The 72,089-nt window shown below is 36.3% G+C and overlaps 1 long non-coding RNA gene across 1 annotated transcript; it reads left to right on the forward strand.

The window, feature by feature from the left end:
• The first annotated feature begins 14,479 nt into the window (after window positions 1-14,479).
• Window positions 14,480-55,552, forward strand: LOC122476824. Its single transcript, XR_006295613.1, has 4 exons — window positions 14,480-14,762; window positions 17,586-17,688; window positions 47,799-47,917; window positions 55,180-55,552. It is a non-coding gene; the product is annotated as an uncharacterized LOC122476824 (long non-coding RNA).
• Window positions 55,553-72,089: the final 16,537 nt, after the last annotated feature.

Raw genomic sequence — 72,089 nt, forward strand, 5'->3', positions numbered from 1 at the left:
AAGGTAAGGAACTTGAACAGCAGAACATGCCATGTGAGCATTTTTTTTTTCCTTTGCAATGCCAGATTTGAATCTACAGAGAAGAAAGAAGGCTTTTAATGAGACATAAGTAGTTGTGAGAAAAGACATCACAGGCAGTTTCCTGACTAAAAGACTGAGATTTAATCGCCGGAAGCTGCTTTTGCAGCCACTACCAAAGCTCACTAGCTGCACCGTCAGGGAGCGGGATGCCTGTCAAGCCTGCAGTAAAGCAAAGGAAGTGCTGCCATCGCGCTGCCTACGGACAACAGATGATCCCCGTCCGCCATTTATTTTACTTCTGCACATTCTGATCTCGTGTTTGTTATCTATAAAAGAAATACCATGCCTGTACATCACTAGAAAAGGACATCAAGGGAGAAAAGACTGCTATTAAATCTATGAAAAGGAAGAAAATGCTCCTTCAGGGTTTAAGCTACTGGTCAGAATCTTTCTGCTGAGTAAAGCAAAGACCTGTGTTGATCATACCTCCAAAATCTTCACACTTTAGAGGAACACAATTAAAACATATTCATTTGTAAAGAGAGAGGCGGTAATAAGAATTACATAGTCTATATAATATTGTAATACTTCCAAATATAAACAAGCCTCGTAAGCTGGTTAAGTCACACGGCTTGTATGACCTTGAATGGGTAACTTAACCTCTTAGCTGGTTGCCTTATCTAGAAAGTGAGAAAACTACTCTCAGTGCTTAATAGAGAAGTAAATGAGATAATCTATATAAAAGTCCTAGCATATGATAGATATTTAAGAGAAATGATCTTCCATCTATTCTACAGAATTAGAGTGAAATTCTAACAGATCCATTCTTATGCAAGGCATCAACATCTGTTTGTTATAATCTTCATAGTTGTTCAAGAAATATTTGCAGGATTAAGTGAACATATGAACAATTTTGTGTTCTAATGCTCATTTCTGCTGGGTAAACGTGACATCTGAGTCATGACAAAAGAGGACAGCAGCAGGAGACTGTACACAGCAAAGGAAAGAAGGCCGAATAAATTTAGGGTTTCACCAATATCTCAGTTTATCTTCAAAGATACATTATAGGCCTTTAGAAGTGAAATTATGTGAAATTGCCAGTTTCTAGAATCACCCAAACTGTTATATTTTAGCCTTTATAAGTTCATAAAATTATATAATGCTCATAATATTACCTAACAGGTATAAGAATTACAATGTGCTCACTAAAAAGGGTACTTGAATATACTTTACTTTAATATATTATCTCATTTATTTTTCATAACTAATAGATACAGGTCTCTCTGAGCATACGTGTGTGTACGTGTGTGTGTGTGTGTGTGTGTGTATGTATGTATGCCGTCTGACTTACTTGTGAGCCGTGTTACGGAGCCAAGAATTAAACTCAATTATGTTCATCTTAAAAGCCCATGCTATTTCTTTTACACTGTACTGCAAACATTGTAAATGTGAATGGGGCTGATGATTAAAAGCAGAATAAGTGTATTAAGGCTGTCTGTGCAGAATTTGATATAATTACTGAAATTAATTGATCCCCTTTCTAATTTAGTGTGAAAAACTGTCGCTATTTAATCATCTGTCCTGGCATATTTGCAAGCACAAGAAAAAAATCATTTATGTATTTCTAAACACTCACTGCCATAAAAATGATCTCCATTTCCATTCAAACACATAAAACAGGACTATGAAAAACACCTGCCCAAGATAGGTAGACATGGTACCTTTAGAAATATTCTATAACTCTCCCAAGAAAGTGAAAAGATAATTATAATGTTCTATAATTATAATAATATATGCTATAATTATAATAATTGTATAATTATAATAACATACAATATTATAATTATAAAAATATTAAAATTAAATTTTCGTACCCATCTCTGACTGATTTAGACTTTATGTGGCCTGGGAAAAAAGAAAGTAGAATGACAGAAAGGGATTTTCCATAGATTTTTAATTGTTTTTCTACTAAACATACCATGAACAGGAACTGTAAATGTTTATCATCTGCTGAATTTTCTCATTTCACTGAAGTGTATTTCCAGATTTACAACCCACTGTGTTCTAATCTGCTGGCTGAAGTCTGTCACAGTGGTATGAAAGTGTACTCAGAGGCACAACATTTTGCGTATGGTGAAACTTATGTGGTACTGTAGCTCTGTAATGATCAAATGCCACCCTCAAGCAACCAGCAATGCTAAATTAAGCACTGACCAAAAACATCTGTAATTCCCCTCCTAATGCTTCCTATGACAGAACCAAAGCCCTACCTTCAAGTAGAGGGTCTATGAAAATGAGAGCTAGCATTCATAAGTCAAGGATTGGCAAATAAGTTTAATTAAAGTGACACTAGTTAGGAATGCGTCTGCTTCTATCCATGAAGAGTTAACTGGAGAGAATTACCTTCTGATGGATAAAAAGAAAAAAAAAGAACTAGAAAAACCGACAAATATATGAAAACAAGATTTCGTATTTTGTCAACATGCAAGGGAGGACTATGACAAAGGAAAGGAGAAAAGCAAAGAATTGAGGCTGCGTTTGCCCCACCTTAGAGCCTGGAGACAGTTTCTGAACCACAGGGTAGGAAGTAGAAACTAAACCCAGTGTGCAGTGGTCTCACTCTCTTGAGGAGACAGGGACTGGAGTTTAAGAAGGCCTTTTCTTCATGTTTATGTCCCTATAAAACATAACTGCTCTCCTGGCTCTGAACAAGATGGAGTATACACATTTGACCTCAGTCTTCCTACTACTTACACCAAAAACCCTGGGTACAATGAATAAAGCAACTGACAGAAGACTCTGAAAGGTAGAGAAAAGGCAACTAGCTGGAGAACTTGGCACTTGAGACACAACACAGTGATGAGACCCTGTTTCACTTTGTTTTGTTTCTGTTTGGCTCTAATACAAGTAAAATTTCAATAATCCATAATGGCAGCTATTATTTTTTATCAATAAATCATCTAATTTCTCTGTGATTTTTGCTGTGATTTTTGCACAAAGAATAATTCCTCCCTAAATAAGGGGGAGAGAAGAAAGCTGTGGGGCAGGGTATCTAACCTAGAAACATATTTAAAAGAATACAAGTCAGTGAACATAAAAACGCCCTCCAGGCGTCAACTGACGAACTGGATAAAAAGATGTGCTTTATATATACAATGGAATGCTACTTGGCAATGAGAAAGAATGAAATCTGGCCATTTGCAGCAACGTGGATGGAACTGGAGGGTATTATGCTAAGTGAAATAAGTCAGAGAAAGACAGATACCATGTTTTCAATCATATGTGGATCCTGAGAAACTTAACAGAAGACCATGGGAGAGGGGAAGGCGAAAAAATAGTTACAAACAGAGAGGGAGGGAGGTGAACCATGAGAGACTCTTAAGTACAGAGAACAAACTGAGGGTTGATGAGGGGTGGGGAGAGGGGAAAGTGGGTGATGAGCATTAAGAAGGGCACTTGTTGGGATGAGCACTGGGTGTAGTACGGAAACCAATTTGACAATAAATTATACTAAAATAAAATAAAATAAAATACCCTCTAGGACTCAACGTGCCTCACTTCCATTTATACCAAACATGCTTTCCAATTCAACAAAATAAAATAGTCTTCCCCACCACACTCCCAAACTTTTACTCTAATACCATCCACCCTTCAAATAACAATTTAGTGTAGAAAATACCGTTGTATCCTACACTTCTTAATGAACTCAAAACCAAGATTCATGACCAAGGAATGTGCAAATCTTTTTAAATCCCATGACCCAGCTGGGTAGATAAGTTAACAGTTCACCACAGATGGCAGAACCTAGGCCTGGGGATCCAACTCCCCCACTGAGGAAATAGTAATGTGTACTATGCTGACTTGGAATCTTGGGGGTAGCACACTATCCAAAGAAGATGGCTGACTATGGTGGCAGCCTGAATAAAACATGCGGGCATTTTGCACACGATAGATACTTCCTGGAGCTTTTATTCTGGGTTTCTGAACTGATTCCAAATATGTCCAACTCTCTGTTGTATACTTCAGGCTTACACTGTTTCCTTTTGAACTACTTTCTGATAAAGTTCCAAAGACAGCAGAAACACTTGGGTCATAAACACCAGAGAGAAAGCATTCTAACATAAGGATTCTGAAACCACCAAAAGATTCTTGACTTTTCATGCCAGGTTGGCGAGCTCATAGGTCATAGTGGCACTGATGGAAAAACTACCTACAGAAGAAAACACATTTATGAGACCTTCAAGGGAGGATCACAGCAGTTGTGGCATCTTGTTTTTGACAGACGTTGGACCCCCACATATGATTTCATTTCTTCATCTGTTATGAGGGAGCTCTGTGGGTCTCACGCAGTCTCTGGCCAAGTAAAAGGACAAATGAACATTGTAAAAGCTGGTGGAGTTTTGGTGCCTAGAATGCGAGCACTCCCTGGAAGATCACCCTTGCTTCAGTGTGGGATGGTGCTGTGCCCACCCATGACTTTTGTATCTGGGAATAGCTTTTGCTGCCCCTGGTCTCCTCTCATATCCTGTTACCTCTGTGCTTTTACTCTCCTTTCTTTAGTTTACGTTTCCCTTAACTTCTTCTTAAATTCAGCTGGACTGCAGGGTAAAGTTTGCAACTAAAAATAAGTGATAACAGTTTTTTTTTTTTAATTTGCTACACAAGAAACAGAGGACCATGGGTAAGTGGCCTGAGATTCAAGTATTGAGGGGACAGAGATGTAGGAAGAAGGTAACTTCAGTGTACATGAAAAAAGGTTAGGGGTCAGTGTGGCATTATGGGGGAATCAAAAAAAGGAAGCTAAAGGCCAGGCAAGTGATGGAGGCAGAAGGCACTTAATAAAACCATGGCACTTAGAGACAAAACTGTTCTTTACATATATTTTAAACTAATGTATTTATTTTGAGAGAGAAAGAGAAATCAGGGGAGGCGCAGAGAGAGGGAGAGAGAGAGAATCCCAAGAAGGCTCTGCACTATCAATGTGGAGCCTGATATGGGGCTCAAATCTACAAAGCATGAGATCACGACCTGAGCCAAAATCAAGAGTCAGACGATCAACCAACTGAGCCACACAGGCACCCCAAAGCTGTTCTTATCAACAAGACAAACACCTTCCTACCTGCTGTGAGACACCTGAATACTGAGCTAAGTACCTGGAGGAACACCTAAGTACTAAATTAAGTACTGATTTATTGCAGAGCCTGGGGAAATTACTACTCTAACAATAGAGGCTTGAAGGGCCCAAAAATAAAACTGGACATCCAGAGGAAGGAACTAAAGGAAGGTATTACATTATAAAAATCAACTGAACTTGCAAAAATTGATTTGTATTTGTAATCAGGTTGTACATTAGGATTTTGAAAATATGCTTGCTTCTTTTGGTAATATTAAATGTATATGGTAAGAATATATGGTATTTTTTCTTTAGGACTTAAGACATATTCAAAGTGACTATTTTATATCAGAATAGTTAAAAAAGAATTTAGTATTCACTTCTACCTCTTTACTTTCACTGATTTAAACAAGATATATCCACCTCAAGTCTAAGATCCTGTCAGATCTGAATTTTGATAAACTTCCCAAAGAACAGAGTTAGTCAACATTATGGGATAATACAGAACTGAGGAAAACTTTCATTGACATAGGAGTTTCATTTTTGCTGAAGTCTGTCATTTTTTCTGCTCAGACAGAAGAAAATGACATGCTCCTCAGTCCCCAAATGAAAAAACAATGGATTTTCTTTGAAAAATGATAGCAAAATTTCATTTGAGTTTTCCCTAAGTTTGTACTTTTACTTCCAGTTCCAACATAACAAAAATTTGGGACACCAAGGAAACTAAACCAAATGGAACAGAACATCCCTGTAAGAATATCAGCTGAGTCACAGAGGATTTATTTGTATATAAGATTGTGACATATCTCATACTTAGAGGTCACTTCTGGTAAAGCATACTAAATTATGAAAGTCGGAAACTGCCAAGGTTAGCTAGCGACATTGCTCAACATAATTGCAAGCAATCTTGGTGCACTTGAGACTCTGAGGGATTAGAGAACAAAACCTACTCCTTTCACTTGTCATTTATCTCAGAAGAAGATTGAAATACTATTGGGGTTGTTGAAATCATAATTACTATTTGAGAGCTGAACACGCTCTTTTAAAACTCAAGTAATCTGATTGCATTGGAAAGGTACTACAGAATCTTTTGTAAAATATATACCTGTTCTAAATGTCAAAGAGGAAATGGGGAAAAGTATGATCACCAGGAACAAAAATTAAATAGGAATGTTATTAAGTTCAATATTGCGTGTTTTCTAGATGCAAAGCATCTATAGATGGAGAAGAGAAGAAATCTCATCAATATAGAAGAGAAGGAATGATTCAAACTGTGAGAATTTCAGGAAAAACTTATAACAATGTGAATTTAAATTAAGTCTTGGAAGATGGATGATTTGGGGGTATATCTTACTTTATATTATAGATATGCAAAAATTTATAATCATTTTATTCAAATCAGATGTGGTACATTGACTGCAGGTGAATACTTCTATCTCAAGTTCACACACAAGAATCTTTGCTTCTGGTGGAACCCTGTACGTCAGCTCTCTCTTCTGAGGGTACCAGAATTCAAATTCAAGTCAGTTCCCTCTGCTGTGTGGCCACCTGTTCTGGGTACTAGGGAGTAAGCAGAGTTCTGCCATACTCTTGTTACCTGCTAATCTGCTTCCTGTCACATATAAGCACTTCTTCTTCTTCCCCCCCCCCCCACCCCTCTCCCCACCTGCTCTATCGTTGTTTGGCCTTCTGAAAAAAAATACAAACTAGGAAAACATTTCTATGACAAGTTTCCTCTTTCTCTTTGGAAAAATAAATTTCCTCTTAGTCAAGAATGTGTATGTTTGGGAACCAGTTTGGAATAGTGAAGTGAAAATAAACACATAGCAAAATGTAAATTCATGTGTCAACAAATTATCCTGCCATATGTGACAAAGGATATGCTGGGAAGTCCAGGTTGGGGAACAAATACCCAAAGGAGCACCTTGGACAATGAGATTTAAAAGATAATAAATAAAATGGTCTAATATATGGAAATAATTGATTCTAATTCTCTAAAAGAGACTCCAAAATAGGAAAATGGTTCTCTAGATATTCTAAATTAGCATTTAAATGAAGTGTGGGCAAAATGTAAAGAACATTGACTGTAAGAATAAAGGACTTACAGATGTCACTTTAACTAATGAGGATTATTGCTTTCTTTTTAAGCAGAGAATGAGTTAATCAAACAATATTTCAAAAATTCTTGAAAGATTAGAAAACAGGCTGCAAAAGGGAAAGCCTAAAAGAAGGAAAAGTGAGTAGACAATCAGGCGGACACAAATAAAGGATCTATCTTTTTAGCATATTTTGCTTATGATAGCAGTGTCATTAGTGAAATCTTGACAGATTAAAGTACCATTGAGTTGATTGGCAAAATTCAGGGCAGTAAGTTAATAAAAGGGAGTAAGGAATTAAAAAAAAGATGACGTTGAAAAGAATTCAGAATGCAAGTGCTGTTTTAGGGTTGGCATGGAGAATGTGACCAATTATTCATAAGAAAATTTTAAATATAGATGATATTGCAAATCATTTATTATTCTGAGAACTCCAAGAGACACCGAGGTCGACATTTTGAAATCCCACTGCTTGGAGGCGACATTTGAAAAATGAGCAAAGCAGAACAAAAAGCTTTATTTAAATAAATTGTTTCAAATGCCAATGCTATCAGGTGTTAAAGGATGGCAAAGTTTCCACATTTGCATGCAAAATGCAAATCAACTGGGCAAAATTAATTTCCATTTTAATTAATTGTAATTAAAAAAAAGTCTTCGCTTTAATACTGGCAGAATGCCTCACACTTTTTTGTTGTTGTTGAATCCTTAAAAGAAATTAGGGTTTAAGAGATTGCATTTAGAAAGTTTTAGAAGCCTAGTAGGAGAATCTGCAGTATTTCCAAGAGAACAATAATCTGTATATTCTGTACACCTGAATGTTAAGGCATCCTAAAAGTTTTTTTTTTTAATTCTAATATTCACATAGAAATTAAAACTTCATTTGCTTTTTTCAACTTGGCATGATAAAGAATTTTTAATTAGCAGACAAATATATTGTATGGAATTGACAATCCAGGATCTTTGGGTACCTACCATCGCTGCTCTGTGAGACCAATTAACTCTGTGGTCTCAGCTCTTAGGTTTTAGCTTCTTGGAGCTTAACTTATTTCATAAACTTTATATCTAAATTTCTGAAGTAAAGGAATGTGAACTAGAATCAGAGATCACAAACTAGATATGGTGGTGTCTTAGTCCACTCAAGCTGCTATAACAAAATACCACAGTGGGGAGGGGGCACTTGGGTGGCTCAGTGGTAGAGCATCTGACTTTGGCTGAGGTCATGACCTCATGGTTCACAGGTTCGAGCTCCACATCAGGCTCTGTGCTGACAGCCTGGAGCCTGCTTCAGATTTTGTGTGTCCCTCTTTCTCTGCCTCTTCCCTGCTCACACTCTGTTTCTGTCTGTCTCTCTCTCAAAATAAATAAATAAATACACTAAAAAACAAATTTAAAAGCAAAGCAAAAAACCAAAAAAAACACAGACTGGATACCTTGTAAACAACAGAAATTTATTCCTCACAGTTCTAGAGGCTAAAGGTTCTAGGTTAGGGTGCCAGCATGGTTGCATGAATAACCTCTTCTGGATTGCAGACTTCTTGTATCTGCAATACAGACACAAGGGCTGAGAGATATCGGTGGGGTCTCTTTTACAGAAACATTAATCCCATTCATGAGGGCTTCATCTTCATGACCTAAACACCTTCCAAATCTAAACCTCCTAATGCCCTTTGGAGGGTTGGGATTCAACATATGGAATGGGGTGACTGAGCCACCCAGAATCCCACAGTGTTCATTTTTTTAAACATTCCAATGTCAAATAAAGAAAATTTTATATCAAAACCTGGCTTCTTTTGTGCCCTGGGTCTATTTTCTCACTCAGTTTCTATTGTCCTTGTTAAACTGGTTGCAGACTGTATGTGAAAACTCATCAGCTTTATTTATGTTATTGTCCTGGTCCTTGTACATACTGAAGTTAAAAATCCCTTATCTAATTTTTAAGTTAGTTTTATAAATAATTAATTTATTATTTTCATTGTGTATTTCCCTTTTTCAAACATTACAAAATTACAAATAATTTTTTAAAGATTTTAACTAGCTTTATTATTGTGTATATTATTCCTTGCCGGGAGCCACAGATATTATTGGAAATATGAACGAATTATGTCTCTATTACTACCTATATCTATACCTACATATATACACTGTATACACATATAATATCAATATTCATATACATTACATGTGTGTGGGAGGGTATGGAGAGAGTCAGAGAGAGACAGAGACAGATAGAAAGTATATATTTGTGTATGTTTGTGTGTGCATGGGCAGCAAGAGAGAGAGAAGACAAGAGAGAATATATCTGATCATCTGATTTTAAGTGATATGCTGGATTTTTACATATCTATAGTTTAGATTCACAAAAACTACCCCATCCTGCAACTACTAGACATAACACTGAATGGTGCTAAGGCATTCAAACAGCAAGTATGAAGTCAGCAAGACATAAAACTATGAACAACACAAAGAAATTAATTTTTCTCTAACATATTTTAATAATCGGTAAATAAAGCATTAACTATTTCAGCACGAAATATAATGTAAGCATTAAAACATTAACATTTTAAAAGAGAAAAATATTTTTTCATCGAGATATGTTCATATTACACTTGGTCTTGCAAATATTTGAGAACATAGTCTGCACCAAGTTTTACTTTCCATGTTTTTACAATCTAGCATTATATAAGATATACTTTTTAATGTTGAAATCATATTTAGGATTATTTTAATGGAAGCATAATATTCCTTCAAATGGTAGTATTTTAGTTTGCTTAATTATTTCAATATATTATATATTAATTGTATTTATATGTTTCTTTGTTATACTTATTGCTGCCATATGCTCTCTGCACTTCGTTTCTCTCTTTTTCTGTCTTTTCTCTTTCTCCTCTTCTTCCTCTTCTCCCTACTTTATCTAATTTTTTTTTCTTCTTCTTTTAACGTGTTTCCATAAAGTACTTTCCCAAGAGTGGAATTATTGACTTAGATCAAAAAGATTTTTCCATAATTTAAAATATGCATTGTCACCTTCTTTTTTTTTTATTTTTTATTTTTTTAATTTTTTTTTTCAACGTTTATTTATTTTTGGGACAGAGAGAGACAGAGCATGAACGGGCGAGGGGCAGAGAGAGAGGGAGACACAGAAACGGAAACAGGCTCCAGGCTCTGAGCCATCAGCCCAGAGCCTGACGCGGGGCTCGAACTCAGGGACCGCGAGATCATGACCTGGCTGAAGTCGGACGCTTAACCGACTACGCCACCCAGGCGCCCCTGTCACCTTCTTTTTTTAAGTAGGCTGCACACCCAGCACAGGGCCCAATGTGGTCTTAGATCAAGACCTACGCTGAGATCAAGAGTTGTATGCTTAACCTACTGAGCCACCCAGCCACTCCGTCTTGTTGTTTTCTTTTTTTCTCTTCTTTTCTTTTTCTTTTTTCTTTCCTTCTTTCATTTCTTTTCCTTTTTCTTTTCTTTTCTTTTCTTTTTTTCTTTTCTTTTCTTTTTTTCTTTTCTCTTCTCTTCTCTTCTTTTCTCTTATCTTCTTTTCTTTTAGAGAGGGAGACAGAGAGAGAGAGAGAGAGGAAGCTCATGACTGGGAAGGGCAGAGGGAGAGGGAGAGAGAGATCCCAAGCAGGCTCCACACCCAGGACAGAGCAGGATGCAGGGATCAATCCCACAACTGTGATTTCATGACCTGAGCTGAAATCAAGAATTAGCAACTTAACTGACTGAGCCACCCAGGGGTTCTTGTCATGTTCTTTTCTAAATGGAAGTATGAATTTTTACTGCCACATGGACCAGTTTTACTTGAAAATTTACAACACTTGGCTATTATTTTTTTTAATTTCATGCTAATTAAAATACCTCATACTTACTTAAAATTTGTTAATACTAATAATGAATATTTTATTATGAGACTTATGATTATACAAAAAAAAACAGACTGAACTTGTAGGATGCTATACATTCAAGACAGGCATCTATTTTTGAAGAGATTTTTCTTTCTACCTTTATTCTACTTTTATTTTTTCCACAATTTTGAGATAGCATATTGCAAGAAGTTGAGTTTCTATTTGAAGTGTAGGTATATGCTGTTAAGAAATGAGACTACAGATACAAAATGGTATGAATTTCTTCTCAAGAAAATTTGTGTATTTTATCACAAGTTAAATCTCAAAACCATAATACATTGCTTATTTTTTTTAATTTTTTAATGTTTACTTATTTTTGACAGAGAGAGAGACATAGAGCATGAGCGGGGGAGGGGAAGAGAGAGAGGGAGACACAGAATCCGAAGCAGGCTCCAGGCTCTGAGCTATCAGTACGACAGCGTGAGTATGACGCAGAGCTCAAACTCAACAGACCACAAGATCATGGCCTGAGCCAAAGTAGGATGCTCAACCAACTGAGCCACCCAGGCGCACCCATAATACATTTTTTAAAGTTTATTTGTTAATTTTGAGAGAGAGAGAGAGAGAGAGACAGAGACAGAGAGAGAGAGAGAGAGAGAGAGAATCCCAAGCAAGCTCCTTGTTGTCAGTGAGTACCAAGCCCAATGTGGGACTTGACCCCACATACCAGAAGATCAGGACCTGAGCTGAAATCAAGTCGGACACTTAATTGACTGAACCCAGGCACTCCCAGAATACATTGTTTTTATAGCTTTGATAAAATTGGGAATTCTTCCCACTTTTGAAATTGTGATAGTCATGGATGATTTTCAAGGGACGTCATTTCTATAGGTGTATTTTTTACTAATAGTTTCATTCAACCAAAGTCAAAGAGTTTGCAATATAAGAAGTCCAGCTGAGTGATGATGATAATCTTTTCATGAATGAGGTAATTAAATAAGAGGAACTACAGGGAGCTGTTTAGTTAATGGTATTTCTATGTATTTAATTGATACAGAGGGCATGCTGGCTACAATGGTTTAGAAGAATACCATGTTCTTCATACCCCATGATATATCCCCCCTCATCAAATTCATACTTCCAAGTCTGTTGGGAATTCAAGTACATGGATCCCAGTGCCAGAAGAAAAGCTGTAACAGCGTTTCTGAATTGCCAGCTTCCTGGGAAATAAATTGCACACTTGAGTCATGCCTTTTTATTTCAGTGACTTCCTTCCATCTCCTGCTTTCCCATTATTGCCTTTTTCTGGTTGTGGCTATTACCTAGAACCCATAATGGCTGTTGATCTCTTCTCTTCTTAACACCATGGTCTATTTACAATCTCAACTCCCTGTGTGTCAAACCTTTTTGACTGCCCTCTGACCTTGGGAGTCTTTATGATGATTGCAGCTTCCTGCCTCTTGGTGATTAAATGTTACCTCCTTGGCCTCATGGCCGAATCATTATCTTCATGGATATCATTGAGCCCAGCTTTGTGAACATCTCTCCTGCTATTAATTCATGTCCCCAGAGGAGAATCTCCACTACACATCTTAGTGATGTTGGTGTCCCTCTCACCAGTACATTCCTGATGACCTTCATTGAGCAGTGTTTCCTCAGGCCTTCCAGTGACATATAATCCACTGATGGGCATTTTGCCCTCAAATAGTATATTCACCACAGCAATCTCACCTCCTTCAGCTCCTTTAGTGCCTTTTCTGCTGTCTGCCAGAGCGGCTGACACATATCCATTTGACTTAGGCTTAGCTATCTCTTTTGGAGAGCCATGCTAGCAGTGAGTTCACCTATTCCCTTGGGGTCCTTCCTAGGGTATTGTATCTCATGTCCAAAGAAAGTTGCCCCAAGTCAATGAATTTGTGCTTATTCAGTCTGAAAGGCTTGGTTACTGTGATCAAGCACTTGCCAAACTTCATGGCAGGAGTACTGGCCTGGCTCCTGAATGTAGATCCTGAATCTTCCAACCCCTCTTTCCACTCATGTCAAGTTTAGCATGTCCCCAGTCAAGTCATGCTGGGATTTATCCCTAGATAAGGGACTTAACAACCAAAAGAGTAGGTGGGTGAAATTTCTGACGGGGGTACGTGTTCACTTGTGGAGGAGAAATCTCTATAGCATTTTTCAGCACAGGAGATGTACTATCTCTTATTTGGAAGTGCAGAGGGAGCACCTCTGCAAGGTATGAGGAACCAGGTGCCTTATAAAGTCAGTATCTTCAGAAGCATCCCTCTACATATCAGCATCCATTTTTCAGCATCCCATATTTATTTCCTCACAGTGGCTCTAAGCTTAGCATAAACAGACCTGCAGTGGCTGAGCATTACACAATCTCTAGAGCTAGGTGACTCTAATTTGCAAGAGTCACAAAGTTCCAGAACTATGTCTTTTTGTCTCTGAGAGGCCTGCTTTGGAGCACAGGACATATTTCTGAAATAAACCCTGTTACCAGAGGAATAAATAACTACCATCGAGCAGGTTAGGGTTATGCACTGAATCAGGCCAAGAGTTGCCATCACCTGAAGCAAATGGACTGAGAGTGGATGATTCATCATTTACAAGCAAAATTCGGATAGTGTTCCCACAAAAGGGAGGGGCTGCTAAGCAGCAAACCTGCAAATATCTGTTTAAAAAAAGTACTGAAGATTGCTTCCTATATAATATATAAATTATATAAGTTATTTATACGTTCTGAGCTGCTTGAAACCAAAATGGGAATTTATTAAAGTGTAAGGACGTCTAACAAAACACATTTTTAGACAGCAAAACGTCACATCTCAGATGTGAAAACGTTCATCAGTCATCGGTTCATAATTCATTGAAGGAAATCATCGACTTTCAGCCTACCATGCGATAGGCACGTGGAGCTGTATCTGCAGATCGAGACTCAAAATCTCAGTTCTATTCTTAGCAGAACGGTAGGTCTGTCCAGTAGGGTGTGGATTAGGGAAGTCAAAGAAACCCCAGAAAGGCAGTGACAGCACGCGGGGAACAGCAGTTATGGCAGGTACATTATGTGGAGGCCAAATGGCAGAGTAGCTATACTCTACTAATAATTAGTATTATTATATGAAGCATACAAGTAGCTGGGCCTTTTCCCACAGCCGTCCTAGGAGTGGGAAGCGAACGCCCTTAAGTAAGACTTTACTTTGAGTTTTCCCAACAGTCGCCCAAGTCGCGTCCCTCACAGACACACACTCTGCCAGGTTGGCGCTACCACGCTCCTCCTTGGCAGCCTCCACCCTCGGCCAGCAGGGGCCGTCAGAACGGGCCGCCCGGGGTCACCTCGAGGAGGCCAAGGCAGGCGGACCCGCAGGGCCGACCTGGACGCAAGGCGGGCGGACGGAGGCGCCTCCAACCCCAGCTCACGCCGCCACCCCCAACTTTTCCCCGGGCGAGCGCGCGCTCGGGCCGGGAGCGGGGACGCGGTGCGCGTCGGAGGGAGCGCGCGAGTCTCCGGCGCGCCCGCCACGCTCGCCGGGCAGTGGCTCCCTTCCCCGCGCCGCCTGCGCTCGGGACCAGCCCGAGTGGCCCGCGCGCCGAGCTCCCGCCACCGCGTCGCCTCCGGACGCCGCCCGGACCGCGGGGCCACCCCGGGAAGGAGGATCCCGCGGACGGCTGCAGCCCGAGGTAATCGCCAGATGACGGACGGGGCCGGTCCTCGCGCAGACACCCGACCCTGGCGACTTGCGATGCGGACTCCGGAGGTGGCACCGTCGGTCCGAACAAGTTTTGAAATGATATGGTTGAAAATGACATTTTATTTAGCCATCTTTTGTCTTCTGTTTTAATTAAGTTTATTTAGACCAAGAGGTGAGACTTCCGTGGTGTACTTTGGGTTGAAAACATTATTCTGAAAGTTTATTTATGTTGTGGTTATTTGCATATGTTTGTTGGCTTTAGCTAATTTGAAACCATTAATTTAAAATATTCAAGAAACCTTACTGGATCGCTGTGGCACTTAGGCATCATCTTATCAGCTTAGTTAGCATCTGTCTTCTGAGAATGGTACTTAAAGCCAGTCCCTGGGTGAAGGGTTTTGCTTCTTACACTCTGTTGCCCTGAGTCTCACCAGGTTCACAGACCTTGTATGGCTAATTGTAGTAACATATTAGATAATCACAAAGTTATGGGGCCACTACCAATTTGGCCTTTTCTTGTGAAGCCTCTTTCCAAAGGGCCTAAACAGATGGGAGTGGATACTGCGGTTTTTTGATTCTTTCACGCCTGTCTTAAAATTTTCTGAAGTGCTAACTTCAGCTTTTTGAAATTTAACTTTAGTTAATTGTGTCCTAGGATTTGGCGAGTCCAATAGAAATAACCCACTTGTGTAGTATAACTCATATAGTAACTTTTAAAATAAATTAAGCAACTTTGTTTCTCTTAAATTTAATTACTGAGATAATTTCAGAATTGACCAAGGACTAATTTTGTTCTGTTAGTTGAAAGCATATCAATTAAATTAAATCAAGTAAAACAAAACTTAAAGAAAAAACCCCACAGTTTTCATTCTAAGTTATTTGTAATTTTCTCTTTTGAGACATTCCAGCATTGAAAGAGTCACCGTCCTCCCCCTTGTAATTGCTTAAGATCTCTGTCAAAATTTGTAATTGTCTCTTTGATAAGTTTGTTGAGCTAGTACCCTCTGTTGGGTGAGCCACTAGACTAGAATCCTGTAACAGATAGTAGGGATTCCTATTTGACACAGTGCATGTCAACTTCAATTAGTTACTCTGAGAACCATTTGAATTTTAAATTTAGTTAGGACTGAAGTTTTACTTCCCTTTTTATAAACAGATTTAACATAGCAACAATGTTATGTGGAAGGATTTCAAGAACAACTCTCTTTAACAGTGGAAATGTCTTTATTAAAACACTAATACTTAAGTACTGAGACACAAGTGAAACCAATCTTAAACACTCAGGCATTCATACTTTGTCCTTAAAAAGAAATATTAGAGCAGAATGTTGGTTAATTTCTCCATTGTATATATAAACCACATCTCCTGTATCCGTTCATCAGTTGGTGGACATTTAAGCTCTTTTTGTAATTTGGCTATTGTTGAAAGCACTGCTATAAACATTGGGATACAAGTGCCCCTATGAATCAGCACTCCTGTATACTTTGGATAAATTCCTAGTAGTGCTATTGCAGGGTCATAGAGTAGTTCTATTTTTAATTTTTTGAGGAACCTCCACACTGTTTTCCAGAGTGGCTGCACCAGTTTGCATTCCTACCAACAGTTCAAGAGCATTCCCGTTTCTCCACATCCTCACCAACACCTGTTGTTTCCTGATTTGTTCATTTTAGCCACTCTGACAGGTGTGAGGTGGTATCTCAGCGTGGCTTTGATTTGTATTTCCCTGATGATGAGTGACATTGAGCATCGTTTTAGGTGTCCGTTGGCCATTGGGATGGAATACTAGTTGGCAATGAGAAAGAATGAAATTCTGCCATTTGCAGCAATGTGGATGGAACTGGAGGGTATCATGCTAAGTGAAATAAGTCAGAGAAAGACGGATATATGTTTTCACTCCTATGTGGATCTTGAGAAACTTAAGAGAAGACCATGGGGGAAGAGAGGAGGGAAAAAAATTACAAACAGGGAGGGAGGCAAACCATAAGAGACTCCTAAATACAGAGAACAAACAGGGTTGATAGCGGGGTGGGGGAGAGGGAAAAGTAGGTCATGGGCACTGAGGAGGTTACTTGTTGGGATGAACACTGGGTGTTGTATGTAAGCCAATTTGACAATGAATTATATTAAAAAAAATTCTCAAAAGTTTACATAGAACATACATTTTTTTTTCCTTTGCAGGACTACACTAATAGAAACTCTTAAAAACAGGACTATAAATGTCAAGAGGCTTACTCTAATAGAATTTACTTCTTTTTGTTCTCACCCTCTCCCAGTTACCACAATATCTACCATCCCTGTGATATGCTAATTATTTTTATGCTAATTATTTTTCCATTGAAATTAGTTTAATGGGAAAAATGGGAGACTGTCTCCTCAAATATGTAAAGTCTTGATTCTAAATGGTGCTCATCATTTAAACATTTTCTTTAGCATCTTTAAAATGAAAGAATTTCAAAATATTAAAATATCTTAGAAGAACACTTGCATTTTTGTGAAGAGATTTGTTATTAATTTGTTGATATATAATATGGCATTTTCTTTTAGCTAATTTTTTAGAAAGTAGTATTTTTGAAAATTATAGCCAATATCTGAGTAATTTCAGTGAAATTAAAAGTTAGTTTTAAAGATAGTAGGGATGCTGTCTTATTTTTTTTTTCCTGGACTGTATCTCATGTCATGCATGTAAAGTATATTATGAGCTAAAGCTGAAATATGCAATGGTTAATATGGGTTTGGGGAAACTGCAAATTTAGTATGTGTATATTTTTAATTAAGGGAATGTTTAATGTTTGACTATCTAACTTCCTTCCAGTCAAGCTGTGCCTTAGCTGCCCTTTGGTGCTGAAGACCAATTCACAATAACTCACAACTCTCCTGACACCCACTCCTCGAGTGACCTTCGGGCCTTTTCAGAGGTAAAGTACCATATTCATTGTAATATTTATGTATTTGTTGATCATTTAATATGTGCAAAACTGTGCTGCCACGTTAGTAGGTTCCTAGATTTATTTTTTAGTTTCTGAGTTATATGTGCTCAACACCATTTTACATAGGCTTTGTGGTTTATATTGCAAGATTTTGCACAATTTGGTGATTTTTTTTAGCACTGCTTAGGTCAGATTATAATAGAATTGACTGTATATGTATGTATATATAGGTACTTTATTATGTATAGTCTGAAATATATACCTTAGAGTATAAGTAATGTAATTATGTTTACTGTAATGCTGAGATATATAATCTATTTCAGTTATATATTGCTATAGAACAAATGATCCTGGAACTTAGTATCTTAAATTAAAATTAAAAAATTAAAAGCTAGTAGCTTTTAGGGGTGCCTGGGTGGCTCAGTTGGTTATGCGTCCGACTTCAGCCCAGGTCATAATCTTGTGGTTTGTGGGTTTGAGCCCCATGTGAGGCTCTGTGCTGAAAGTTCAGAGCCTAGAGCCTGTTTCAGATTCTGTGTCTCCCTCTCTTTCTGCCCCTCCTCTCTCTCTCTCTCTCTCTCTCTCAAAAATAAGTAAACATTAAAAAAATTTTTTAAAAGCTAGTAGCTTTTGATATCTCTCATGGTTCTGTGACTTGAATGGGCTCAGCTGGGCAGTTCTCCTGATCTCATTTGGATTCTTATAATGTGACAATAAGGTGGCAGCTGGGACTGGGAGCATCTGAGGTCAATTGGCAGGCTATGATGGCCACGCTTCCCTCTCTCTCCAAGTAGCCCGAAGCCTCTTCTCTCCACTTGGGAGCCTCTTCTCTCCACACCTAAACACAGGGAAATGGAATAATATGAGACAGTGAATCTAAGGTAAATCCTAAGGAATCAAGGTCTAATACCAAATTGTGCCATAGGAAATGTTTGACTCCTCACATTCATCTCAAGAGAAATCTGTGTAAATATGCAGTTCTCAAACAATAAATCAGGATGGGGAACCATATTTTTATTACTAAAAGGTTGCCTTCTAATAAAAAAAAATTAAAAATGATTTTGTTTTGAGGCTAAATTAAAAAATACAGGTATTAACAAAATTCATTGTAAATACAACAACATAATGAGGGGGAAAAGTTCATTCTTTTTTTTGAAATGTAATTGAGGTAAAATATCCCATTAGTTTCAGGTATGTGTCATAGTGATTTGATATTTTTATGAATTATGAACTGATCCACATGATAAGTCTGTTTACCATCTGTCCCATACAAAGTTATTCAAATGTTATTGACTCTATTTCTTGTGCTGTACATTACACCCCCATGATTCATTTATTTTATCACTGGAAGTTTGTACCTCTAAATGTCCTTCACCTATTTCACCAACCTCTCAACGTCCTCCCTCCTCTTGTTTATTTCCTGTATCTATGAGTCTGTTTTTTCCTTTTCTGTATTTTTGAGATCTCACATATAAGTGAAATCATACAATATTTATCTTTGATTTATTTCACTTAGCAAAATATGCTCTAGGTTCATCCACATTATAAGATTTCATTTTTTATGGCTAAATAATACTCCATTATGTCTGTCTCTCTGTATATGTATATTATATACTACTCTTCTTTATTCATTCATCTGTTAATAGACACTTGTGTTGCTTCCATATCTCACTATTGTAAGTGATGCTGTTATAAGAAAATGGTACATATATGTTTTCGAATTAGTGCTTTTGTTTTCTTTGGATCGATACTCAGAAGTGGAATTGCTGGATCATATGGAAGTAGTACTTTCAATTTTTTTTTTAACGTTTATTTATTTTTGAGACAGAGAGAGACACAGCATGAACGGGGGAGGGGCAGAGAAAGAGGGAGACACAGAATCAGAAGCAGGCTCCAGGCTCTGAGCCATCAGCCCAGAGCCCGACGCGGGGCTCGAACTCGCAGACTGCGAGATCGTGACCTGAGCCGAAGTCAGACACTCAACCGACTGAGCCACCCAGGCACCCCATGAAGAACCTCTATATTGTTTTCCATAATGGCAGCAGCAATTTATATTCCTACCAACAATGCATAAGAGTTCCTTTTTTTCTGCATTCTCTCCAACACTTGTTATTCTTGGTCTTTTGATATCTAATCTGACCAGGGTGAGTTACTGTTTCATTAGGTTTTGGTTGCATTTTGCTGATTAGTGAAGCTGAGCATCTTTCATGGGTCCATTGGCCATCTGTATGTCTTCTTTGGAAAAAAGTCTATTCAAGTCCTATGCCTTGTTTTTAATTGGGTTGTATGTTTTTTGGTGTTGAGTTGTATGAGTTCTTTATATAGTTTGGATATTAACCCCTTATTGGATATATCATTTGCAAGTACCTTCTCTCATTCAGTAGGTTGCCTTTTAATTTTGTTGATGGTTTCCTCTGCTGTGCAAATGCTTTTTAGTTTCATGTAATCTCATTTGTTTATTTTAACTGTTGTTGCCCTTGATTAAGGGACTAGTTCAAAAAAATATGGCTAAGACCAGTGTCACAGAGCATACTGCCTATGTTTGTTTTCATGAATTTTGTGGTTCAGGTCTTACATTCAGGTCTTTAAATCCTTTTGAATTTATTTTTGTTTATAGTATAAGATAGAGGTCCAGTTTCATTCTTTTGCATGTAGCTATCCAGGTTCCCCAATGCCATTTAAGAGACTCTCTTTTCCCCATTGTATATTCTTGCCTCCTTTGTCATAGTTTTTTTTTTAATTTTATTTTTTTAAATGTAACTTATTGTCAGATTGGTTTATACAACAGCTAGTGCTCATCCCAACATCCTTTGTCATAGTTTCATTGACCATATATGCATGGGTTTTTTTTTTCTGAGTTCTCTATTTTGTTTCATTGATTTATGTCTGTTTTTGTGCAAGTGCCATGCTGTTTTGATTATCATAGCTCTGTAGTATAGTTCAAAATCAGAGAGTGTGATACCTCCAGCTTTATTCTTCTTTCTCAGAATTTCTTTGACTATTTGGGGTCTTATGGGGTCCGTACACATTTTAGAATTCTTTGTCTAGTTCTGTGAAAAATTCCACTGCTATTTTGATAAGGATTGGATTGAATCTGTATATTACTTTAGGTTGTATGGACATTTTAACAATATTAACCCATACAGTACCTAACCATGATATATCTTTCCACTTATTTGTGTCATTTTCAATTTCTTTCATCAGTGTCTTACTGAATTCAGAATATAGGTCTGTCACCTTCTTGGTTAAATTTATTCTTAGATATTTTAATATTTTTGAGAAAAATGTAAATGTGATTGTTGTCTTAATTTCTCTTCCTGGTAGTTTGTTATTACTGTACAGAAACACAACTAATTTCTGTATATTAATTTGTATCCTGTGACTTTACTAAATATATTTACCAATTCTAATAGCTCTTTGGTAGAGTCTTAAGGGTTTTCTATGTATAATATGTCAGCAGCAATCAGTGACAGTTTTACTTTTTGCTTTTTAATTTGAATGCTTTTTATTTCTCTTTCTTGTCTAATTGTTATGGCTAGGACTTCCAATACTATGTTAAATAATAATGGCAAGAGTGGGCATCCTTGTCTTGTTCTTGATATTAGAGGACAAAATTTCAGCATTTCATCATTGACTATGATGTTAGCTGTGGGTTTATTGTATATGGCCTTTATTATATTGAGGTTTTATCTTTTATATCCACTTTGTTGAGAGGGTTTTTTTTAATCAGAAATAGATGTTGATTTTATCAAATGCTTTTTCAGCATCGATTGAGATGATCTTATGATTTTTACCTTTGTTTTATTATTATGGTGTATGATACTGATGAATTTGCTGATGTTGACTATGCTTTCATCCCTGGAATAATTCCCCCTTGATCATAGTAGGATACTTTTTAATGTATTGTTGAATTCCATTTGCTAATATTTTGTTGACAATTTTTGCATCTATGTTCATTATGGATAATGGCCTGTATTTTTTTTTTTTTGGTGTCTTTATCTGGTTTTTGTATCAGGATAATGCCAGACTTCTAAAATGAGTTTGGAAGCATTCCTTCCTCTTCAGTTTTTGAAATAATTTGGGAAGAATTGATACTAACTCTTTTAGTGTTCAGTATAATTTACCAATGAAGCTGTCAAGTCCTGTACTTTGGTATGTTGGGAGTTTTTAAATTACTGATTTAATTTATTTTCGTGTAATTGGTCTATTACGTTTTCTATTCCTTCGTGTTTCAGTCTTGGATAATGTATCTTTCTAAGAATTTATCCATTACCTCTTGGTTTTCCAATTTGTTGGTGTATAATTGTTTATAGTACTATCTTATGATCCTTTGTATTTCTGTGATGTCAGTTGTAACTTCTCCGTCATTTCTGATTTTATTTATTTGGGCTCTCATCTTTTTTTAATGGGACTGGCTAAAGGTAAATCAGTTTTGTGTATCTTTTCTAAGAACCAGCTCTTAGTGTCCTTGATGTGTGTGTGTGTGTGTGTGTGTGTGTGTATATATATATATATATAGTGTTTTGATTTTTATTTATTTCCACTCTGGTATTATTTCCTTCCTTCTACTAACTTTGGTCTTTGTTTGTTCTCTTTTTTGGAAGGTGGTACCTTTAGGTATAAACTTACAATATTTAATTGTGATTTTTCTTATTTCTTGAAATAAGCCTATATTGCTGTGAACTTCCCTCTTGGGACTGCTTTTGCAGTGTCCCATTGATTTTGGAAGGTTGTGTTTCTATTTTCCTGTGTTTCAAAGTATTTTTTTTTTAATTTCCTCTTTGATTTCTTTGTTGACCCATTGATTGTTTAGTAGCATGTTGTTTAGCATCTGCATGTTTTGTTTCTCTTTTTTCTCAGTTTTCTTCTTGTAATTTATTTCTAGTTTCATATTGTTGGTTGGCAAAGATGCTTGATAGGATTTCAGTTTCTTTAAATTATTGAGTCATGTTTTGTGACCTAACATGTGATCCATTCTGAAGAATGTTTCACATGCACTTGAAAAGAATATGTATTCACTACAATGAGATATCACCTTACACCTATGAGGATGTGGAGAAGAAGGAACCCTGTTGCACTGTTGGTGGGAATGCAAAATGGTACAGCTACTGTGGGAACAATGTAGAGATTCCTCAAAAAGTTGAAAAAAGAAGTACCCTAAGACCCAGTAATCACACTACTGGGTATTTTCCCAAAGAATACAAAAAAACAAAAAACAAAAACAAAAACAAAACTAATTCAAAGGGATATATGCACCCTTATGTTTATTTCAGCATTATTTTTAACAGCCAAAATATGGAAGCAGCCCAAATGTCCATTGATTGATGAATGGATAAAGAAGATGTGTGTGTGTGTGTGTGTGTGTGTGTGTGTGTGTGTGTGTGATGGAATTATTATTCAGTCATAAAAAAGAATGAAATCTTGCCATTTACAATTACATGGATGAATCTAGTGAGTATAATCCTAAGAGAAATAAGTCAGAGAAAGACAAATAGCATATGATTTCACTCATGTGTGGAATTTTAAAAACTAAACAAATGAGCAAAACAGACAAGAGAGGTGGGGAGTGAAAAACAAAGAAATATACTCTTAACTATAGAGAACAAACTGATGGTTGGAGTGGGTAGGAGGATGCATTAATCAGGTGATGGAAATAAAGGAATACAATTGTCATGATGATCACTGCGTGATATGTGGAATTGTTGAATCATTATACTGTACACCTGAAACTAATATAACACTGTTTATTAATTATACTGGAGTTAAAATAAAAACTAAGGAAGGAAGGGAGGAGTGAGGGAGGGAAGGAAGGACTCTATTCTGAATCAAAAAGGAAAGAATGTGTATTCAGATTTTGGATAAAATGTTCCATATATATGAAGTCCATATGGTTTAATATACCACTTAAGTCCAGTATTCACTTACTGATTTTCTGTTTGGATGATCCACCCATTGATTTAAATGGTATGTTATAGTCCTTTAATATTATTGTATTACTATCAATTTCTCCCTTCATGTCTGTTAATGTTTGCTTTATACATTTAGATTCTCCTATTTTGTTCATAAATATTTGTGAATGTTGAATCTTCTTCTTGGATTGAACCTGTCATCATTATGTAATGCCTCCAGCAATTTGTCAATGACAGTTCAGGTTTTTCTTCCCTTTCACTGGTTGCTGAAGTGGTTTTAGCTTGAATCCCCACTTTGGAGAGGTCCAAGTTGTTGGTGTAGGAAGACCCTGAATCCACCTCCTTCCATGGATACGGTGAATCCACAGTTACATATACAGCAGTTCGTCATGAAGGGTAACTGAAAACTGATTGAGTAATTCCTACACAACGAACAGCAGAGTGCCACATAGAGAAGGGTAGGTGAAATGGAGACATGGTAATGATGAGAAAGTGACCTTCAGTAGGAAGGGATATCACTGAGGGGGCCTGTGTGCAGGCTCACCTGCTCTTGGGCACAGCAAAAATCAGGGACTTAAAGGACACGTATATTATAAGTGCAGGAATCCATTTATTAACCCTAGAACATCTGCCACTTGAATGGGAAACTTTTGAGACCCTCTCCAAAGTTGGGGTTGACAGCAAGCACTGATTTTTTTTTTGTTCTCCCTCCACCTTAATTGTACCCCCAGGCATTCTTGCCTCCCTTTCAGGGCTACCCAAGCACACTTAGGCCTCTTGCCCATACCAGCTCCAACCATCCTCCCAAGGTGTCTCCAGCATGAAGCATCTCAGGACCCCTCAGCACTTACCCACTCCAGCTCCAGTTGTCCCAACTCTTGGGACCCCTGGCCCATGTTGCTCCAGCTCCAGATGTCTGACCAGAGTGGTTGTGTGAGGCACACCTCAGGACCCCCCATTCTATACCCACTCCAGCTCTGGCCATCCTGCCACATGGGTCCTGGCACAGTGTGCCCCAGAAACGCCCCAGCCTCTGCCCACTCCAGATATGGCTAGCCTGCCACCAACCACACACAATCTGCACAGGAGACACTTTTACACAAGGCCACTTAATTCCTAGAAGCAAACACAGAAATCTAACAAAATGAAGAGACAGAGGAATATGTTCCAAATGAACAAGATATAATAAAAAACCCAGAAGAAAGTCACAATGAAATGGAGATAAATAATTTACCTGATAAAGGATTCAAAGTAATGGTCATAAAGGTGCTTACCAAACTTGGGAGTAGAATGGAGGAACACGGTAAGAACTTCAACAAAGAGTTAGAAAATGTAAGAAAAAACTACTCAGAGCTGAAGAATACAATAACTGAAATGAAAAAATAAACTAGAGAGAATCATCAGCAGATTAGATGATACTGAAAAATGCATAAATGATCTGGAAGATGGAATAGTGGCAATCACCCAGTCAGAAAAAGAAAAAGGGGGAAAGTAATTTTAAAAAATAGTTTAAGGGAACTCTGGGACAATTTCAAGCACGATAGCATTTGTATCACAGGGGTTGCAGAAAACAAGGAGAGGGAAAGGGACAGAGAACTTATTTGAAGAAATAATAGCTGAAAACTTCCCTAACCTGGGGAAAGAAACAGACATCCAGGTGCAGGAGGCACAGGGAGTCACAAAAAGAGAGGAGTCCAAAGAAATGTACACTGAGACGTGTTATAATTAACATAGCAAAAGTTAAAAACAAAGAGAGAATCTTAAAGGCAGCAAGAGAAAAGCAAATAGATGCATATAAAGGAAACCGCGTAAAACTATTTGCTGATATTTCTGCAGAAACTTTGCAAGCCAGATGGGAGTGGCAGGATATATTTAAAGTGCTGGGAGGGAAAAACCTTACAACCAAGAACACTCTGCCCCGTGAGATTATCATTCACAATTGAAGGAGCGATACGGAGTTTTCTAGACAACCAAAAACTAAAGGAGTTCATCACCACTGAACTGGCCTTAGAAAAAATATTAAAGGGTCTTTAAGTGGAATAGAAAAGGCCATAACTAGAAATAAGAAAATATAGGAAAAAAAAATCTCACAGAAAGACAAATATATGGTAAAGTCAGTGATCATACAGTTAAAAACTAGTATAACAGTTAAAAGACAAAAGTAATAAAGTCAGCTATAGCCACCATAAGTAGATAAAGGGTATACACACAAAAGATGTAAAATGTAATGTCAAAAATAAAATATGTGGTGAGGTGTAACAATGTATTGCTTTTAGAATGTGTTCAAAAAGTGGCTATCAGCTTAAAACAGACTGCTGTAAAAATAGGCTGATATGTATGAACCTCTTGGTGAGTGTAAATCAAAAACCTACAATAGTTACACAACAAAAGGAAGATAAAGGAACTGAAGCATAAAACTAAAGAAAACAATCAAACCACAAGGGAAGAGAGCAAGTGAAGAAAGCAACAGAGAAGAGCTACAAAACCAACCAGAAAACAATAAAAGAGCAATGAGTACATACCTATTATTAATAATTACTTTAAATGTAAATGGACCGCTCCAATCAAAAGACCTAATAGGATGGCCGAATGCATTAAAAAAGAACCCACAATACCTACCTATATACTGTCTACAAGACACTCACTTCAGATTTGAGACTGAAAGTGAAGAAATTGAAAAGTGTTCCTACAAATATAAACAAAATTAAGGCTGGGATAGCAGTACTCAATGTCAGACAAAATAGACTTTAAAACAAATATTGTAGGGGCGCCTGGGTGGCTCAGTCGGTTAAGCATCCGCTTTGGCTCAGGGCATGATGTTGCGATCCGTGAGTGAGTTTGAGCCCCACATCAGGCTCTGTGCTGACAGCTCTGAGCCTGGAGGCTGCTTCGGATTCTGTGTCTCTCTCTCTGCACCTCCCCTGCTCACTCTCTCTCTCTCTCTCTCAAAAATAAATAAATGTTAATTAAAAAAAAATTTAAAAACCCACAGATTGTAGCAAAAGACATAGAAGCACTGTTGGTTTAAGTGAGGCACGTAATGAAATGTTTCTGTCAAAAGTTCAGAAATATCCAAAGTAAAATAGTGAATCAGTGAAGTAGCAGTTAGCAAACATTTATTATGCACTCACCAAAAAACAAACAACAAACAAAAAAACACGGTTTGCAAACTGAGAACATTCAAACCAAAACATTGAATGAGGCTCAGAGATACATTGTTGTAAGGCCGCTTACATTAGTGAGAAAGCATGACTTCATTCTTCACAGTGATTGGTCATAATATTAGAATTTTCTTCAGTGGTAGGCAATTCTTCAGTGGTTATGTCATATCAGCCTTGGGAAGCGGTTCATGTTTTGCTTATGATTTGCAGAGGCAAAAAAAGAAATGACCCAGGTTAAATTAGTCTTACAAAATACGCTAAATTAAGCTTTGTTCAGATAATTTTTAATGGTCTCTGTTTTTGATGAACATTTTCAAGCTTTTCTAACCTTTCAGTATGTCTATCCATTTCAGTTTAGCTCTCTCTTTCTCTCTCTCTTTTTTTAATTGGTATTTTCATCTTAAAATATCTACTGCCAGTTACCCCAATTTGAAAACCCCAGTGCAATTCTACTGCTCATTAGCAACGTCTTTCACTCCTTTTTTAACAGAAAATTTTTACAGAATTTTTTAATTTTTATTAAAATATTTTAATTTTTTAATTTTAATTTTTTAACAGAAATTGTTCTTTCCTCTCTGCATAGGCTTATTTTCCTTATTAATAAATCTAGTTCTGTGTCCCATTTTTATCTGAACTAAACTATATATTGTCTTCTTTTAGTTTTAGAATTTCTAATTTCTAATTTCTAACAAGGAAGAAATATATATTAATTGGGAAAAATAGTATTTGCTTGCTAGAAAATTTTAAAAAATAGTACTTGCTTGCTTTTCCTAGTATTTTTATTCATTCTTATAACTAAAGGAAGGGATTAATTTTATTTATTTTTTTAATATTTATTTATTTTTGAGAGAGAGGGAGAGAGAGACAGAGTGCAAGCTGGGGAGGAGCAGAGAGAGAGGGAGACACAGAATCCAAAGCAGGCTCCAGGCTCCGAGCTGTCAGCACAGAGCCCGAAGTGGGACTTGAACTCATGGACTGTGAGATCATGACCTGAATTGAAGTTAGATGCTTAACTTACTGAGCCACCCAGGTGCACCAAGGAATTAATTTTCTTATAAATTTAAGTCTCTCTAGTCAATATTGTCAATATTTTCAGTATTGGTATATAGTAATATTGGTATGTTTCCTAGTTAGTAAATGAATCTCTTAATGTCTCTGTTTTCAGAGAAATACATAAAGCTTCCAGTACATTAGATTTAAAAAAAAATCTCACTCATATTATAGACAAAATGCTTATGCATCCTCTTTAAGAAGTACCAACTTTCTGTTTCTTTTCTGTTTTTATTCCTGTACTGCAGGAGCCCAGTTGATGGCAGGTTAGTGTTCATGTGACTTTTTCCTTCCAGTCCCAACACTGGGCCTAAATCATCTGTAAAACTGGGAATGAAAATAGCCATACCTTTTAGTTTAAATGGCTATTAATAAAATGTAATACACGTGTGGACATGAAAACCCTTTACAAATTATAATTTTTTATTTATCTCCATTTCAGTTTAAGTGTTTATAGGAGTTGAAAATTAGATTTGATCATTTCTAAAGTCTGCTGGTTCGAACTATGTGAGATACTCTAAAACTTACTAGGGCGAATCCAGCGGCCACTGATGTGAACATAATAATTATATGGTAAAATTGAGTAGGCAGAACACCCTTGTTGAGAATTAAAATCCCTGTCATCTATCCACATGGTAAACTTTCTCCAACATCTCTGCAAAGGGCTTGAAAGAGAAAGGTATGGTTGGCCTCCCTGACTTCAGCCTCTTTGGGTGAGGGATATAATTTTAAGACACCCTGGTTCCCCTGAATAGCTTAGTATCCATCTGTAATACAACTTATTTAAAATATTTGAAGATATTTATATAATGACACTCTAACATCTGTTACTGTAAGATTTCCAAGAGCTTACTTATTGTATTAAATTAATTTACTGGGCACTCACCTTAACCAAATAAGTCATTATTCTGTTTGTACACTTATAGAACTATTTTCCTCTTGATTTCTTACATTTGTGTTTTTATTTTTTCCTCAGTTTCTCTTTTTTTTATCATTTATTTACCCGAATCAGATGCATAACTGGATAAGCTTAAAGAGCTTGACATTTACAATATACATTTGCGGGAGAGAGAGAGAGCACAAGCTGGGGAGAGGGGCAGAGGGAGAGAAAGAAAATCTTAAGCAAGCTCTATGCTCAGCAAGTAGCCTGACATGGGGCTCAATCACATGACCCTGGGATGGTGACTTGAGCCGAAATCAAGAGTTGGACACTCAGCTAACTCAGCTACCCAGGCACCCCCAAAGATTTTGACATTTGGAATGAGATAAACCTCCATTTAAAGCCCAGCCTTGATAGTTTATGTCTGTGGTCCTTAGCAAGTTCTTTAACTTTTGTTGGTATCAGTTTTATTTCTGTGAAATGAGAACACAGACCTCATTGGTTATATAGATTATCCATGAGAATTAAAACTAATATAAAATGCTTAGCACAGTAAATCCTTAATAAATTTATACTGTTTATTATAATTAGAAAACAAGTTGGCACAAAAACAGACACATAGACCAATGGAATAAAATAGAAACCCCAGAACTAGACCCACAAACGTATGGCCAACTCATCTTTGACAAAGCAGGAAAGAACATTCAATGGAAAAAAGACAGCCTCTTTAACAAATGGTGCTGGGAGAACTGGACAGCAACATGCAGAAGGTTGAAACTAGACCACTTTCTCACACCATTCACAAAAATAAACCCAAAATGGATAAAGGACCTAAATGTGAGACAGGAAACCATCAAAACCTTAGAGGAGAAAGCAGGAAAAGACCTCTCTGACCTCAGCCGTAGCAATCTCTTACTTGACACATCCCCAAAGGCAAGGGAATTAAAAGCAAAAGTGAATTACTGGGACCTTATGAAGATAAAAAGCTTCTGCACAGCAAAGGAAACAACCAACAAAACTAAAAGGCAACCAACGGAATGGGAAAAGATATTTGCAAATGACATATCGGACAAAGGGCTAGTATCCAAAATCTATAAAGAGCTCACCAAACTCCACACCCGAAAAACAAATAACCCAGTGAAGAAATGGGCAGAAAACATGAATAGACACTTTTCTAAAGAAGACATCCGGATGGCCAACAGGCACATGAAAAGATGTTCAGCGTCGCTCCTTATCAGGGAAATACAAATCAAAACCACACTCAGGTATCACCTCACGCCAGTCAGAGTGGCCAAAATGAACAAATCAGGAGACTATAGATGCTGGAGAGGATGTGGAGAAACGGGAACCCTCTTGCACTGTTGGTGGGAATGCAAATTGGTGCAGCCGCTCTGGAAAGCAGTGTGGAGGTTCCTCAGAAAATTAAAAATAGACCTACCCTATGACCCAGCAATAGCACTGCTAGGAATTTATCCAAGGGATACAGGAGTACTGATGCATAGGGGCACTTGTACCCCAATGTTCATAGCAGCACTCTCAACAATAGCCAAATTATGGAAAGAGCCTAAATGTCCATCAACTGATGAATGGATAAAGAAATTGTGGTTTATATACACAATGGAGTACTACGTGGCAATGAGAAAAAATGAAATATGGCCTTTTGTAGCAACGTGGATGGAACTGGAGAGTGTGATGCTAAGTGAAATAAGCCATACAGAGAAAGACAGATACCATATGGTTTCACTCTTATGTGGATCCTGAGAAACTCAACAGAAACCCATGGAGGAGGGGAAGGAAAAAAAAAAAAGAGGTTAGAGTGGGAGACAGCCAAAGCATAAGAGACTGTTAAAAACTGAGAACTGAGGGTTGATGGGGGGTGGGAGGGAGGGGAGGGTGGGTGATGGGTATTGAGGAGGGCACCTTTTGGGATGAGCACTGGGTGTTGTATAGAAACCAATTTGTCAATAAATTTCATATTAAAAAATATTTTAATAAAACAAGCATACAATTCACCATAAAAAAAATAATTGCATATGTAAATGAAAAAAAAAATAATTAGACAACAAGTAAGGATAGTATAATTGAAAAACATGTAAGTGAAATTCTAAAATGAGTAAAATGAGTTTCCTTAAAAAATATCAGATGTATAAGAGATATAAACTCAGAGAGTAGGATAATTCTTGGCATTCATTTATTCAAAAAATAATTTGAATGCTTGCTGTGAGCCATGCACACTTCAGGCGCTGACCGTAAAGTGATGGACAGCAGGCAGTTCTGCCCTCCTGTAGCCTTCCTTCTAGTTAGCAAAGACTGAAAATTAACATACAAATAAATGTATGTGATGATCTCAGATACAAACTATGCAGAAAACAAAACAGGTTATGACCTCAAGCGTGACAAGTGTGCTCAGGAGGGAGTGCTGCTTCGGTGATGGTGACATTTGAGCTAGGACCTGTAAGATTGGCAGAGCCTGCACTCTGGATATCCAGGCTAAGAGACTCTAAAGTGGAGTACACTTTGTGTCATCCAGGGAGAGAAGGAAGACCAGTGTGACTGGAGCAAGTACAGTGGATGCAAGGGTACCCAGAGTAACATTCTGTGGGATATGTTCAGCCCTGGTGAGGAGTTTGGATTTTATTCTAATTTCAGGAGCCATGGTCCTTAGAAATGTAGGGACATGGCCTCATTTGGTTTTAAAATGACCACTCGTCATAAGGATATAAGGCTGATATAAGGAGAATGGACTTTAGGATATGTGGAATGTGCTATTGATGTACATCAGGAGCTTAAAAATGGTGGAATGTAAGAGGATAATGACAGTGAAGATGGAGAGAAGTAATCAGGTTTGAGATATATGGTGAAGGTAGTGCTGAAATGACATGCTTAACAACTGCATGTTGGGAATAACTGAACTGGCCAAAGGGTAAAAATCAGAGATAAGTCCTAGGGACTTGGCTTGCCTATCACTTGGCTAGAAGTGCATTCCTGGGGCAGGGAAGAGCAGGAGAAGGTGTGGTGTATAGTGTAGCAATTGAGACAATGTGGTTGCTGGAGACAGAAAAGGTTGCTTCCACCTACCTCACTTACTGTCCATTGGCAAGTTTTTAAAATTCTTTGTGCCTTAGTTTCTCCATTTATAAAATGAGAAATGTAATACCTGTCTTGTTACTTGCTCTAAGGATAGAAGGAGATGTGAACGAGATTATGCATTAAAATTGTTTATAACGGTGCTTGACATACAGCACATTTGATCACTGAAGGAAGAGCAAAAGAAAAAAAATTAACCTGTACGGTTTGAATACCTGTTGGACATCTGAACAGAGATACATGTGTATGCCACAGGGTGATGGTAGGCAAGACCCAGAACAGCGATCCCGTTTGAATGGATGTTGGAGGTAGATCTGAGCTGAAGAGATTTGGCAATAGTGTCCTGGTTGATTGGATGGACTCTGGAGGAAGACAAGTTTGCAAATTATCTTTACCACTTACCAGCTATGGGCGTGTTGTACCCTGGCTGCCTCGGTTTCCTCAGTTTGAAATGAGAAGCCTAATGGAAACTATCTCATAGTTTTAAGGATTAAACATCTGATATACGGTATGTGCCAGTTATTGAGGGAGAATGATCACAAGTCATATTTGGACAAAGTAAGTTTGAAATGGGTTTTCAACACACAAGTGGAGTTGAATAAACAAGTCTAGAGTTCAGAAAGGCTCAAAGCTCAAGGTATAAATTGGGCATTCATCAGCACAGTGATGGTATTTAAATCTTTAGGACTAGGTGAAATCTCATGGGTTTATTCTAAGTATTCAAAAGCTAATACATGTTACCTTCTAATTATTGTTAGGGGGGAAATGAACAAGCAAAGTAGAAAAGAGAACAAGGTTGGGACGATTTCACTACGATTTCATATGATTTCAGGTATACGCACAGCAGAAGTAGCAGGGAGTGGGAAATAATTCTGTGCCTCAGTAACTTTTAGGGAAAGTCTTATTCCTAAATTAACACACGAGACAGTCTCATTTGAAGTTTTAGATCACAAATATTCTCCATTTAACATTTCACTTAATGCCTTCGAATTGGATTGTTGGCTTCTGGTGAATCACATAATGTAGTTTATTTCTTTTGGTTTGTCACTGCCCCTAACATAGTATAATGTAAACAGAAAGTGCTCTTTAATTTATCATTGAATGTGGTGATTAAAACATTTTTTCCTTAGGACCACATTGTAGACTAGCTACAGGGGCCCTGAATCATTTTGTTCTGTTTTTAAAAATGTGTACTTATTTTGAGAGAGAGTGAGAGGGGGTAGCAGGGAGAGGCAGAGAGAGGGGGAGCGGGAGAGAGAGAATCCCAAATAGTCTCTGTTCTGTCAGCACAGAGCTTGACATGGGGCTCAGTCTCATGAACTGCGAGATCATCCAGCCAAATTTTGACCTGAGCCAAAATCAGACTGAGCCACCCAGGAACCCCTGAATCATTCTCTTCTAAGGAGGAAATTCATGTTGATAGCTCACTTTATTGCCACATCCCACCTCCCCACCTGCAATGACTTACTTTGGAAAACTAATCAAACTTAGTGGCTAGGGCTCAAAATAATTTATGCAAGTAGGATCCAGAAATTATCTTTCTCCAACTCTAAAAGCCTATACGGAAAGTCAGAAGACAATGTGTTTTGGGCCTGAGCAAGCCAATGCAGAAATTTCAGATACACACTACAGCAAGACTGTGACGATTTCTTAACCTCCTGAACCATAGTCGGCTGATATATAAAATGGAAATAACGTTTACCTCATAATGTTTAAATGGGCTGAACAAAAGTGCATCCTCAAGTCATTATCTTTCCTATAAAATATACTTCATCTCAGAAAATGTTTTGGGTGTTCAGAAATTCCCATTTTACTGTGCACACCAGCTACAAATACACTCTTTTGTATGCTTAAAAAATTCAACCTATTTTGAAAAGGATGTATATAGCCTAAGTAGTAAGTATATGTGTGCATATAAATTAGTGGCTATAGAATTACACAGAGTTGTGGAAGCGTCCTTTTTACTTTTACAGATGTAAATTACTTATTTCTAAATGATTCTTCACATGTAATAGGAGGGGCTTTTTACAGTTGTAGTAGTTTTATTTATGTTTGTTTGTTCGTTTGTTTTTAAATAGATTTGGCAGCATTCACAGTCAAGGGCTGTCATGGTCTCATTATTTCTTGGCCCTTGGAGAACTGTGCTAATGAAGTACATTTAGTGGGGAAGATTACTGCTTCTTTGCCTATGTTCTCCTTAAGCAACTATTTCTTACTAGTGCTTGTTACAATTTATTAACCATGATGTATATACATCCAAGTAAATGAAACCTTCCTTCTTCTCTGCTCCCTGCCTCATACTGAATTTACTAGGTAGAAAATTTGCATAAAGTTACAAACCAGTCAGCTTCTTGAGAAAAAAGTTGTTACTGACAATTTCCTGTAGTGCTAAACCTCAGAAAAATACAACAGCTTTTGTGGATCCAATGCTGATGTTAATTTTCAAGCCAGGAGTTAAATATATAAATCAGGTTGAACATAGTGTACCTGTCTTTAGAATGCTGTTTATAGTCATGTATATATATTAGTTTTCTTGGTAGAGAGCTACATTTCCCTGCCCTCCTGTTCTTTGTATCAAGCAAACAACACACACACACACACACACACGCACGCGCGCGCGCACACGCACACGCACACGCACACGCACACATACTCTTCCCTATTAAAAATATGGTGCATTTATGACATTTTATTGTGTGATTAGTTTCTTCACCTATATCCTCATACCACTGCTTCACTGGTACTTTAAATAAATAAGTGGATTTTTTGCTTTCGATGGCTGTTTTACAAGTTTTCATTTTGCCACTGAAGTTTTTACTTTCATTTCTTTTTAACTTTTTTCATGTTTATTTTATTTTTGAGAGAGAGACAAAGTGTGAGTTGGGGGGGGGGGGGAAGAGAGTGAGGAAGACAGAGGATCCGGAGCACGCTCCAGGCTCTGAGCTGTCAGCACAGAGCCTGATGTGGGTTTCGAACTCATGAACAGTTAGAGCATGACCTGAGCTGAAGTCAGCGCCACCCAGGCTCCCCAAGAGTTTTTACTTTTAATATATTGTGTTACAGATTAATACTCTTATCTATACATGTATTATGAAATTTGCATTGATTTATATGTGGAATCTTTAAATCATATGTTTCTCTTTCAAAGAGATACTGCTAAACTCCTTGTTTTTTTTGGTTGTGTTTTTAATGAGTTTTTTTTTTTTTTGAGGCTTGCCCAATTTACTTAACCTCTGTCTGTGTGTGCCTTGATTTTTTTATCTATGAAATGCATTGTTTGGGTGAATTAAAGGAGATAATCTGTGTATAGTATTTGGCCCATGGCTTAGTTTACCTCTTGTTACTGGTAGTGTCAGTTACCTCATGAAAATATGAGATTATTGTCCTGTCTCTTTGGGTCTTGATGAGCTCTATAATGGCTTTTGCTAATAAAAATGATTCTCTATCATTTTCCTTGCCCAGGCAATTTTCACCTGTTGTCTCTTGATATGCTATTTTTGGGAGTTCTGAGTTGGCATGCAAATTTTCTGATTGCTCATTAGACTGTCATTTTGGAAAGGCCATGTGTAGGCTGTGTATTCCACAGCCTTAGCTGAGCCTAGGGTTATAGCCATTTCCATCAAGACTTCAGACATGTGGATAAATTGGTCTTGAATGTTCCAGATTAGTCCATCTACCAGCAGAACACCACAGAAACTGTTGTTGATGTTCTGCACAACAGAATAATTTCCTAGCCAAGTTCTACCTGAATTCCTGACCCACAAAACCTTGGGATTTAAGAAAATGGTTGTTTCTATATGAGCCAGTAAGTTTGGGGCAGCACTAAACAACTGGAACACTGATATATGGAAATAAAATGGCTTTTGTATCCTGTGATATAACTGAAATCACTTATTAGTTTCTAATATTTTTCTGTGTATACCTCTTATATATATTCCAATATACATATATATACATATATAACATATATATTCCATTCCTTATATATATATATTTTAATGTTTTTATTTATTTTTGAGAGGGAGAGAGAGAGAGAGAGAGCGAGCGAGCATGAGTAGGAGAGGGGCAGAGAGAGGGAGTCGCAGAATTAGAAGCAAGCTCCAGGCTCTGAGCTGTCAGCACAAGCCCAACTTGGGGCTTGAACTCATGGGCTATGAGATCATGACCTGAGCTTAAGTCAGATGCTTAACTGAGTGAGCCACCCAGGTGCCCCACATATGATTTTTAAAATATGTAATCATTCGCTTGAGAATAATGAGTTTTATTCCTAAGTACCCAATGTTCATTCATTGCTATACCTTTTTTCAATGACTAGGGCCTTTGTTACATTATTGAATAAAAGGAATAACAGCACAAGAGTCATACTCTTTTTTACTTCAAGGGGAAAGCTATTAAGAATACACCATTCCAGGATGGCTCAGTTGGTTAAGCAGCCGACTTCGGCTCAGGTCATGATCTCACGGACTGTGAGTTCAAGCCCCGTGTCAGGCTCTGTGCTGACAGCTCAGAGCCTGGAGCCTGTTTCAGATTCTGTGTTTCCCTCTCTCTCTGTCCCTTCCCTGCTCACACACACACACACACACACACACACACACACACACTCTCTCTCTCTCTCTCTCTCTCTCTCTCAAATATAAATAAACATTAAAAAAAACCCAGAATACTCCATTCAGTATGATGTTTTCTTTAGGTTTTTTGTAGATACTTCTATCAGATTAAGAAAGTTCGTGACCATTTCTGTTTTCCTGAGAGTTATTATTTTTTTAAGCAAGAATGATTCTTGAAGCTATTTAATTATTTGTATATTACTTTTCTCCTGTATCTTAACAGAAAACATATTTGAGCATATGAAAGTTAAAACTTTATTTACTAGTATTAGTATGTCTACAGAAAAATGAATCAATTAAATTTGAAGATGTGAAAAATAATGGAGGGAAAGCTACTGTAAATATTAAGATGGGTAAAATCTCTTCTATTTTAAAGGCAGTTAACACCATCAAATGTTATAAGTCTGAGGGTGATACAGTTTCATAATTGAGTTGATCAACATGTATTATTTTCCACCAGCTTTGTTGAGATATAATTGACATACAATACTGTATAAGGAGGAAAAACAAAACAAGGTACAATATAGTGATTAGGACTAGTGTAATTTATATATAAAGAGAATATTTACCTAATTTAAGATTCTCCCACCATTTTATAGCTTAGGAAACTGAGTTGTGGACTTATAATGTAACTTGTCCGTGGTCACATAGCTAGATAATTTTGTTATCTGAAAATATTCATAACTCAGTGAGACTAGGCATCTCTGGAGAAGGAAATTGGGAAGTGGAAGGTGAAGGACAGGAATGAAAAGGACTTTATTTTATTGTTTTTCATACATTTGAATTTGTGTCATATACACATGTATTATCTATCATGTATATTGCATTACCTATTCTATTAAATAAACACATAAGTAATTTTTGACACTGCTGCTATATTTACATAGGTTTATTGTGACAATTTTCTGCAATTCCACATGTTTTAAGATTTTTCAGTTCAGGGGTGCCTGGGTGGCTAAGTGTCTGACTCTTGATTTCAGCTCAGGTCATGATCTCCCAGTTTAGTAGTTTCGAGCCCTATGTTGGACTCTGTGTGCTGACAGCATGGACCCTGCCTGGGATTCTCTGTCTCCCTCTCTTTCTGTCCCTCTCTGCTCATGCTGCCTCTGTCATCTCAAAATAAATAAATAAACTCAAAAAATGTTTGTTTAGTTCTAATATTATCAAGTTTTTCTATTTGTATTTTTTGAGACTCCAAGGGTTTAATAAGCATAAATATTAATAAAGTGTTGTTTATATACTAATAACATTGTTAAAACCTCCATGTGCATGTGAAACATGCAAATATATAGTTTTAGAAAAGTAAGGTCACATTTGTTTCCATGAAATTTAATGAAACATGGGCTTTGATTCTACTACAGTTACATTACATTTTAATGAAAGGTTGTGTTCTCCATTTAAGATTTTGAAGGTTATGATACGTAATTTTAAGAGGTCCTGAGGCTTTATTCCTGTAAGTGCCTTAATCGAAGTGAATGCAATAGTATCCAGAAGCATCACAAAAATGCTGTCCCTATAGTTCAGGTTTTATAATTATGTGATAATTCACTGTATCCTTTACCTCCTAATAATGAAAAATGCAATGAATATACAACCCACAGAACGATGAGTGATTTGTTTTTTAAGAATACCTCATGCCGGGGCACGTGGGTGGCTTAATTAAGGTCTCTGACTCTTGATTTCAGCTTGGGTCATGATCTCACAGTTCATGAGTTTGAGCCCTGCATCGGGCTCTGTGCTGAGAGCACAGAATCCTGAATCCTGCTTGGGATTCTCTCTCTCTCTCTCTCTCTCTCTGTCTCTCTCTCTCTGTTTCTCCCCCTCTTGTGCTGTCTCTCAAAATAAATAAGCTTAAAAAAAAAGAATACCTCATGCTGCATTTTAATGGGAGTAAAAATTTGTTTGCTTGCTGTTCTTGAATATGCTTTCCCAACAACAAATGTTCCTTTGCTTACAAAAATTTTTTCCTTGAAAGTAGTTAAATTTGGAAACCTATTTACCTCTTTTTGCCTACACACATGGCTACCTTGCCCAGAAGAGATAAACACCTGCTGTATTCCAAAATTATGAGCACATTTTGAAAAGTATTGAAAAGTTCTTGAATACATTGATAAGGAGAAGAATTACTTGTAAATAAGTTATAATCAATTATGTAAGGTTTTATATTACTTTGGATGTAATTTATGTTCAAGAAGAATATTGTTCTGACACTAGTTAAAATGATAAGGAAGACTTTATTCAGGACTATTGTGATAGGTGTCAAGACTATGACAAGAGTGGAGAGAGATATCAGGCTCAATTCTGAATATAGTCAACAGTTGGGAGGGTATTGCCTAAGAGCAGAGTGGGTGGTGCGTTGGGAGTCGGTGGGTGGAAATTTACTAAGAGAAGACATCAGGGGTAGAGGGATTCTTGCTAACCCAACTTAATGAGATTCTTAGTGAAGGCATATCAGGGTAATCAGATGTTGAGACAGGAAAAAGGAATTTCATAAGATATTGAGGGTATTAAGGTATCAAGGGTGAGGGGAATGTCATTTAACTGACTGAGTAGGATTCTTGCTACAACTGACTGAGGCCAGTGGATGAGGCCTAGACAAAGATTAAAAACAAACAAACAAACAAACAAACAAACAAACAAAAAAACAACTCAGAGGAACCTGTTTGAATTTTGGTCATTGAGAGAGTCTTTGTCACTGGTCAGAATATGGCATACACAACTACAAATCCATAGAATATGAGGTATATCCAGAGCACCCAGGCTCCCATTAGCAAATAGAGCTGTGTGGCCTCCCTGACATGGTGAACATTAACATTGACTTTCTGTATCTTTTTTTTTTATTTTTGATTTTTGAGAAAGAGAGAATACATGCACAAGCGGGGGAGGGGGAGAGACAGAGGGAGACACAGAGTCCAAAGCAGGCTCCAGGCTCTGAGCTGTCAGAGCCCCAACGCAGGGCTCGAACCCATGAACCATGAGATCATGACCTGAGCAGAAGTTGGACGCTTAACTGACAGAGCCACCCAGATGCCCCAACTGTGATCTTTCTTGAGTAGGCTGAGCTGGTTTTGGTATGCCATGTGCTGACCAGGAGGGGACACCTGACCTTCAGAAAATAGGAAAGAGATCTACAAGAAGAGATCACTAGACATGGCAGCCGAGAGTAAGCAGTGGCCAAGGCAATTAGAGAGACTGGTCTGCGTAGTTAGTGCACATCATCCACCCCATCACCTCCTCCTTTCTCTCAGTTGCTACTTAGTTGATTGAAGCAAATAAAGAAGTGGAGGTCTTCAAACCAAATCATGTTGTTATGAAATTTCTCTTGAATATATTAGATATTCTAAATATTAGAATAATCTAAATATTAGAATTCTCTAATCTTCTTTCTTGTCCTTGTTTTGACTTTGAAGTATAGTTATTCAGAATAAAAGAGATATGCGCCCTCAATGATCTTCCTTCGGATTCCTTTCTTATAGGGTTGCTTTGCCATCTTTGCAGATATTCATGAGGTGAGAGCTTTTCATTTGTGCGTAATAGTTCTGTAAACGGCCCTAACAAAATTATAACCATAACACTACTGAAGTCACTGTATAGGGAACACCATGACATTAAAGGGTATAAAATCTTTAATATTTTAACCCTGGCCTAATCACAAGATGATTATCTTGGATGCCTTGGCATTCTTTGTGTGTGTGGAGTGAGGGAGGAGGTGATGGATGAATTACTAATAGAGGAATGACCTGAACATGCATTCTGGACACTTGGACCGTGTCGGATCTGTGCATCAGTGGGAGAGAGCAAGGGGAAATTATGGGAAGAACAATACAAACAAACCCTTGAATATCTAAATTTATTCAGGAAACATTACATGCAACTGAATTTTTCTGTTCAGTTCCAAGTCTTAAGAAATGAAGCCATCTTCATTTCTTGTTTTATCATCACAAACATCAATCTCTCTTCTTTTTTCTCATCTTCCAGGATATCTGGGAGACTCCAAGAGTTCACATGATAATGTTCTTGATCTGGACAGGAGAACAAGGAACACTGAGGTGTGCCAAGGGCGGTGGAGGGGAGGGCTGTCTTTCTTTGATATCTGTGTAAGTTATGTGGCTGCCTCAATACCATAGTTGGTATTTTCTGAGAACAGAAAAAAAATATTGCAGTGAAAATTGTTAATAAATTGTAATAGCAACTCTGAAATATTTGAAACTGGGAAATTTCCAGCTTTGAAAGTAAAAGAAATACTTTTTTTTTTGCCTATTGAAAATGTCATCCATTTAAACAGCTTAGAATGGAGGGAGAAAGATAGCTCTGTCAAAATAGTGTTTTTGAAGAGTTTTCAGTGTGCTACATTTTAATTTTTTTCTATTGAATTATCAAAGTTGGCCTATTTTGTGAGAAATATAAAAATGAGATGATAAAAAATGCTGGGGCACCTGGGTGACTCAGTCGGTTGAGCGTCCGACTTTGGCTCAGGTCATGGTCTCACGGTTTGTGGGTTAGAGCCCCATGTCGGGCTCTGTGCTGCCAGCTCAGAGCCTGGAGCCTGCTTCGGATTCTGTGCTCCCTCTCTCTCTGCTCCTCCCCTGCTCATGCTCTGTCGCTCTCTCTCTCAAAAATAAATAAACAAGAAAAAAAATTTAAAACAAAATAATGCTTTCCCTCTGTTAAACACTCACCATATTCCAGGCACTATACTAAGTGATTTTCTTGCACTGTCTCATCAAATTCTGGGAGGCAGAGACCATGTCTAGATAACTAGCTTAAAGTTGCTCAAGATTATACCATTGAAGAATAGTCTTAACTCTCATTTCATTTTGAGCCCATCTGGTGATGTAGGAAATTGATTTTTTAAAAACTTTTGCTATCATTTGGAAGGCAATCTGTGGCTAAAGAAGCTGACATACAAGAAGTGGATACCCTTTGTTTATGTGTTTGTCTGTCTAAGGCTGGGAATGCCTGGGGTCCTCACTTAGGTCCCTGCTATTTAAGGTGAGCTCCCATGAGTATTTCCCCCTTTCAGAGCTATTCTTGTGTCTAGACTGGCTCTTGTGGTTCTTTTTATGATTTAAAGATGCACCTCAGCAACAACCATCAGGAATTTTGAGAAAACATGGTTTGTTACTAACAAGTCTTATAGGGTACGCCTGGCACCTCAGAGGCCACATAGAGAGGCTGCTGTAGAGAGAGGAAGACTGAGGAGAAGGAGGAGAGGAGGAGGGAGCCTGGGCTTCAGTCTTTACTGGGGTTAAGGGTGGGGTGCCTAGGGTCTTTTGAGTTTCTCTTTACTGGTGTATTTAAAACATAAAAACAAGAATTAGGGCACAGGAAGGGAAAAGCAGGATCACTCAGTGGTCAATTATCTAGGTCACAGAGGGCTTTCTAAAAAGGGCCACTTTGTGGGTGGAGTGGCATGGTTCTTATCTAGTTGTTTTACTAGTAGCTGTGTTATACAGCCGGCAATATGTTTATTCGAGATGGATGTCTGTGAAGCGGGTGCCTCAGGGATGTCAGGCACTCACACTATAGCCTTACCTATGTATTTTTTAGATTTACCAGTTTTTATAAGTCAGTAAGTTCCAATAGCATTTGCAAATTCCAGACAGAGTCATAGAATTAATTGCAGATTTAAGTAAAATCACGATTGATTTTTAAAAGCAAACATATTTCTAAACTCTGTCATATAATGTGTACAATTTTAGAGTTGTTCAAGCTTGATTTTAATTCAGATTCTTCCCCATAAATCCTGTTGACTTGGGGCAAATTATCTCTGCTTTGTGAGTCTCATCGGTCTCATCTGTAAAATGGGACTAATAGTGAATAACCACCTGGGTTATTTATGAGAATTAAATTAGATAATCTTATAAAGCACTTAGCATGATATTTGTAAGTTCACAATCAGTGATAGTTTTCATATAAGAATAGAAAATTCTATGGATTAAATACTAGAGAATTCTAAGTCATAAAAATAGTTCTGTAATATTAATAAGTGATAATTTACATTAATACAAGTAATATAGTCTTTTAATAACTCAGATGAAAGTGCTTAAATTGAGGACTTCCAAGTTCTAGCCCTTCTTTCTATACTTCTGATAAACATGGGCAAAATGGGAAGCTATAGGGACCACAAGGGACCAGGATAATTCATCCATGACCAACCAAATTCCAACTTTTTTTTTTAATTAATGGATGAAGTAACAAGCAACAGACACTTATAGATAATCAAATCAATTCTTATGTAAATAAAAACAGCCCTAACTTGAGATTTCAGGAAATCAAATAAGATAAAGCCATGGAGAATAAAGGAGGGCAGACATCATTTGTTTAACTCCTGTATGATTCAAAGAAATAGATATTTTATCTCAGCTTTAAGTGTGATATTCAAGGAAGGGCAACAGGTCCCTGGGTCATTTCCCCCCCCCCCCCGAAATCAAACACGTAAGATCTGTTTCTCTGCCTTAATAAATAAAGTCTGTGCAGAGGACAACTAGAAAAAATGAGTGAAGGAGAGGAGGAGGAAGTATGCAGGAACAGGTGTGAGCTGAGTTGATGAGACCCAGAACATTAGGGCAGGTGACCGTTTGTCAATCTCAGCTCTCATTAATCACACTCACATAGCTAGGAGCTGCAGAATCACAAAGAAGTGATTAGACTATCTGGTTACTGCTGGAACTCCAGCCAGAGATTCCTGCCAGTTCTCAGTTTTGGAAGGAAAAAGAACAGGAAGTGGCTGATTTTCACACTGGCTTCTGTGTTTGGAGGGAAAGAAGAAAAAATTCAGCAGCTGGAGGATAGCCTGGGTAAAAGTGGAGATACTCAATTACAAGGAAACTAAACACCCCCCTCATGTCACCCTGTCTCTACCACCAACCACATCTACACAACACATATTTACCAGGCCCTTCTTCTCTTACCCTGCAAAGGTAGCAAAGCCCAAAACCTTACCTGGGTTGAGCTTTGCAAAGATACTGCAAACTTTCTTTTGCATCTTCCTTTTCCTTGGCATTCCACACTGGGTAGCTTCCCTGAGCTGTAAAGTAAACGTTCCAGAGTCCCAGGAATGTGAGTATGGGTTACACATTCATCCATTGTGGCATTTGGAGTCATCATGATGATTTTGGTCAGTGAACCATTGTCTCCTCTGCCACATAACACTCAGATGATATCTTCTCACCCCAGTGGTGTGGGTGAAGTGACAAGAACACAGGGAGATTTGGAACATGAGGAAAATGAGTGGTGGAACCCACATGGCATTAGGAATACCTTATTCCTTTTTGAATAAGTGTGATTTCTAATCAATCAGTATTATTCTTCATTAAACAAAAAGTGGCAGAACTACATATGAGCTGAAATGTTCCAATTGCTGTACATTTCCACTACACTGTGGCACCAAATGTATTTGGTGACAAGGGAAAAACAAGGGGGAAAACACATTAGATTTGAGAATGCCCCTTATAGCGTTTCTTATTTATAGTTTTTTGTTTGTTTGTTCTATTGAGGTATAAGCGATATATAACATTATATTAGTTTCAGGTGTACACCATGATGATTAAATATTTTTTTATATTTATACATTTTATACATTTTATTTTATACATATACAATTTTGTGCATTGTGAAATGATCACCATATTAAGTTTACTTAATATCCATTGCCACGCATAGTTACAAATTTATTTTCTTGTGATGAGAACTTTTAAGAGCTAATCTCTTAGCAACTTTCAAATATACAATATAGTGCTGTATTATTAACGATAATCACTATGTTGTACATTGTAAATTACATCCCTATGCCTTATTTATTTTATATAACGTTTCCTTAAGGAACTTGTTCCAAAACGGACAAGTCACATCTTCCAGTCAAATCCTACAGACTTAGTCCAGAACTCAATAAACTGAAGTATTTTCTGCTGATTGATTGGGACACAATTTGGAGACAACAAACATTAATGTTTCCTTGATAGATAGAAAGTGACTTACTTGAGATTTAAGTTCTCCCCTATAGCCTGTTGCCATTTCTTCAGAGATGACTGATTTGAAGTCTGCTCTGTTTGAGTACGTGGAGATAACGTTCATGATATATATGCCTTTCCCCTGATAGAGTCAAATTTTCAAATGCACCCTTTCTTCACAAATTTGTTCTTAATCCATTTTACTCTAAACAAGACAGGACTTTTGTTTTGTTAACCTGTGGAAATATCAGCCATACTTCATATAGCCCATGGCTGCCTGGCTGTATAACCTATGTTTTGGGTTGTGTTTCTTTGTTACTTTTAGCTAATCGGAGTTGTACAGAATAGTGATCCTCACTCCTCACTTAAGTGTGGTGGCATTCTGCCTGAAACTGCAGGACCTGGCCTGTTTGGGCAGCTGACATACATGGTCCCTTACTCAAAATGATAATAAATATAGCTAGAATTTACAAAGTTTATTTTTTTCCTCGTAGAAACAGAAAACTATTACTTTATGGTAACATCAAGGGCCCTAGCTTCACTCTAGCCTCAAATACAGAGATACAGTTTCAAGTGCACCTTTGACAAACATTCCAAACCCTCTGACACTAAGAGCAAGGGTTTTTTTTTTTTTCCTTAATAATAAGTGTAATCCACAAGTATCAGTTCTCTAAATTGTAAACTTGGTTAGCATTGACAGGGATTGTAACATGGAGCATTAAAATTCCCACCTAGATCCAGAAAGCTTTCGTATTCCTCCTTCTGAGGTCTCAGATGGATGCTATTGGTCATGATGACAATCCGAGGGTGTAGAGAAAATGATTTTGTGTTTAATTCTCAAATCTGTGGAGGAAAGAAAGAATTTTGAGAGAAAAATCTATATAAATAAATACACTAGGGATCAAAATGAAAAGTGAGAGTAAAGTATGCTTTTGTTTTGGGCTTTTTAGCCACTAACAGTGTATCCTATAAAGGCTGATAGGATGAAATAAATGGTATTCCCTGCTGTGTTCCCATAGGGAGGAAGAGGGCCTGAAAGAGTGGGCTTTCAGTGTACTGTTTAATTGTCAAATGAATTAATAATGAAGGAATAAAGGAATAAAAAGCCCTTTTTATATTTAGAAAATTACAGGAATTTCAAAACACACTGAAAAATTTTATGTTGAGTTATACCAATTTGAAAAAAAAAAACTAACCTCTTTCGTGACTTTAAATTTTCTTTTTAATGTTTATTCATTTTTGAGAGAGAGTGCAGGCTGGGTAGGGGGGCAGAGAGAGAGGGAGACAGAGGATCTGAAGTGGGCTCTGTGCTGACAGACCAGGGCTCGAACTCAGGAAACATGAGATCATGACCTGTGCAGAAGTCTGATGCTTAACCAACTGAGCCACCCAGGCACAGCCCCCTATTTTGTGAGTTTATTTTATTTTTACTTTTTTTATGTTTTTTTCTTTTATTTTTTTATATTTGAGACAGAGACAGAGACAGAGACAGAGACAGAGAGTAAGCAGGGGAGGGGCGAGAGATGGAGACAGAATCTGAAGCAGGCTCCAGGCTCAAGCTGTCAGCACAGAGCTTGGCACAGGGCTCAAACTCACAAGCAGAGAGATCATGACCTGAACCGAAGTCGGACACTTAACGGACTGAGCCACCCAGGCCCCCCCGTATTCTGAGACTTAAATGAGGGAGACTGTTGGGGTGCCTGGGTGGCTCAGTCCGTTAAGCGTCCGACTTTGGCTCAGTTCATGATCTTACAGACTGAGTTCAAGCCCTGTGTCAGGCTCTGTGCTGACAGCTCAGAGCCTGGAGCCTGCTTCAGATTCTGTGTCTCCCTCTCTCTCTGCCCCTCCCCTGCTCATGCTCTGTCTCTCTCTGCCTCAAAAATAAATAAAAACATTTAAAAAAAGTTTAAAATAAAAAATAAAAAAATGAGGGAGACTATCACTAGGAAAACAAAATAACATTAGATTTAAATATCAATCAGTATTATCTGTAAAATGTATTCAATTGAAAAATTACGCCTATATTTTGGCAAATAAATTTGAGTTTTTTAATCATAAAACAACTGCAGATATCAAGGGATAAACTTTAGTAACAATACTATTACATTACTAGTAGCAATAAAACAATGTTTGTCAAAATATAAAATTTTACTGAAGGTTCCACTCTTTGATTTAAATACTATAATGTCTTTTCTTGTTCTTTCCCCATGTTTGGCAAACCATGGTAATATGCACTAGCTGGAATGTCTATTGTCCGTTTGCAATTTTTTTCGATACTGAGCACATTTACTTTTCTAATATAGGGGAAAAACAGGGGTATCTTGGTGGCTGACATAAGGAATGTATGATAATATTTGAGTTGGTTTGCTTGCCAGCTAGAGATTTTTAGGTAAATGAATCCTATCATTTTTAATTTAGTAAAGCGCTTTTGATAAAGCATGCTAGATATACTTGAAATTAATGACCAACTATTCAGGATTCAATGAAAATTGGACATGGTATTAAAAAATAATTTTTCCTTGGAGGTTACAAGTTAAAACTACGACTAAAAAATAGTAGCATCAGAAAGTAGGTACCGCATCAGAGGTTTAATCACCAAGTCTGTGCACTGTTCTTTATGCCTTCCCTGGCTTTGTCCTAAGATATACTCCAGTTCCTCCTGGTGCCCTGGTACATCCTGGAAGAATTATATAATATGTCCTCTTTCAGCATTAGAATGTTTTCATATTTCTAAGTATCATCCATGGAAAAAGATTATAGAGAGAAATTTAGTTTAAGATGATCGATATAAGATCACTTATTTAAAAATTTTTAATGAGACACATTTCATCCATTTTGTAAGCAAGTAAAATCTATTCCTCCTTAAAATTTTCAGAGACCCTGGATACCTGGGTGGCTTAGTTGGTTGAACGGCCGACACTTGTTTTCAGCTCAAGTCATGCGCTCGTGGTTCATGGGACTGAGCCCCATGTAGGGCTGCACTGATAGTGTGGAGCCTACCTGGTTTTGTCTCTCTCCCTCCCTCTCTCTCTGCCCCTCCCCGCCCATGCTCTTTCTCTCTTAAAATAAACAAATAAACTTAAAGAAAAAAACTTTTGGAGACCTTTTACAATTTAATATATAATTTGATTTTGATACATACAGTGCCTTCATCTTACATATAAGTTATTTAAATGTTATATTAAGATAATTTTAAATAAAATTTTAATCTGTACTTCCCTAACATCTGTTTCAACACCAGTGTCACGTTTTAAAGTAATATTACAATTTTGGCATTTCTGAAGAATTTGTGCTGCATAGGATTTCTGACATTTTATTTAAATAATTCAGCTGTTAATGTATTTTGTGTTCTGAAGTAACAATTTGCATTTATGTAATAAAAATGACAGTTTCACTCATCAAAATTCTATTACCCTTGTAGTTTATAAACTCATCTTTCTGTTTTGTTCCAGATGAAGATCAGTCTCTGTTGTCTAATGACTTGTATATCTGGTGACCTTGCCAGGCAGTCACTACGATTTCTTATCTCCCCCCAAACACAGCAGCTGCTCCCGTACTCTCCCTTCACCAGGTATCAGAGTTCCCACATTCTCCTATAAAATGAAATATGTGTGTAATCAATCAGAATTTCACCTTAGGAAACACTCTGAGGAAACGCAGTACCTTAAAATATGCTTTCATGAATTGATTTTTTCCTCAAAAACAGTTCTCTAGATATTGTGTTTGCACTTGCGTGTGCACGCGCGCGCACACACACACACACACACACACACCCCACACACGGTCATCTTCCGGAGAAATGTATTTTCTTACATATGTAGTTCTTAAATAAGAAATAATGATTCAGGGGCGCCTGGGTGGCGCAGTCAGTTAAGTGTCCGACTTCAGCCAGGTCACGATCTCGCGGTCCGGGAGTTCGAGCCCCGCGTCAGGCTCTGGGCTGATGGCTCGGAGCCTGGAGCCTGTTTCCGATGCTGTGTCTCCCTCTCTCTCTGCTCCTCCCCCGTTCATGCTCTGTGTCTCTCTGTCCCAAAAATAAATAAAAAAACGTTGAAAAAAAATTAAAAAAAAAAAAAGAAATAATGATTCAAATGTCATTGCTATTGGAGAAGACCCGTTGAAAATCAAAGCAAAATTACTTTTATCTAGGTATAACCCCACATGTATCACAATATGCACACATTTAGACAATTTATTTTGCATTGATGTAATTGTAAAGGTAAATTCTCCGTATTATGAGATTGTTAACCAAAGCATGAATTTCACTTTCTCCTATTTTTAAGAACTGGAGCATTCTAACCAAAGTGATTTGTTTCCCTTTTATAGTTCAGTGAATCTGCTTAGCTTCCTATCGCTTGCAGACTTTCTTATATACAAAATAATGAAATATTTAATAGGTGTTCTTTTCATCAGTAGAAATTTAAAAGGCTTTTTCTTCTTCAAAAAGTATGTAATGAAAAAATCTGTTAAAGTAAAATAGTATTCTTAATTACTAGGATGAATTTAAATCAGCCCTCCCGCCCCCTAAATGATTAAGGATAGTGACTAAAATGACTTATTTAGTAATGAGGCTTAATGTGTTGCTCTTAACAGATGAACATTACTTTTTTTTCTGTTGTGGAATATTAATAAAATACATTTTAGAAAAAACAGCTCTGTCTTTTGCTTCTCAAAATTGTATTGGCCATACATTCTCTCTTCAGAAAATATTTGATGTATAATCTAGAAAAAATGTGGTGTGTAATTTTGTAAAGTAGTTTAAATATGTAAATGCTTAAAAATTAATTACCATTTATGTGGTAAAAATAAATGAAAAAATCAACTATAGGGTCAAATTCATTATCTACATATTCATTATACAAGTATTAAAATTTCTCTGTAAGTTACCCAGTATCTATTCTGCATACAAATTGATAGTTTAATTTTACTGACAATTGAATAAAGGAAGAATAGAACAGAGGATGGAGGCTATGAAATCAGTTTTGTTCACAAGTATTTCGTGCTTGCTATTAACTAAGAACTGAGGTTATAACAACAAACAAAACAAATGCACTCTGAAGTTTCATGGATCCTACCGTTTAGTGAGAAAATCAAATAATTATGCAAAGAAATATCAATTTACAGATTATACTGCATACTTGAAAGACAAGAATGGCATAAGTTGAATGACGGGGGGCGGGGTCCTAGAATGGGGTTGTGTTTTTTAAATGTTTACTTATTTATTTTGAGAGCAAGAGAGCAAGCAGGGGAGGCGCAACGAGGGAGGGAGAAAGAGAATCCCAAGCTGGCTCCACACTCAGCATGGAGCCTGATGCAGGGCTAGATTCCACGACTGTCAGATCAAGACCTGAGCCTATATCAAGGTCAGATGCTTAACCAACTGAGCCACCCAGGCACCCTAGAATGGGGTTGGGTTTTATGTAGAGATGCAGGAAGATTAAAAACTCTTTCAGGACAACTACTTTCATAGAAACCTTTTAGGATTAACTCTTTGATAATGCATATTTCCTACTATTTTGTCTTTTTCCTCTTACAAAATAAGCATTTATTGTTAAACTCAAAACAGAAATAAACTAAATATATATGAATACGCACGCACACACACACACACACATCCCTTATAAAACATAATAATCAGGGCACCTGGGTGGCTCAGTTGGTTGAGGGTCTGACTTCAGCTTAGGTCATGATCTCATGGTTTGTGAGTTTGAACCCTGTATGGTCTCATTGCTGTCAGTGTAGAGCCCACTTCAGATCTTATGTCTCCCTCTCTCTGTGCCTTGCCCCTGCTCACACACTCTGTCTCTCAAAAATAAAAAAAAAATTTAAAAATAACATTAAAAAAAACACGACAATCTTGTAGAATAGTTAAACTTCAATTTAGTTTAACTTCTGATGAGGTGGGATTTCAGGTAATTATCTTTGGTACTGGATGCAAATCTTGAACTAATTTGTGCATTCATTAACTAAAACTCATGTTAAAAATGGCTTCTTGTTGGGGACGCCTGGTTGGCTCAGTCCGTTAAGTGTCAGATGGCTCAGGTCATGATCTCATAGTTGGTGAGTTGGAGCCAGACATCAGGCTCTGTGCTGTCAGTGCAGAGCCTGCTTGGGATAGTCCACCCTCCTCTCTCTTTGCCCCTCCCCCACCTGCATTCTTTCTCAAAAATAAATAAATATTAAAAATAAAAAAAGTAGCTTCCTATTAACATTCTATTTTGACAGCCTGAGACCTGTTGTTACCAATGGAAGCAGTGGGGTCTGAGCGGAGTGTAGCAAACCAAGGGAATGACCAGGGAAATAGGGGAAGACTCATGTCTTGTCAAGAAAATGGACTAGGAATAATGAAATATCCTCCCCATAGTGGAGAGCTAACACATTTTTAAGATATTAATGAAAAAAAAAGCAATGAAACATAGAAATAATGACAATAATAGGCAACATTTATTGATATTTATCATGTGTCAAGAATTGTACTTATTGCTTTATATTATTTTATTAGTCATCACTATACTTTTATTTTTGTCACTCTACAGAGAAAGACACCAAGATTTAGAGAGTTTGAGTAGCTAACCAAAGGTGACTTAGGTGGCTAGTGGATGTGGTGGGCTGAAAAGCGCCCCTGCAAAAGATACCCACCTCTCAATCCCTGGAATCTGTGGATGCTACTTTAAATGGCAAAAAAGAAGGGTCTTTGGAGATGTAATTAAGTTAAGGATGTTGACATGGAGATTATCCTTGATTATCCAGTGCAATCACATGTATCCTTATAAGAGGAAGGCAGATTGATAGTTTACACACACACACACACACACACACACACACAGAAGCGGAGATTGGAGCTATGTGGCCACAGGTCAAGGAATGCTAGCAGCCCCTGGAAACTGGAAGATGCAAGGAACAGAGTCTCCCTTAGAATGTCCCCAGGGAGCGTAGCCCTGTCAACACATTGATTTCAGCCCAGTGATAGTCATTTTGTACTTATGTTCTTCAGAACTGTGTGTGTGTGTGGGAAACGTTGTTTTCCGGTTAGAATGTTGTAGTAATTTGTTGCCATAGCTATAGGAAACTGGTAAGATACAGTAGTGAAATAAACCAGATTTGTCTCCAGAAAGAGAGCTTTTAACTACTTGCCAGATCATGCATGTACCATATAAGCATAAACATCAGTTTTTCCTTAGCACTGAAAGCCAGAAGGCAAATAATTAAGTAGAAGAGGTGTGTATGTGTGTGTGTGTGTGAACTGTATATATGTATATGTACATATATGAGATGATATTGTATTATATACATGATAATTTATAAAATTTTAAGGTCTTAAAAGTAACATCTTAGTTTTATAATTTATACATACACATCTGTTCACAAATCCAAAGGGAAATGTCTATACAATACAATATTATACTATATTCCTGAAGATACAGTTAACTTTTATAAATAATTAAAACTAATTTGAATATTAATAATTCCTTAAAGATACTTTCCTCCAAAATTGGATTTGTATTTGCAAGAATTTTAAAATTTATCTTTAGTCTTCTCACTTTAAATCTTCTATAGTCCTTTAAAAGATTAATTAACCTGATAATTAGATTTTTTTTCATTCGTCTTCCATGGCTTAAGTCTACTCCCTTTCATCCATTTTATCATTGCAGCACATAGTGGAACCTTGGTAGACAAATCCTGCACTGAACTTTTCCTAAACGCATTGTGTGTTTCTTCAACTAAGTTTGGTTGTTGGATAAATACAATTAACCCTGCTTTTTATCTCTCACCCCGCAGAAACAGTTGTGGTGTTCTCCCCTCTAATACTACACAGCTCTTTTCTCTTAGCAGCATTGGTTGGGGTTGGTTTTCCAGGATTATCAGCTATGACTGACTAAATCAATAGAGTTACCTAAACATAAGGGAAAGAGCATTTCGAATAAAGGGAATAATAGGTGCAGTAGCTGAAGCATAGACAGGAAAACAATTCTTAGAAACTGAGGGTGTGGTAGTTGCTGATGAGAAGTGACACATAGGTTGAGGTCATATTTTGAGAGACCTTACTGTTATGTGAAAATGTCTGGATTGTAAGTATCATCCGTTTTCCTGTATGTCCAAGTGCTCATACACTTTCCTCTATTCCTGGTATCAGTTAGCTTTGGAAATAAAGCCAGCCATATTCTTCCAATATTCTGCATCAGTTTGTACAGTTTCTGCAATCCAGTGATTTTAACAGCAAGACACCTCAGTGGTCTGTATATAAAATGACTCTCTTGATGCACTAAAACCAATATGAGTTGGGCTTTTCATGTCAATAAAACAATATAAAAGTAAAGGCTGAAAAATAAAAGACATCATTCTGAAGAAAAAAAGTATTCATAGAATACTGATAACCATGGGAGTACTTCTTATGGAAAACTTGTTCTTTCTCTTTTGCCTGTGTGTTTTGTTGTTGCACTGAAGAGGATATATGATGGAGCATCTTGAGGAAAGAATCAATCAAAAATTATATGAAACTGTTTCACCACTACCATAACAACAACAACAACAACAACAGCAACTCATTTTTAAAACTTTTAGGTAGCACCCAGATTTGTTATCTGGAGTGATAGGACCTGATAGAGGTCATATGAATAGAAGAAGCGTCATGACATCTGATAATTTATGAGCTTAGTGTGTGTGTAGTTTGGAATTCTTATCATAAAAACTGTAGTAGTTTTATGGCCACTTTTTTTCTTCCAAACTAACTAAATTCACAGGTTATTTGGCACTTCCAGAAACTGCTACTTTCATTGTGAGAAGGACGTATCATTCAAAGAAAATTACTCTACCAAATCTGACCACACTACTAATTTAAAATTTGTGCTTGTCGTGAGCGAGGCAGCATTATTACTGGTCCATATGCTAAATGACTAACAGAAATGTGAGAAATTTGATGGCAATGGGGAGATGGGCAAAATAAAATTCCATCAGAAAGCCTAGCATACTGGAGGTGTATTCTGATTCTCTGATAGCCACTTGTTTAATTTTGTGAAGGATGCTGAGGTTGCTTGCAGCTGGTGTTTGCCATTTATTCCACTAAGATTATGAGTGGTAGAAAGGATGTGGACACTAAGACAAGGATGTGCTGAATGGGAGACACATAATTCTCTGAAATTACTGGTCTTGTCTCTAGCTCTCAAATTTTCCAACATCAAGCATGTTGGAATAGCTAAGGTATTTCGTGAAGTCTACAAGTCTTAAAAGTAACACCTTAAATTTACCATGTAATTATAGTAATAATAAATTTAACTAGGTGTAACAATGCATTTAGATGTATTTACAGTACATTTGAAAATCCTGGGGTAAAGCTAGGATTACCCTTTGGCTCATGCTGTTCTGTGTTCTGTGTGGCCTCGCTTACCTGTGGCCCTTATATGTGCCACATATGCGATAACAGGGTCCTGCTTGCGCAGGGCGGGGGAAGGGATTTTGCTTGTGTCATAACCTGGGGAAGGTGTGTCTGATGGGAAATTGCCCAGAGGAGCCTAAAGGGTAGATACTTGGTGCAACCTGTTGCAAGACTTTTGGATGTTTAAAAAAATAAACTGAGGCTAAATAGAACATTTCAGTAGTTTATTTGAACATGCATCAGTTGAAATTGAGTAATGTCAAACTGAAAGTGGTTAGTAGTGCTGCATAGACAGGAGCGAGGGGAGAGGATTTTATAGAGAAAGTAAAGAAGCAAAACAAGGGCATTATTTCATTGGTTATAGCTTTAGTGGTTGTCTTATTTGGGAAAGCTTAGTTGGCTGTGGTGGGTTGTTCCTTAGTTTCACTTTATTGAATTCGAGTGCATTGACTCTGACTTAGGTTTTGGTTTGCTTAGGAAAGGTACCAAGGCATTAGAGCCACCCAGTATAATGGCCTCCCTGTTTAATTACTTTAGCAGTAATTTCCTATCCTGGATGGAAGCCCTCCTGGTGACCATATTTGCACCTGAGTACATTTGCTGCTGATGGTTCAGTCTTAGGTCTCAGCAGAATTACAGTGCTTCCTGAAGGTCACCTGATAACTGCCTTCAGCGGTGGTGGAGAGACAGATAAATGGATAATTATGCTTTCCAGTTTCTAGAGTTGGCCACATCTTCCCCTTCAAACCAGTAAACCCTGTGTTAGGGAGGGCTTGTTGGTAATTTTCTGTGTGTTAGGAGCTCATAGCCAGATTTGGGGTGAACAGTGTACATTCCAGGGAGGGGGTGGGCAGAAGAAGGACATGCTGACTTTGGCTCTCCTGCCGCATGATAATGCAGGACCTCTTGTTAGGAATTAGATTATTAACAGAATTCAAGGTTTCACAGAGTATTATCAGTATGAGAATGTACCATACTTCTGCAAGATGTTACCCCTGGGGAAAACTAGCTTAAGCGTATAGGAAATCTCTCTGTACTATTTCTTTCAACTGCGTGTCCATTGACAATAATCTCAATAAAATTAAAAACGTATTATCAGACCACCTGAATGCCTCTTGATGGCATCGATAAAATAAACAGACTCCACTCTATCTGTAGTGAATCAGAAAAGCAAGCAGGACAGCCAAAACCTGGGGAGGATTTGCTGGATGTCTTTTGTAGTAAAATCATAGTTCTTAGATTGCCTTTTTCCAACTTGGCAAAGCCAAATGTTTATGTCCTATAATATCACAATTCAATTAAATAATTTATCCCAAAAGAAGACAGAATATGGGGGATGGGGAACCTATAAAACATAAATACTAAGTGTTAATTATAACACTACCTTGTAACTAAAATGGAAAAAGAAAACGGAACATTCACCTGTAGGTAACTCCTTAACTATGTTGTGTTTGTGAAAGGTGGAATCAAATGGTGCTGGGAGGCCATTAAGGAGATGGACATTATGTATGTCTTCACCAGTTGGAACCAGGAACTTCTGAACTGGGCCAAGTCACAAAAATTCCAAGGATCCTACAAGAACACGTGCAACTTGCTCTGGTAAGAGACTTTTGCTTAATGTTAGCCTTAGGAACCGATTATGTTCAGCCAAGATTAGCTCTGAGACACCATTACCAATCAAAAGTCTTTGTAAGCAACGTCTGTAAAAGGTTCCTTATTTGTTTTAAAACTTCTGACTTCTGTTGCCTGGTGGCATACTAATCATTTTGCTGCCCAAAGCTTCCCAAGATTGCAATTCTTTGATCTTGAATAAACATTTTTTGCTCAATTATTGCGTCTTTACAATTTTTGATTGACACTTGATACATTTGGTGGAATATTATGCAGAATTAAAAATTTTATGGCTAATAATGATTTCATAATAACATGAGGTAATTGTATATATTGAATGAAAAAATATAAAATTGTACATAGAGCAGTATCAAAGTTTTCTCTAAAAATATACATACACTGAATGCTAGAAAGAAAATCACTAAAAAAAAAAAAACAGTGATTATCTGTGGAAGATGGCAGTTGGGCAAATTCTTTTTCTGCTTTTATGTATGTTACAATGCTTTTAAATGAGTTTTAATCACATGTATAATAGGAAAGGAAAGATACAAATTCAAAATCATTACACCAAATATTATGATTAGCAAAGTATGACCAACCCATGACAATTATGAATTACTATTTTTCATATAATACAGTATAATATTTCCATACAGCATAATAAAGGCTTTAGTTCAACAATAATTTCAATACTTAGAATATACTCTCAAAAGATATACTCATTCTAAAATTCAACTTAAAAAATAAATTAGTAATATTACCTCATCTATGTAAAATTATATTTTTCAGTTATCATTAATATTACCTCATCTATCTTTAATTCTTATTTTTGTTGTTTTTTTAATTATATTTAAATCCAAGTTAGTTAACATAGAGTGTAATAATAGTTTCAATAGAATTTAGTGATTCATCATTTACATATAACACACAGTGCTCATAGCAACAAGTGCCCTCCTTCTTAATGCCCATCACCCATTTAGCCCATCCCCCATCCACTTCCCTCCAGCAACCCTCAGTTTGTTCTCTGTTTTTAAGAGTCACTTATGGTTTGTCTTCCTCTGTGTTTTTATCTTATTTTTCCTTTCCTTCCCCTATGTTCATCTGTTTTGTTTCTTAATTTCCACATGTGAGTGAAATCATATGATATTTGTCTTTCTCTGACTGACTTACTTTGCTTAGCATAATACTTTCTAGCTCCATCCATGTTATTGCAGATGGCAAGTTTTCATTCTTTTTGATCATCGAGTAAAATTCCATTGTATATAAATACCACATCTTCTTTATCCATTTGTCAGTCGATGGGCATTTGGGTTCTTTCCATAATTTGGCTATTGTTGATAGTGCTGCTGTAAACTCTGAGGTGCATGTGCCCCTTCAAATCAGCATTTTTGTGTTCTTTGGAATACCTAGTAATGAAATTACTGGATTGTAGGGTAGCTGTATTTTTAATTTTTTGAGGAGACTCCATACCGTTTTCCAGAGTGATTGCATCAGTTTTCATTCCCACCAACAGTGCAAAAGTGTTCCCCTTTCTCTGCATCCTCGCCAACATCTGTCATTGCCTGAGTTCTTAATGTTAGCCATTGTGAAGAGGTGAGGTGGTATCTTGTGGTTTTGATCTGTATTTCCCTGATGATGAGTGATGTTGAGCATCTTTTGTGTGTCTGTTAGCCATGTCGATGTCTTCTTTGGAAAAGTGCTCATGTCTTTTGCCCATTTCTTCACTGGATTATTTGTTTTTGTTTTTGTTTTGTTTTGTTGTTTTTTTTTTGGAGGGCGGATGTTGAGTTTGATAAGTTCTTTATAGATTTTAGATATCTATAATTCTATTTTTTAGTTACCATTAGCAACTGTGTGAGATGTAACCTAACCTGATAAATAAACAAGAAATACCTCTTAGAGAAAGGAGGGAAGGAGGAAGGAAAAAGAGAACCTATCATGTATCTTTCAGTGTGCTAGTCACTTTATACTTATTTTTTACTCTAATTGTAACAACTCTACCAGCTGATATACCCTGGCTCTCATCCAGAATCTGTGAAATTTTCCTCTTTGAAAGAACTCAATCCCACTTAGTTTTTGGTTTCTACCAGAAAATATATTAAAAGGAGAAAATTAAAAAGTAGATATTTAAGGAAGAGGGAAATGGAAACTCACATAAAAAATAATAAAGATGGTCTCAAAAATTTAAAAATTATTTCAGTTTAGAATTAATGAGAGATGCAACTCTGAGGTTGTCTTTATCTAGTAAATATAATGATACTCATTTAAATAGTAATTTCTTTTCTTTATACTTGGTAAGAGTAAAGTTTATAATAGATAAGTTTAATGTTAAATGGGGATTTTTTTACCCACATGAACATATTCCTGGCTTTCTCCTCTCAAGGTTTCGGAAGGAGATTTTAGTTGCTGTTCTTTAGCCTCCAAGAGATACTAAAAATTCAGGCATGTTTCTTAACTGAAGCCTTCACTGGAGGCAGGCTGCAAGTCATTGTACTTGCTTCTTGTCTGCCTTCCTATCTAGGAGCCAAAGATACATGGCTTTACAGGTATATGGATTTTAAAATTCCTTTTAGGTGTATGTTAAAAAAACGTAATGAGTTGCAGCATTAACTGGAATTTTTATTGTGACTAAGGTTTAAATGACTAAGATCCCTATAAGATGCACTTTTTGTGATTTATTACAAGATGATTTTTGTGGTTCTCTCATGCAGTGGGAAGACAGCATGGCCTTGGTTGTTTTTGTTTTTGTTTTTTGTTTTTTGTCTTTTGTTTTTTGTTGTTTTTTTAGTTTTGCTTTAACCTCAAAGTTAAAATATTAACTGTAATGTTTGGAGACATTCCTTGAAGGATATCTATCTAGTTCAGTGTTCTGGAGAAGAGGAATGGAAATTCTTCAGATTTTATTTATTAAGAACACATATCTACTTAGAAAAACTTACACTGCTACTTTGTAAATCCTTTATGCTACATTTACAAGGATAATTGTGTTTTCTACATTATATACACTATTTTTGTTAGTCTCTGAATGAATGAAATTGATGTACCCGATTCTATCTCTGTCTGGTTTCTAAACTTTCTTTAAGTGATCTCAAAAGTGCTGTCAACTTGTTCATAAAGAATTTATATTTTCAATTAAAATGAGGCAGACTATTTTGATAGCATTACACTAACCTAAACATTTATAGTAAATGCATTTTGTGTGTGTGTTGAAATGTACCTCATTTCTTATTGAGACAATATTGTGAGAATTTGTATCTTTTAGCTTCTATTTTATTCTAATTTCTGACTTCTCATTGACCTTCAAAAAGAGTAAAGTGTAGATTTGGAAAGATGAGAAATTTCAAAATCTGATAAAAGCCACAGCTAAAAGAAGAGCAATGATTCCCTCAAGCAGAGAATCTCTCTTTGTCTCTGTTTTTGTCTCTGTCTCTGTCTCTCTGTCTCTATCTCTGTCTCTCTGTCTCTCTGTCTCTCTCTCTCTCTCTCTCTCACACACACACACACACACACACAGCCTCACCTGAGCATGCATGTTATACAGAGGTGTTGAATCACTATATTGTACATCTGAAACAAATATTACACTGTATGTTAACTGAATTGAATTTAAATAAAAACCTAAAAATATTATTATAAAAGGGAACAATCTAAATAAGGAAATTCAAAAGACAATGAAATTATATATAAATAGCACTGAAGAAAATACGAACCAACCTAGAATTCTCCTACAGGAAAATAAATGTTTCTAAAATGAAGAAGAAATAAAGGCATTCCCACAAATACATAAACCTAACAGAATTTGTCACCGTGAGATTCATCTTATAAAAAAAGAGCATTCTTTTGTAGAAGGAAAATGATTTTTATTCAGAAATGTTGATATGAAAACATTTAAAGCAACCAACAGAGTAATTGTTGTATAAATATAGATAATATAACCTGTCCAAAAACAAAACATAGCAGTAAGGTTTTCTGGGATCAAAGGAATTCATAAAGAGATTATTACATTTAATAACAGTTCAGCAAGGTAGCTGGATACAAAATTGATATGTACAAAACAACTATATTATATTTTACCAGGAACATACAGTTTGAAATGAAATAAAATAAGCCACCATATACATTAATATAAAATATGAGGTCATGTGAATCAATCTAGCAAAGGTTGTGTAATGTCCTACATGAGAAAAGTTGTAAAAGTTTTATCAAGATTCACTTTAAAAAGACCTAATTTAGTAGAAAGATATAACACATTGATGATTTTGAAAACATTCTATAAAAATGTAAATTCTTCCCAAATTCAGGTGTAGATTCAGTGTAATTCTGAGTGTTTTTTGTGTGTATGAACAGGTATGTAACATATGACAAGCTGACTCCAAAACTTACATGGAAATGTAAAGGTTAAAAATGGCCAAGAGACACTTAAATAACAAGCTCTCAAAACTTGGTTTGTCAGTATAGATGAATAGAAGGATGGATAAATCAACATGGAAAGACATATGATAAGACAAAGACACAGGGATAACTGTGCTGAATATGGAAAACATATTCATGGAGCATAATGCAAAGCCCAGAAACAGTCTCACATACTTATATACATTTGATTTATGATCATCTCTTTGATTGTTGGTTTTTTCATGTGAATAAATCATTTGTGCTGAGTAAAAATGTATGAGGGCGTATGAATCCAGATTTTAGATTATTCTCATTTTATTGCCCAATTCAAGGTATATTTTGGTGTTTTTTGGTGAATCCATTAATATACAACATCAATAAAATAATTTCAGGGGTGCTTCGGTGGCTCAATAGGGTAAGTGTCCAACTCTTGGTTCGGCTTAGGCCATGATCTCGTGGTTTGTGAGTTTGAGTCCCCCCCATTGGCCTCTGTGCTGACTGCACAGAGCCTGCTTGGGATTCACTCTCTCTCCCTCTCTTCACTGTATTCTCTCTCTCTTTCTCTCTGTCTCTCAAAATAAATACATAAACTTAAAAAAAAAGACGTGTATAAATAAAATAAAAAATAAAATAATTTCAGCTGCTGTGGGGAAGAAACTGTAAAATTGATATTTATTTAAATGTTATCTGTCAAAGAGGGCTAGGATTCTTTATAGTTACAAAATTAAATTTTATTTTTAAAAGTTTTATTACTTTATTAATAATGCCTTTGTGTTTGAAAATGGTTTAAATGAGAACTATGAGGACACAGTTATGCTCCTTCAAAATAAAGAAATTCAAATAAATTAATTTAGACTTTTCAACTAAAACACCTTATTAGGCACATGGTGGCCAGATACAAGAATCTAGACTGTAAAGAAGAGAATAAATTAAAAGCCACTAGGACACTTATCCACATGAATTATAAGTGAGGGAGGCTGAGAATATGTGCTGTGAGGTGTAATAGGTAAACCAGTAAGACACTTGTTTCCTATTTCCAGCTCATAAAAGTTGATGGAAAATGCACACACAGTAACAGTTAAAGTGAAAATTTCTAAGCATTGCATAAAGCCAAATAAAAAGTACTTTTTACTGTATATTGTTAATTTACTTAGTATCCAGAAGCACAGAATTGACTTGATTGAATTCATGGCTTCATGGTACTATACATATTATTTACTCATGATTTTTATTGTTAATTTATTGTGTTTTTATCTTTACCCTTCATCCTTCAATCCCAGTACCATTTCCTCCTCCACGTAAACATCCTTTCTTATTTAACTGTTTTTTTTCAATGTACTGCCATGGTTTTTTTTCTTATATGTGTATTTATGACCATATGGACTATTGATTTATGTTTTGGATAAGTTTACAAACACATTTTGCTATAAATCTGTTTCTTTTTAAATTCAAAATTGTTATTTTTTTCACATGTTTACATTCGATATCTACATATAGTTCATTTCTTCTCATCACTGTGTAGTATCCTATTACACATATAACAACCACTATTTTAATATTGTCCCCATGATAAACATCTAGGTAGCCTTCTTCTATTTGCTAAAAAAAAAAAAAAAGAAGAAGAAGAAGAATATTGCAGTAGACATCCTTACGCATGTCTCCTATTCCCCTCTGAGTTTTCTAGCCACTTTGCTTAATTTTATCTTTTTGAAAACATGCCAACATTTACACAGCTGAATACCTCTTCACTGAAAGTTAAGATGTATTCAAACAAAGGTAGAATTAGTGAAAAGTAAGAACAAATGAGAAAAAAAAGATCATGTAGACACACATAATGAGAAAATAGTAAGATAAAACAAGTTGCTAATGCACTATTTGGAGTTATCTAGAAAGAAGGACAAGAGTAAGTGAGTAAACAGTAAGTATATAAACAGAAAACATATACACACACATATAAAAGAAAAATGAGGGAGAGATGTTAAAGGATATCTATATATGCAAAATAGTGAATATGATGAGAGAGTGAAACAATTAGAATACAACAAAGATTCAAATCATAAAATAACTCTAAGGGAATGCATTTTTTCTTTCTAAAGTATTTGACATCAAAACAATAAAAATCCCATAGGTTAAATCTAATAATACCTGAGAACCAGAGTGGCAGGTTCTCTTGGGAAAAAAAAATGCTGGTGGGGAAGAAAAAGACCTCATAATCAAATAAGCTGTTATAGAAGATTTTATTGCTACTTACATTCAGATATAGTGTTTAGAAGTCAAAGTGGTCAAAGTTTGTTTAATTTTGCTAAAAGAATACAATTTTTAAAAACTCATACTCAAGGATAGAATTTTAAAATGAAATGTTAAAATGAACATTGGCAAAAAAACATTCCATTAAACTAAAATGAAATAATTAAATAATAAAAATGAATTCAATTGTAGTTATGTGTATATATATATGTGTGTATATATATATGATTTTTGGCAGTCAAATAAATGGTATGCTCAATGTATAATATATCTACTATAATACAATTATATATATTCTATAATGTGTTATTAAATTATGGGGTTAAATTAGCATTATAAATAAGTGTAATATATACTATATATTATGATTGATGAAAAAAATTTATTTCTTACAAAATGAAAACATAAAATGAAAATGAAAATAGGAAATGCACCACTTGTTTATATGTATGTTTTCTAAACTATGGTACATGGTCTACTTAAAGCCTACCAAAATAGTGAAATTAGAAAATTTATCATAGCTAAGAATTATTGGGGACATACAGTGTTTTAAAAAATCTCCTTCCAACCCAGAATACCTCTCGACAAATGTACAGAAAGAAGAAAGAAAATAATTTAAAAATTGCATAAGCAGTGTACCAGAATGTCAAGCACATCACTGGCAATCTCTAAGGTATTGCAAGGACAAAAAGAAATCTCACTCCTGAATGTAGCCAAGCATACCAACCCATTACATATATATTCTCAAGATAACCAATAATTACTTATCAACTAAGAGGATTTGACAGCACCATTTGTCACACACAGTTCATCCTAAATTCACTTGGTAATGGGGGTGAACCTCTATGTTAGCTGGTCGGCTTTATCTAAAAGAACAAAAAACTTCTCATATCTTTATGACAGGAGGTAATTTTGCAGTCTAGAATGAGTGCCCACTGAAGTTAGGTTCCTACCCTTCCAGAGAAACTTGGAGAGACGGACATTATTTTCTTTGATGTTTACACTTCAAAGAGACGGTTGCTAGTGTTAGAGAAAGTTATTCTGAAGTCTGAAAGCTGATAAGAGAGAGACTTATTTAACTTTTAAAAAAGGCTTGCATACATATGAAACACAGAAAAAAGAACTTTCAATTACAAGTTTTCTAAAGTAAATAAGAAAAGGAAGGGAAGAAAAGTCTCTTTCCTTATTTTCAACAGAAGTAATTAAGCTTCTTATTTTTAATTTTTATTTGCTTTTATAGAATCTATATCAAATAGAAAATTCAGGGTTTTTTGAAAATTACACACTTAAGCTTTATATGGAAGAAATCTTACTATGTCTTTCTATATATATATAAATTTTCTGATCAAAACCTGGTAAAATCAAATAGTATCATAGGAAAGCCATTAAAATAATTACTTAAAAATTTAGTAAAATGTATTAATTATAACAGCCTTATATTTATATAAGACAATACACGTTTATTATTCACATTATATATAAGTTCGACTAAAAATATATGGGAAACAAAATATTAAAGTCACATTCTGTTTTCCTGAAAGAAAACTATCATAATTCAAATTTACTTGGAAATTCATATGCTTCAGGAAATCAGTGTGCTTCAAGAAACCAGAACTAGTGTTTCTAATTCAAAATATGAATTAAGATTAACATAGACTTACTATAATAAAGACTAAAATAGACTTATAATCTTCATTCCTTTTTATTCAGAGAAAATTTTCAAGTTAAAAAATTACAGATTTACTAGGTTATACTACTGGTTGCCTAAAATTTTCAACTCTTGTGTATTCTAGCACCTTACCAGTAATAGTACTGTTAAAAATAGTCTTGGATTTTGATGTCTATAGAGTTTTATGACAAGCACAGACTGTGCAACTTCTGTTGATGATTTATGTTATTAGGGAGGGACAGTTACTGTATGCAGGCCTGAATTTTTTTAAGTTGTACAATTGAAAATACTCTGAATTTTCACTGAAACCATTTAATAAGTGGTTGTTTCTCTGGAATTGTGAAGAATAATGTCAAAATTGTGACATAGACTTATTTTTTTTCTTTTTGTTTTTTAAAAATTTTTTTTTCAACGTTTATTTATTTTTGGGACAGAGAGAGACAGAGCATGAACGGGGGAGGGGCAGAGAGAGAGGGAGACACAGAATCGGAAACAGGCTCCAGGCTCTGAGCCATCAGCCCAGAGCCCGACGCGGGGCTCGAACTCCCGGACCGTGAGATCGTGACCTGGCTGAAGTCGGACGCTTAACCGACTGCGCCACCCAGGCGCCCCACTTTTTGTTTTTTTAAATAAAACATACTTTTATTAAGGTATTATTTATATACAATAAAACAGACCCATTGTAAGTGTACAGGTTGACGGATTTGGGAAACTCCCTATAAACATGTACCCACCAACATCACAACTAAGATGTAGACAAGTTCCATTTCCCTAAACAGCTTTCTCCTTCTCCTTTGCAGTGGATACCAACTTGTACCCATCATACCAGAGGAAATGAATCTGCTCTCTATCACTATAGTTTTCCCTTTATATAAATTGACTTACATAATATTTTATATTTTACTACTCAGAGTAATGTCTAAGATTTATCCAGGTTGTTGTACGTATCATTTTTTTCTTTCTTTCCTTTTGATCACCATGTAATATTCTACAGTATGTTTAGCCACAATTTGCTTTCCATTCACTAGTAGATGGACATATGGGTTGCTTTGAGCTTTAAGTTGTTATGAATACAGCAGCTGGGAGTATTCACATACACATCTGTGTAAACATATATTTTATCTGCCTTTGATAAGTACCAAAGAGTAGAATTACTGGTTTGTAGGGTAAGTGTATGTTTTACTCTATATAATACAGCTATATTTTTTTTTGTTTTGTTTTTTTTTCAACGTTTATTTATTTTTGGGCAGAGAGAGACAGAGCATGAACGGGGGAGGGGCAGAGAGAGAGGGAGACACAGAATCGGAAACAGGCTCCAGGCTCTGAGCCATCAGCCCAGAGCCTGACGCGGGGCTCGAACTCCCGGACCGCGAGATCGTGACCTGGCTGAAGTCGGACGCTTAACCGACTGCGCCACCCAGGCGCCCCACAGCTATATTGTTTTTTAAAGTGCCTAACATTTTAACATTTTGGACACCGACCAGTGTGTGAAAGTTTCACTTACTCCCCATACTCACCAAACCTGAATATTTTCACTTCAGCTATTTTAGTATATGTATGTGTAGTTGTTTTTCATTGTCATTCTGATTTGTATTTTTCTGACGGCTAGCGATGTTTAGCATCTTTTCACATGAAAATTTTCCAGTGTTTATCTTCCTTTGTGAAGTGTCTGTATATATCTTTGATTTTTTAATTAGGCCATCTTATTATTTTTGAGTTGTAAGAGCTCTCTACATATCTTATACAGAAACCCATTGTTGGATTTGAAAAGAAAACTTCCCACAGTCTGTAATTTGCTTTGTTTTTTCCTTAGTTTTGTCTTTCAAAAAGCAAAACTTTTTAATGATGAAATTTATTCTATCAATTTTTGTGCATTTTGTTTTTTCTGTTTTTTAAAAAAAATCTCAGCCTAATCTAATTCTCAGATGTTTTCTCCTATTTTTTTACCTTGTACATTGATGTCTGTATATGAGAGTAAAGATACACATTCCTTTTTATGTTAACAGTTTTCTATTTCAGAATTTTTAGGTAAATCCAAAGAAATTTTAGTCGAATTATTTTAGGAAAAGGCAGTGTATTGAATTATACATATTGCCAGTAAGTCTAATCAAAAGTGCCATTTTTGCCTGCTTATTTTCTTAAAGTAGGTTTTGGCCATTTATGTTCTCATAATTACAAGAAATATATATTCTAGTATAGTTCCCTTTGGGGATTGTGTTAGCCAAAGTAAATTGATGAGAACTACAATAATGTAGAAAGATTGATAATAACTTAAAATCACATAGAATTAATTCATGTGGAAAAATAGACAATAAAACGGTAGGGATTGTTGAGTACTGCCTCTAGATTACCTCTTCTAAGTTTTTCGATAAATTTTCTGTAGTGCTAGCATATGTTCCTAAAGGTGTCTTTATAAATAAGCTCTAATTTAAAGAAATATCTAGGGGTGCCTGCATTACTCAGTCAGTTAAACATCTGACTCTTGATTTCAGCTCAGGTCATGATCTTACGGTTTGTGAGATCAAGCCTGAAGCTGGGCTTTGTGTTGACAGTGCAGAGCCTGCTTGGGGTTCTTTCTCTCCATCTCTCTCAAAATAAATAAATAAACATTAAAAAAAAAAACATAAAGAAATATCCTTACCACTGTGTCACAGCTATGATATTATGTAAGGCCATTATCACTGAGAAGTTATTTGGTAGTTTCTTTTTCCTACGTTTATAGTGATTTAGGTCTTTCAAGAAATGGTGGCTTAATTTTCTTCCAAATGCATTTATGATCCCTAAGTAGAGATGACAGTACATCTCATAACAAGATAGCTTACAGATTTGTTAAATAATATGATTTAAACATCAACACAAATTGAATTTTTTTTGAAATTAGGTATTTATTCATAAAATGTAGAGATTTTATTATTGTCAAGTTTTATAATACCTACCTATTCTTATAATTAGAGAAGTGATTTAGTGTATAGGAAATTTCTTAATTGTTTGTGAATATCTAATGATAAAGATGAAGAAAAGAGAAGTAAATGAAGAATTTCTCCTCTTTGGTGAGTTGTAAATTCATAAGCTTGTTTGTAGCATATTGTAGTTTCCAGAGATGGCCACATATCCCTTTCACATGTTGTTTTTACCATGTGACTGGCATTCTTGAATCCATGATCTATGTTCCCTCCTCTTGAATCTGGGTTGGAATAGTGTTTGCCTCCATAGAAAATGGTGAAAATAAATTCTATGTGATTTCAATGCTAGATCTTAACAATGTTACAGGTTCCATCTAGCTTTTTCTCTGCTAGGACACATGGAGATGGAATCCAGTTACTGTGCTGAGGGGAAGCCTGAACCAACCTATCTGAAGAGACCACATGGACAGGCACAATGGATAGAAACTGAGGTTCTTAGATGACTGTCATTATCAACCATTAGATTTGTGAATAAATTATCCTTCAACAGATTTTAGGTTCCAGTCTTTGGGTTTCATGCATGAGGCTACAGACATTGTAGAGGAAAGACAAACTATGCTGTGCTGATGTGAAATTCCAGCCACAGAATCAATGGTTGCTTTTTGCCATTGAATTTTATAGTAATTTTTATTTATTTATTTTTATTTTTTAAAATTTTTAAAAAATGTTTATTTTTGAGAGAGAGACAGTGTGTGAGTGGGGTAGGAGCAGAGGGAGAGGAAGACACAGAATCAGAAACAGGCTCCAGGCTCTGAGCTGTGAGCACATAGCCAGATGCAGGGCTTGAACTCAAGAACCATGAGATCATGACCTGAACTGAAGTCAGACTCCCACTGACAGAGCCACCCAGGCACCCCAATAATTTTTACATAACATTAAGTAACTGGATAATGTTTAATATTTTTAAAGAAGTGAGTATATTTTAGAATAATATAGTACAAAATATATCAGAGATTGCTTTTTATCATTTATGAGGCTTGGCCATAAAAGTAATTTATATCTATTTATTAGTAGGCTTTGCCTCACTAAAAATCCATGTAGGCTAATTTTATTAGGTTTCTATTTTTTTCTAAATTGGTCTTAGTAGTAAAGTTAACAATATTAAAGCACCCCCTATACCTTATAGAAGAGAATTGGACATTAGAACCACCAAGGGTTTACCCATCTTTATCTATATGAGCTGATAAATGGGACCAGTTAAAGATCTTCGCCCTTGTTGTAGATTATAGTTGTTCTGGTTGGCACATGTTTCCCATTTCAGTGTTTTGCTAATATCACCAATTCCCTCTGATTCTGATTAGTAGAAATTAATTGCAGTACAGTCATAGTCTAGGATCTTGAAATCATGACTTTCCTGGGAGGGAATGGCTGCTTATAAAAGCAAATTTCCTGTAACCAAAAAGGGGAAAGGAAAGAATGGGTGGTTGGTACTGCTTTTGTCTTTCAACAGGTAGACTTATTTTGTTTTTCATGTACCTTGTGTGGGAAAGTGAAGACATATACAAACTAGTTCACAAATTTTCCTGTACAGAGTATAGTGGAAAAGTGTGAATCTTTGAAGCCACAGAGAAATAATCTTTCATGTTATAGTTGTGTTATTTAGGGCTATTTATTTAACATATCTGATAGTTTGCATATTTGTTCAATGTGGTAATAAACCCATTGTAGAGAGACGTTGCTGACTAATAAATGTCATTGTAACTATAAAATTCTTGCATTGTACAGAGACACCCCTCCCCATATGTGTGTGTATATAATTTATATAATATAGAAGAATTACAAATTATAACCCAAAATGCACTCATTTTCTCTTCTTTTTGCATTTTCCCCTTTCCTTAGGAGACCTCATCTAGTCCTTTGTATTCAACTTTCATTTATATGGTAAATTTATATCTGCATCTCAGAATTATCAGACAAAAATAAGAGTGTGCTGGGAACAAGGATTATATATCCAAGTTAAATAGGTAAAAGAATGAAGAGAAAGAGAAACTTAGATATAAAAATGAATCTATTGTTTCAGTGAGCCTTTGGAAAGGCAAAAAGCTGAATAAGAAAAAGAGTCTTTTAAATTATGGAACAGGAGTTCCAAAGGGCATGGTCAATGGGTTTGTGTTGGAAGAGAGAAGCATGGTATTGGGGTAGGGAAAAGAAACAGAGCACTGTAAATATGAGAATGCAAGAGGGAAAATTCTTGGCAAGGGGAAATGATGCTGAAGTAAACAGGGATGTGACACTTAGTGGATTTACAACTGGTCATCACCTGGAGACTGGGGAGCATTCCTGGTTCACAATGCTCAGCTAGTGCTCAGCTATGGAGGATATTGGATGATTTGCTAGTGTGGCCTTGGTGTTCCTTTCCACTTGGCTTACAGTGGTGGGTACTCATGACAGTAGGCAGAAACCAGAGTATGGCCATAATAACCTTGTGAATTGGCACAGAGTTTAGGTGCTAGCATGCGGAAGCTGTGTTGTGTGCCACATGCAGAGGAGTGGGAGTAGAGTGGTCTTACTTGAAGAGAAGCCAGAGGTAGGACAGTTTAGCACAGTATTTAACTTGAATGTATAGCTGGTTTTGCAGAAAGAATAAACACAGTTGTTCTGTGTCGCTTGATTTCCAGGTAGCACAGGTATGATTGCTGACGGCCGTGCAAGATGGCAGAATTTGACAGTGCACAGTCATTAACATAAATGGCCTCAGAATCCTATTATAGAGAGTTAATATAGAAAAGGGAACAAATGACAGCTGTAATGAGTAGATTATATAGTTGGTCATACCTGATAACTGTTGGTGGTGAGGGAAGGGGGAAAAAAAAAGGACACTAGGGAGACATTGCATGAGACACTTTTAGACCTTGCATGAGACAGTGAAGCAAGAACTTTAAAAATACCACCATTCTTTGTTGTCATTGTTGTTGTTAATCTTAGGCTTGTGTGGAGTCAGAAATATGGGGCACATCAATAACTATTTGAGTCTCCAGTTTATTCTTAACAAGATTTACAATCCATTTTATAGTTTCTGTTTATGTATTTTTTCATTCTTGTTTCTTCCCTTTGTGTAATCATTCTTTCCTATTAAGCTTTGTCTACAATACAAGATGACACATTTTCCTTTTGCAGTGAAAAACTAAATGCAGTTGGTTTTCTTTTTATTCAAAGCTTTCTTGAAATTCTCCCATTCTAACTATGTACCCAATTTGTATTTTAATTAATTTCCTTTAATTTTTCATAGCTAATATTTTGGGTTGTTTTAAATTATTTTCAAAATAATTCCTTGACTGGGTTTTGTTTGTTTGTGTATTCTATAAAGCAGTAATTTCTCAACTCTGGCTGTATATTGGAAGTCCTAGGGAGAGTACCTCTGAGTGATACCCAACCTCACCCTCATATATATAATTTATTTAGTAGATTTCATTTCTAAAAGTTTTCAGAGCTCCACTAAGTGGTTGTAATGTATAGACAAGGATGAGAATCATTGATTTTCATATTTTTATATCAGAGTTTTTATAGTCCCCCTAAGTGATTTTAATATGGCTTTAATGTACAAATATGAATAAGGATCATAGAATTAGAATATTTAAAGGGGAATATTCAATGAGAAATTTAAAATTATCATGATTTATTCTTCTCTCTTTTATTACACTTTTTATACAAATGAAAAATCCTACATTGGAATTTGGTCAGCACTACTGCAGGTTTCATTGAAGGAGGTATCCTGAGCATGCCAGCATAGACAGTAATACTTGTCTTTAACACAGCATTTCATATATAAAGCCACTTCACAGCAGTCAGAGCTGTATATGGTCTCTAACATTTTGAAAATTCTTTTCTACCTTAGTCAACATGGGCATATTTTGAGTGATGAATTACCAGCAGCTTCTTCATGATCTTTTCCTTTCCAAATGCAGGTTCTCTTTTCCAAACAAACTAAAATGAATCTCTTACAGTAAGGCACTGATAGGCCTGATGAAAATCTTGGTTATTTTTGTTTATATTTAGCTATTGAAGTAGATTTTGTATATAAAGAGTCACAGTGGCCACATTTATTCTGTTTTTAAACACTTGGAAAAGTTGCTAGGAAAATCTCATGTATAACTTGATTTATTTCTGGATTTCTTTTATATGCCATCTGCTAATTGATAACATTAATAGAGTTTTTACTTACAATGTTTTGTTTCAGAATAATCAGTTTACTATAGCCATCAAAAGCAATTCTAAAAAAATATGAATTTACTGCTTTTGAGTGCTTGCTTAAAAATGTTACAAATCTGTTCATTCATTCAGGGTTATAATTCCTGTTTTGTTTTGTTTTTTTCAGATTATCTTTGTAATGATTCATTGCTTAAATTACTTAGTTTATACTGACTGTACAGACAAAGCCTTGCAGGGAACTCTGAAACATTCCTCTGATAACTCAAAAACGTGAGATCTATTCTGTCAGCACAGTATTTGCAGATTTTACCCCTACTGTCCCAGACTGGCAAACTGCAACCTAAGAAAGTTACTATAGAAAGATGCTAGTTGTGTTCATGACAGCCTGATATTCCTTGAGTTGATGTCCAGACACTAAATTATTGGTTAGTTACTGAGATATTGTGCATACCCAAGGAAAGTGTACAAAGGAAAGAGAACAAAAAGGAATGTTTTTTTGACTCTTAATGATAGAGAATAAACAGGGTTGATGGAGGAAGGTGGGTGGGGGATGGGCTAGATGGGTGATTGGGTATTAAGGAATGCACTTGTTACTGGGTGTTGTATGTAAGTGATGAGTCACTGAATTCTACTCCTGAAACCAATATTGCACTGTATGTTAGCTAACTAGAATTTAAATAAAAATTTGAAAAGAAAAAAAAAGACAAAGTTTGTAGTCAGGTAAACCGGAAGCAAGAATCAGTTGTTATGTTTAATATGCTAAATGGCAATTGATGTTGAATTAATTCTTCCTCAACCTAATAGTAGAGTCGTTTTGAGGATTAGGTCTGACAAATTATTGAAATTTTCCAGCACAGTGCTTAAAAGCATCAAATAGTGTTAGTGATAACTCCTGGTGGGGTTATTTGTATTAAATATCAAAAGAGAATCTAAGTACTTTTTCTCCTTTAAACGTTTATCCTCACAATAAATTTCTTGTCCTCTATCTTGTTGAACTAAATGGGGCATCTGTCTTGTTTTCTTTCTCACCTTAGAATTAAAGTACAGTAGTGCAAGTCTGCACTCCAATCTCCATCTTCTTTACTCTGGGTTCAGCATTATATCTGCTTGATTTTCAGACTTTGACTCTAGATTTGGGAGAAGGAAGGAAAGGAGAATCTCATACTCCTATTGAACATTTTTAATTTCAACTATATTTAGACCTTCCATGCAAATCATGTTCCTCTGTAGCTCCAAAACCTGTCCTTCTATTTGCTTTTAGCTTACAAACAAAATATAAAGATGACTTATGCCTCACTACCACCTTCTGAGTAAATTAAGGTGCCATGTTAAACTGTTT

The sequence above is a fragment of the Prionailurus bengalensis genome, chromosome B1 (genome assembly GCF_016509475.1).
Source record: "Prionailurus bengalensis isolate Pbe53 chromosome B1, Fcat_Pben_1.1_paternal_pri, whole genome shotgun sequence".
In the NCBI taxonomy this organism is placed as follows: domain Eukaryota; kingdom Metazoa; phylum Chordata; class Mammalia; order Carnivora; family Felidae; genus Prionailurus; species Prionailurus bengalensis.